Source organism: Peromyscus eremicus, chromosome X, assembly GCF_949786415.1.
Source record: "Peromyscus eremicus chromosome X, PerEre_H2_v1, whole genome shotgun sequence".
Lineage (NCBI taxonomy): Eukaryota > Metazoa > Chordata > Mammalia > Rodentia > Cricetidae > Peromyscus > Peromyscus eremicus.
Window position 1 is genome coordinate 109709476 of NC_081439.1, and position 72089 is coordinate 109781564.

General features: G+C 41.0%; 1 protein-coding gene across 1 annotated transcript; it reads left to right on the plus strand.

The window, feature by feature from the left end:
* The first annotated feature begins 3592 nt into the window (after positions 1-3592).
* Positions 3593-42614, plus strand: LOC131899309 (fibrous sheath-interacting protein 2-like). Its single transcript, XM_059250733.1, has 10 exons — positions 3593-3796; positions 4193-4318; positions 4965-5126; positions 5582-5671; positions 5995-6137; positions 7027-7168; positions 7800-7910; positions 8403-8520; positions 41694-41765; positions 42466-42614. Exons 1-10 carry the CDS (start codon positions 3698-3700, stop codon positions 42597-42599), a joined length of 1197 nt encoding a protein of 398 aa, XP_059106716.1. The 5' UTR covers positions 3593-3697; the 3' UTR covers positions 42600-42614.
* Positions 42615-72089: the final 29475 nt, after the last annotated feature.

Below are 72089 nucleotides of genomic sequence, written 5' to 3' on the forward strand. Positions count from 1 at the left end.
ATTCTATGGAGCTATGCAGACTGTTCATTACCTCAGCCGTGTGACAATAATTGTCCACCTCCAATACATATTGGGGATCAGGTTCTTCTCTTTCCTCCAGGCCAGCGCCCTTCACCCCTTTCCCCCAAATGGCAGGGACCCTTCAAGGTAATTCTTGTGACTCCTACAGCTGCTAAACTCGAGGGCTTTCCTCACTGGGTCCACCTGTCTCATCTAAAACCTTTTATCTCACCTCCATCCCAGAAAAATCTCTCTTCATATACAGTGAAACAAACAGGGCCTCTCACTCTCAAGCTCCAGAGGACACCAGGATCCACTGCCTTGTCACCAATTCCAGAGGAATAAGGTATCACCCCTTCATTTCCCAACCAGGGCCACACAGAGCCGGAGGCAAAAAGGACCATCAATATCCAGGCGGTAAGGAATAATGTAATACAATAATCTATCATTGTTCAATACTCAGCAACTGATCACCTGCGTTTCCTAAATGCTAACCTAATAAGGGAAACAGGTGCCTTAAATAAACTACCTCTAATAAGGCTTGTCTCAGATAAAAATTAAGCAGAGTACTAAGGCCAGATCTACCTCAGGTAAATATCACATGTCTCTATCTGGACAAGCCAGATCTACCTCAGACAAATACAAACTCCAAAATAAAATAATAATGATTCTTTCTCTCTAAGTCTTTTCTATGTCAACAGTATCCTGTCAAACAGAAGGTTCCTAGCCACAGCACGGAAGGTTCTCAGCCACAGCACGGATGGACAGCTGCAGAACGAGGGGACGGCAGAACTTCATTCCAGGACCTGCCCACCATCATTCCAGGACTTCACAAGATACTCTCTCATCCCCCTGCCCCCAAGAGCCAACCAACGCCCACTATTCAGCTGGAAGCAGTCTTTGAGAGAAACGTCGCCCCCATACCCAGTCAACCACAATTTTTTTTTCTTTTTTAAAAAAGAGTCAGGAATGAAAGATTTACAACACGCCCCCACGATCAGGCGTGTTCGCATATGCCTGGCGGACACTTCCGCCTAGCCAGGCCCAGGTCAGGATAGCCATTTCCGGGTCAGGGCATCTCGCGGGACCGAGATGCGTGACGTTTCACTGGCCACGTAAGCGCGCAACGTGGCCATGTGATCTGCGCGCTTGCGTGTAGTAGTGATGCTGATCTGTCCACGCCCAGCCTTTAAAATCAGGCGCCATGCTCCTGGTTCCCCCTTCTCCACACACGTGTTTCCTGCAGGCCTGTTCACTCTCTGTCCCTTTACCTTTAATAAAACTCTTTGTTAGCGGATTCTGTCGTGTTTCGTGGCATTTCCATGCTGGGTAAGAACACAACGCAGCTAAAAAAACTAACACATATTCCATACCAGTACTGTCCAATGCCCTTTCTTCCCCCTCCAGATTGTTCCCCTTTTCCATGTAAATAGTACTGATTCCGCTTTCATGTCCACATTTGATTTTAAAGAATAAAATGAAGGAACTAGAGGGTTGGCTCAGCAGTTAAGAACACTTGCTGATCTTGCAGAGGAACCAAGTTCAGTTCCCAGCACCCATATTTGGTGGCTCACAACTGTCTGCAGCTTCAGCTCCAGGGGACCCAACACCCTCTTCTGGCCTACTTGGGCACCCACACACATGTGATACGTGTACACACACACACACACACACACACACACACACACACACAGAGAGAGAGAGAGAGAGAGAGAGAGAGAGGCATACCCCCATTTTCTTTAAAAAAGGAATAAGATAAATCAAAGTTCCCATATCCTCTTAATGATCACATTCATTTCTCTTTCTTCCTAAGGGGAACTACTGATTTATATTCTTACTATTTGTGTGAGTAACAAAATATCTGAAATATATCAACTTAAAAAAGACAAATGTTATTTGGATTGGAGTTTCAAAGACTTCATTTCATATGCAGTTGGCATTGTTTTTTTTGGGGGGGGGGCTCCAGATAGATAGTATGTTATGTCAGGGCATGTAGAAGAGGAATATTACTCACCCTGGCATTGTGGCCAGGAAGCACATTGTTTGAGGTGGGGGCGAGGGTATCACTATAGCCTTCAAAGGTAGGCCCTCGGTGACCTACTTCCTCCTACTAGACCCAATCTCCTGACGTTCCCACCACCTCCCAACAGCACCACAGGCTGGAAGCCAAGACCTTGGCACATATCCTTTGGAGGACATTCAGATCTAATTATTTCATAAATGAGTATCATAAGCATACTTTAAAGGTCAGATATATCATCTTGTAGCTTGTTGGGTTTCACTCAATGCTATTTTTTTCCTGAGGAATACATTATAAAGTTACAAATATTTAAACTATTGAATAGGCATCAGGATAACCTAACTTAATGTTTATATAATCCTCTATTGGCAGGTGTTGAATGTATCTCTATAACTGTAAATCAGTCTATTTCTCCTTTTATCTCTACTGTTTTCTGCTTCATGTATTCTGAAGCTCTACAATCTAGCATATGGACACTTAGAATTACAATATATTCCTGGTGGGATGATCTTGTTGTTATTGCATAATGTTTCTTTTTGTGTTTAACAATATGGAGTTTAATATACGACCACACCCACTTTATTGGAATCTGTTTTGAATATGCTTTCACATCCTTTAATTGTTCAACTTGCTTATGTCACTGCATCTTCTGAACATCTTTTATTGAGAGCATATAGTACTATCATGTTTGTTCATTTCTTCTGCCTATCTCTGCCCCTTCATCGTCAGGTTTAGACTAGCAAATGTAAAGTAATTGCTGATATGTGAAGGATTTAGTCGTCTATTTTAGTATCCATTTCTCTCTACTTGCTTAATTGCTCCTTGGTTTCTCTTGTATTCCTGTAAGTTTCTTCAACACTCTTAGAAAACCAACTTAATTTTTGATGATGTTTTAAATTACCACCTTATATAGTTTCTAATGATTGTTGTAGAACTTACAAAAACCCACAAAGTCTGTTGGGATTAATATCTGACATCTTTGGGGTTTTGTTTCATTTTCTTTTGTTATTTATGGACAGGGTTTCACTCTGTAGCCAGGCTACCCTGTAACTCTCTATGTTCTTCAGCTAAACCATGTGGTAGCATCAGCACTAGGGTACCCTTTAAGGGCCTTTCAGGATACTTTCCCAACTCAAATCATTCAAGCAGCTAGGTTTCAGTGATGCGCATGCGCTCCTAGAGAGGCACCTGGATCTTTGGCCTCGCCCAAGGATGACGTCGATTAATGCGACATCCACTGGGATGACACTCATTGGAGCAACATCAGCTGGAACAATGTCTATGGGGGCAGCCCATGGAGGGATTGTCTGTTGGGCGGTGTCTGTTGAGGCAATGTCTTTGTTGGCGACGTCTTTAGAAACCGACAATGGTAGAAGTGGCATCTGTTAGAGCTACTTCTGTTGGAGCCACATCTACTTTGGAAACTTCTACTGGGTGACCTCCGCTGGTATGACGTGTCTTAAGGGCGACGCCCATTGGGTGTGGCCTGGAGGGCGCCCACTAAAAAACGTCAGCAAAGCAGCATTGTGATGTGTGCGTTCTTGAGGTCCTGTTACCAGGCTGCCTAGGGCCTTGGCTCAGTCTTGATCCGGACACCGGAGAAGACAGTCGCAGGAAGGGAGACCAGAAGACAGTCCACTCCCTCAGCCTCCAGCCCTTGGGGGTTGACGGGCAGCCATGGACTTGTACCTGAACAACTGTTTGAAGGCTGCCGAGGCTGCTGCCTCCAAAGCGGCTTCTGGCAACCTCAAAACTGACAAAGACACTTGTAGTACCGTGAGTGGTGGCCCCTCCATAGTGTCCATTTATTCATTGCCCTTCTTTCTGGGTCAGGGCAGGTTTCAGGCCAGCAGGTAGAATCATGGGGAAAGAGTCTGGCTGAGGGGCAGGAACAGGACAGACTTTTTCACGGTGGAACCTCCCACCTTCTGACCAGGGCAACGGTTGACTCAAGGTGCCACTGACTTATACTAGCCTGGGCAGGACCCAGAAGTAGGGTGCTGGCTTAGGAAGTGGGGAGGTAAGGCCTTCTTGGTTTGTAGCCAGGCAGTTCCTTCCACCCAGGTGCCTAGCAACCTGGGTTGTGCTCTCTGGTTCAAGTGTGACAACTGATGTAAACTAAATGAACACTTCCTAGTAGAAAAGACAAACATTCACATTTCTTTCCCACAGAAGAGACAGAAACCTATTGTTCCAAAGATTGGACCATCTAGCCTGTTGGACTTGCCCCTGGGGGCCAAACTGCCCATTATCCCAGGAAGTACTAACATATTCTATACCACAAATATAAGTGAAAAGGTAAACTACGTTTTAATGGTGTTTAAGTGGTTTTCTTTGTCCTTTTTAGCTGTTAAATTTGAAACATTTTGTTATGATTGCACTTTGTATATCACCTTCAGTTTCACACAAATGGAATGAAATGAGCTGCAATGTTTTAAAGTCTTTAAACTCACTTTAATGATAGAAAGCCCCAGAAAGAGCTGCAATCACTCCATCTAGACTTTTCTTCAACCACGGTCTTAACTTGACAGGTTGTGATCTTTCTGGCCGACACATATACAACATGCTGATTTCTGCTCCTGTGCCTTGGTTCATCTGGTTCTCCTGAAACTTTCCATGTACTCTCCTCTCTTTGCTGACAGTCTATCCTGACCTATGTATACAGGAATTGGACTAAGGTTGAGGCTATAGGTATATTAAGCACAAAGTTCATAAATAGTATTCCACGTGCCACCTCTAAAGTGAAAAATAGACTGGGAGAAGAGAGGGAAGTTGAAAGGCATTATATTTACCCAGATCAACCCATTACATTCTTTCACTTCAGTTTCTGCTTGTATATTTTATTTTCAGTGAACATTCTAATTCTTTCAATAAACTGATGTTTAAAAGTATATTTTCATGAATTTTGCATTTGCAATAATTTCAAATATGTTTCTTTTTGCAGCTTTATCGGCCTTCTTTTGGTTTTAATCTTAGTGATCCTTACTGTAGACTCATGGAAACCACCTACCAAAGTCTTCATGATCCACACCTTAAAGCATACTTCAGACGAAAAGACATGCTCAAGAAACTAAGACAGGGAGGCTACATCACCAGCAATAACAAAGTGCGTGGAGGCCTACTTCTAACCAGCAAAATCTAGGCGCTTGCTAGATGCTTTAGTACCTGTGCCAACTTCTAGTAGACCACTAGCAGATATCACAGAAAAAAGTCAGTAAAATGCTTAGTGTTGGGTGGCTGTTTTTTCCTGTAAAAGCTGCTTTATAGTTGACAATTTTTCAGTGATGGGAAAAGAGAATTACAATTTTTGGTATGTGAATGCACTGACACATTTATTTTCATGTCTCTAAAGGAACTTTGACTTGGAGCTATGTTAGTGAACTATTTAGAAAATCTCTGGTGCGTCATCAACTGTCTCAAGATCCTGACTACCCAAATGTTACAAAAACTCCATTCTTACACTCGATCCTAAAGTTGTTACTAAAATAAATGTTCTTCTTTTCTTCTATAAACATGTTGTAATTTTCAAAATGTATAATGTTTTTCATTTTGAATTTGTAGGTCATATGTTCCTTAAAAGAGCTGAACAAATACAGACAATATCTTACCACTCTAAAAATTGACTTTGAGAGAAATTATGTCAGGGAACAAGTAAGTTAAATATTTGAGTTTGTTTTAATTGGGACCCATAAAAAGATTTGTGAAAAGCTAGGCCCTTTGCACAATATTTCCTTAAAATATTCCAGGAATAAAGTCCCTACAAAGAATCTGTAAAAGATAGAGATCCCATTTGATTTTTTAATATAAAAACTTTATTTGTGGAATGAGGCCATGCAAGGCCTAAAAGCTGGTTAGCAGAATTAACAGTTTGTAAAACTCAGAACATTTACTTAAGATTAAATTTAAAGAAAATATATCAAAGGAAAGGTTTATTTCTGTCAAGCACCTGACATCCAATAATTGTTTTCTTACAGAAAATTATAGAAAGCCAGGTGAATAAGCTGAACGAAGAGAGACGAGCTTGTCACGAAGCTGCCGCTGCTGCCTCATTTCAGCAGTGGTTGTTAAGAGAAGGGAAGAAGACTTCCCCGCATCAAGACCGATTAATAAAACGAAGGTAGAGTCAGGGTTCGAGTATATTTTAAAAGTGGGCACAATAGAGACCCCGAAAACTGCAAAAACACTAGAAAGAATAGAACATGGAGCCAGAAAGTTACTAGACACATTTAAGGCCTCCAGCATTTTCAACATGGGGAACTAAAGAGGTATATCAAGGGGGCCTGCTCTTCCAGTGGACTAGGGTCTGAATCCCAGTACCCACATGGTGGCTCACAACTCTCTGTAACTTCAGTTTTAAGGGATCTGATGCCCTTCACAGGCCCTGCAAGCACGTAGTACACACAGACTTACATATGGACAAAACACCAATACACAATTTTTAAAAAAATTAAATTATAAAAATGACATCAAGAGGCAGAAGGATTGGGAACCTTGTTACTAAGGCTAGGAAGGTCAGTTTCTACCTGAGAAACTGGAGCTGCCAGGAGACCAAGAGGTAAGTCAAACTGTTATTGAAGAAATGCAAAATAGAAATCACTGATCTAGTGAAAGCCAGGTCTGTGGTACCAGAGGGAGAGAGAGTATCTTTAACACATGTCAAACATGAGTTTAAGTAAATTATTTTAAAGTCACAATGACCATATTGCTGCAACTTTATCTGATGCTAATGTAAACATGCCATTCCTCTACCAAATGGGTATTTTCCTTCAGCTACTAATCACACATTACCATGTAGAAATCAAGCCGCAGCCTTAGAAGCTAAAGGGAAGAATTGTATGGTTTTTTTCCAAAAAGTTCATCATAATTGAAAGCCAGTTACTCATTATGTGGCTCCTATAATCCATACATTCATCTCAGAGTATACCAGAATACATGTTGATATTCCAGAGTTCCAGAGTGGCAGGTATCCTGAAAGACTTACATTCCTTTGTTTCATTTCTACTTAGACATTTGTGTATGATTAATAAAGAACTAGACAAAATTGAAGACACCTTGGGGAGAAGAAACACACTGCAGTTAGAAGAAGAAGACAGACTACATTGGTATAGTGTTCAAACAAAACTGAATCAACACAAACAGATTGAGGAGGTGAGGATCAAATTTTAAATGGGTAACTTGCATGGTTGTTTTATTTGTAAACAACTTGAACAGATTCACTCTATCCTTTGAAGTTATTTCAGTTTAGACAGGAAACACAGGCCAGCTAGAAGGATTCACTGGGAAAGGCACTTCTGGTGCAAGCCTGGTGACCTAAGTTCAAGGTCCAGAATATATGTGAAGTTGGAAGCAGAGAGCTCAGTCCATAGAGTTGTTCTATGACCCCCACATGAGTTCTGGCGTGGCTCTTTGTTTAGTTTCTCTGTCAGAATACCTTTAAGAGCAGCCAAGTATGTGTGATAACTTCCCTGAGGTAGAAGTCAACACCCTTTTGCCAGTATCTTTTGAGATTCATCTTCAAAGTCACATTTTGTGCTGGCTTCATGCTTGTAATAACAAAATGATTTCTTTCCTCTTCCACTTCATCATATCCAGCAGGACAGTCCCAGTGAATGGCAGATAGATAAGCACATTCACAAGTCAATGCAAGACTTGCTTTATTATTGACCCAAAATGTGTTAGGCCATTGATTTGCCCTAATTTGTGTATTGGTTGTAGAAAAAGAAAATAGTTTCAAAATGAAATAGACATATGGTGAGAACTGTAATGGCATGTCCCATAGGAATGGCAATCCAAGGAGATGACACTTCTATCAAAGATCGGAGAAGAAGTTAAGAGAGAAGCAAAAGTTGACGAACGTCGGCGAAAAATCAGAGAGGAAATTAACCAAAAGGTAGTTAGCTTTTGCTGGACTTGGGCTGTCTTAAGAAAGGCTTTTGCCACAATTTTATATTTTAAAGTATGAATTTTCAGGAGATAGTTATTGATGGAGCCCCAATCGATATTGATTCTAGCCCCAATCTATAATTCAAGAGTCTCCAGAAAGTTAAATTAGCTTGAGTTGTTACTAAAATATGCTTTTTCTCAACAGTAAAGGAATTGCTTAGCATGTACAAGACCTTAGCTTAAATTTCCAGACTGTAAGACAGCATGAACACATACACATATGCACACATGCCTATTTACAATTTCATGCTGAGTCATAAAAGGAAACTTGCCTCTTAGTACCTCTCTTCAAATTCGTTGTAAATTTAGATATCTCCAGACAGGAACAAAGGTCTACCTCAGGAACATCATCACATTTGAAATAATCTATGTTGTATTTTTACTGTCAGGTTTGTATTTGGATTTGAAACATATTTAATGTATTTTTCGTATTTTGCAGAAACAAGTAATGCTTCAAAAAAGAATGGCCTACCATTTACAAAAACTGCAAGGAAAAGATAAAAAAGAAGAAAAGCGGGAAGCAAGTGTCCCTGAAAGCAAAAGACAACCTGAAACAGGTGAGAGAGATAGGAGAGAGAAAATAAAAGACATAGTGGATGAGTGGAAGCTGAGCAACAATGTACTGACTATGAGTGGCCGCATAAAGCCACCTTATGCTCACACAATTTTTTAAAAAGGCCCCTGCAAAAGTAAGTACTAGGATCCCTCAATTCCTGTGTCAGGTACTCTGTGATGCACTTTCCAGTTACAGATCCAGTTAACAAAAGTATATGCACAATACATATAGGGAACAAGTAAATACGTAGTTTAACAAACAGCCAGGAAGAGGAGATAGCATGTACACTTAGGTAAGAAATCCAGAAGCAAATGAGAGAAGTAAGTTGAGGCAGGCAGTAAGAAAACATTAAAAAGTGAAGAAAAGTTTAGCAAGCCAGTAAGAGCAGAAGTAAATAAGAGAAGGTAAATCAAGAAAGGGATAGTAGACAAAGATCGAGAGAATATTAAAATGCACAAAGCAAGTAATAGGGAAAGAAGAACAAAAATCTTGGATAAGAGAAAGTACCTAGTAGGCAAAGATGATATAACAAGAACTAATGAAGGCAAGGAGAGAGCGAAGAAATACCAGGAGCACCCAGTAGACTCCAGCATGAATGCATTTGTGGGAGTAGAGAGAGATGAAGACAATTAGAGAAGAGATAGGAGTGAGTAGAGGAGGAAAGGTAGACAAGGAGGGAAAAGCCAGTAGGAAAAGAGTAAAAAGACTGTGATGGTGAGAGAGGGATTTGAAAAGGATTACTAAGGAAGGAATTCCAATGAACTTGTAAAGGTGTGCAGAGATATCTAAGAGACTTCAGCCCTACAAAGTTAAATAAGTGGAGTGCTTTTCTAAAAGGGGACTGTAAGTTACAAAGGGGAAAGGGGCTTGGATGAAGAAAGACAATACTCTTTTAAAGGAAATAAGGAGAGGAGACAGCATACTAGTTATCCTTCCTGTAGAGAGACTTGAACTAAATAAATTATGAAGATGCTGTCTGAGAGAGGAAGAAAGAGAAAATGAAGGCAGAAAGGAGGAAGAACAGAGATAGCAGGGAGGGTGGAGGGAAGGAAACAAAAAAGGAAAGAGAGGAGAAAAAGGAGGAGGATGGGAAGGGAAAAATAGGAAAGAAGATAAAACAAGAGAGAGTAGGAGCAAAAGAAGCTACATAACAGGGGGAAAAAAGAAGGAAGGAGAGAAGGAAGAAAAGAAGGGGGGAATTAAAAGGAAGGAAGAGGAGGAAGGGGAGTGGAAAGGATGAGAACAAGATTAAGAGAAGAAAGAGGAAGAAGGGGGAAAGATGAGAACAAGAGGAAGAGGAAAAGAGGAAGGAGAGGAAGATGAGAACAAATAGAAGAGGAAAAGAGGAAGGAGAGGAAAGATGAGAACAAGAGGGAGAGGAAAAAAGGAAGGAGAGGAAAGATGAGGACAAGAGGAAGAGGAGAAAGAGGAAGGAGGTAGGGGGAAGGATGAGAACAACAGGAAGAGAAGAAAGAAGGAGGGGGGGAAAGAGGAGAACATGAGGAAGAGAAGAAAGACAAAGGAGGGGAAAGATAAGAGAGGAAGAGAAGGAAGAGAAAGGAGAGGGAAGGATGAGAACAAGAGGAAGAGAAGAAAGAGGAAGAAGGGGAAGATGAGAACAAGTAGAGGAGAAGAAAGAGGAAGGAGGGGAAGGATGAGAACAAGTGGAGGAGAAAGAAAGAGGAAGGAAGGGAAGGATGAGAACACAGGAAGAGAAGAATGAGGAAGGATGGGGAAGGATGAGAACAAGAGGAAGAGGAGAAAGAGGAAGGAGGAAGAGGATAAGAAAAAAGGAAGAGAATAAGAAGGAGGGGGAAGGATGAGAACACAGGAAGAGAAGAATGAGAAAGGGGAGGGAAAGATGAGAACAAGAGGAAGAGAAGAAGGAGGATGGAGGGGAAAGATAAGAACAATAGGAGGAAGAGAAAGAAGAAGGAGGGAGCAGGATGAGAACAAGAGGAAGAGAAAAAAGAGGAAAGAGGGATGGGGAAGGATAAGAACAAGAGGAAGAGGAGAAAGAAGAATGAGAAAGATGAGAACATGAGGAAGAGAAGAAGGAGAAAGAAGGGAAAGATGAGAACAAGAGGAAGAGAAAAAAGAGGAAGGAGGGAGAAGTTTGAGAACATGGGGAAGAAAAAAAAGCAGAAGGAGGGAGGGCGAAAGATGAGAACAAGAGGAAGAGAAAAGAGGAGGGAGATGGGGGAACAATCAGAAAATAGGAAGAGGAGAAAGAGAAAGGAAGGGAACCATGCGAAGAAGAGGAAGAAAAGAAAGAGGAAGTAGAAGGAAGGATGAGAACAAGAGGAAGAGAAGAAAAAGGGAGGAGGGGGAAAGATGAGAACAAGAGGAAGAGAAGAAAGAGGAAGGAGAAGAAAGAATGAGAACAAGAGGAAAAGTAGAGGAAAGAAGGAGAGGGGAGGATGAGAACAAGAGGAAGGTAAGAAAGTGGAAGGAGGCAGAAAGATGAGGACAAGAGGTAGAGAACAAAGAGGAAGGAGGGGAAAATGAGAACAAGTGGAGGAGAAGAAAGAGGAATGAGGGGGAAGGATAACAAGAGGAAGAGAAGAAAGAGGAAGATAGGGAAGGATGAGAACAAGTGGAAAAGAAGAAAGTAGAAGGAAGGAAGGAAGGCGAAGGATGAGAACAAGAGGAAGAAAAGAGGGAGGAAGCAGAAAGATGAGGAAAATAGTAAAAGAAGAAAGAGGAAGGAAGGAGGGGTAAAGTTGAGAACAAGAGTAAGAGAAGAATGAAGAAGGAAGGGGAAAGAAGAACAAGTGGAAGAGAACAAAGAGGATGGAGGGGAAGAATGAGAAAAAGAAGAAGAAAGAGGAAGTTGGAGAAAGATGAGAACAAGAAGAGAAGAAAGAGGAAGGAGGGGAATGGGTTAGAACAAGAGGAAAGGAAGAAAGAGGAAGGAAGGGGGAGGTTGAGAACAAAAGGAAGAGAAGAAAGAGGAAGGAGGGGAAAGATAAGAAAAAGAGGAAGAGCAGAAAGAAGGAGGGGGGAATGATGAGATGCAGAGGAAGAGAAGAAAGAGGAAGGAGGGGGAAGGATGAGAACAAGAGGAAGAGAAGAAAGGGGAAGGAGGGGGAAAGATGAGAACAAGTGGAGGAGCCAAAGAGGATGGAGGGGAAGAATGAGAATAAGAAGAAAAGAAGAAAGGAAGGAGGGAATGGATGAGAGCAGGAGGAAAGAAAGAAAGAGGAAGGAAGGGGATGGTGGAGAACAAGAGGAGAAGAAAGAGGAGAGGGGGGAAAGATGAGAACAAGAGGAACAAAAAAGGAAGGAGGGAGGAGAAAGGATGAGAACAAAAGCAAGAGTAGAAAGAGGAAGGAAGTTGGGGGAAGAATGAGAACAAGAGCAAGAGAAGAAAGAGGAAGGAAGTAGGGGGAAGAATGAGAACAACAGAAAAAGAAGAAAGAGGAGTAGGAGAATGATGAGAAAAAGAGCAAGAGAAGAAAGAGGAAGGAGGGGGAAGGATGAGAACAAGAGGAAGAAAAGAGGAAGGAGGAGAAAGATGGGAACAAGAGGAAGAGAAGAATGAGGAAGGAAGGAGGGTGAGGGATGAGAACAAGAGGAAGAGAAGAAAGACGAAAGAAGGGGAAGAATGAGAACAAGAGGAAGAGTAGAAAGAAGAAGGAAGGAGGGGGAAGAATGAGAAAAAGAGGAAGAGAAGAAAGGAAGGAAGGGGAAGGATAAGAACAGGAAGAAGAGCAGAAAGAGGAAAGAGGGAGCGGGAAGGATGAGAACAAGAGGAAGAGAAGAAAGGAAGAAGTTGGAAAGATGAGAATAAGAGGAAGAGAATTAAGAGGAAGGAGGGAGTGGGAAAGATGAGAAGATGAAGAGAAGAAAGAGGAAGGAGAGGGAAGGATGAAAACAAGAGGAAGAAAATAGGAAGGAGATGGGATGGATGAGTACAAGAGGAAGAGGAGAAAGAGGAAGGAGGGGGATATATGAGAAGAAGAGGAAGGAGAAGGAAGGATGAATCAAGAGGAAGAGAAGAAAGCGGGTGGAGCGGGAGGGATGAGAACGAGAGGAAGAGAAGAAAGAAGAAGGAGGGTGAAAGATGAGAACAAGTGGAGGAGAAGAAAGAGTATGGAGGGGAAGAATGAGAATAAGAAGAGAAGAAAGTGGAAGGAGAAGAAGGATGAGAACAAGAGGAAGAGAAGAAAGAGGAAGGAGTATGGATGAGAACAAGAAGAAAAGAAGAAAGAGTAAGTAAGGGGAATGTTGAGAACAAGAGGAAGTGAAGAAAGGAAGGAAGGAGAGAGAAAGATAAGAACAAGAAGAACAGAAAAAAAGGAAGGAGAGAGGAGAAAGGATAAGAACAAGAGGAAGAAGAGAAAGAGGAAAAAGAAGGAAGTATGAGAACAAGAGGAAGAGAAGAAAGAGGAAGGAGCTGAGGGATGAGAACAAGAAGAAGAGAAGAAAGGAGGAGGAGAAAGATGGGAACAAGAGGAAGACAAGAAAAAAGGAGAGGAAGGATAAGAACAAGAGGAAAAGAAGAAAGAGGAAGTAAACAGGAGGAAGGAGGAGAACAAGAGGAAGAGAAGAGGGAGGAAGGAGGCAGAAAGATGAGAACAAGAGGAAGAGACGAAAAAGGAAGGAGTGAGGGAGAAATATGAGACCTAGAGGAAAAGAAGAAAGAGGAAGGAGGGTGAAGGATGAGAACAAGAGGAAGAGAAGAAAGAGGAAGGAGAGGGAAGGATGATAATAAGAGGAAAAGAAGAAAGGAAGGAAGGAGGGTGAAAGATGAAAAGAAGAGGAAGAGAAGAAAGAGGAAGGAAGGAAAGAAGGAAGGGGAAGGATGAGAACAAGAGGAAGAGAAGAAAGAGGAAGAAAGGGGATAAATGAGAACAAGAGGAAGAAAAAAAGAGGAAGGAGGGAGGGGGAATGATGAGAACAAGAGGAAGAGAAGGAAGAGGAAGGAGGGGGGAAGATGAGACCAAGATGAAGAGAAGAAAGAGGGAGGAGGATGAATGATGAGAACAAGAGGAAGAGAAGAAAGGAAGGAGCGGGAAGGATGAGAAAAAGGGGAAGAGAAGAAAGAGCAAGGAAGTAGGGCGAAGAATGAGAAGAAGAGGAAGAGAAGAAAGAAGAAGCAGGCAAAAGATGAGAAAAAGAGGAAGAGGAGAAAGGAAGGAGAGGGAAGGATGAGAACAACAAGAAAAGAAGGAAGAGGAAGGAAGGAGAGGGAAGTATGAGAACAAGAGGAAGAGGAGAAAGAGGAAGGAGGAAGAGGATAAGAAAAAAGGAAGAGAATAAGAAGGAGGGGGAAGGATGAGAACACAGGAAGAGAAGAATGAGAAAGGGGAGGGAAAGATGAGAACAAGAGGAAGAGAAGAAGGAGGATGGAGGGGAAAGATAAGAACAATAGGAGGAAGAGAAAGAAGAAGGAGGGAGCAGGATGAGAACAAGAGGAAGAGAAAAAAGAGGAAAGAGGGATGGGGAAGGATAAGAACAAGAGGAAGAGGAGAAAGAAGAATGAGAAAGATGAGAACATGAGGAAGAGAAGAAGGAGAAAGAAGGGAAAGATGAGAACAAGAGGAAGAGAAAAAAGAGGAAGGAGGGAGAAGTTTGAGAACATGGGGAAGAAAAAAAAGCAGAAGGAGGGAGGGCGAAAGATGAGAACAAGAGGAAGAGAAAAGAGGAGGGAGATGGGGGAACAATCAGAAAATAGGAAGAGGAGAAAGAGAAAGGAAGGGAACCATGCGAAGAAGAGGAAGAAAAGAAAGAGGAAGTAGAAGGAAGGATGAGAACAAGAGGAAGAGAAGAAAAAGGGAGGAGGGGGAAAGATGAGAACAAGAGGAAGAGAAGAAAGAGGAAGGAGAAGAAAGAATGAGAACAAGAGGAAAAGTAGAGGAAAGAAGGAGAGGGGAGGATGAGAACAAGAGGAAGGTAAGAAAGTGGAAGGAGGCAGAAAGATGAGGACAAGAGGTAGAGAACAAAGAGGAAGGAGGGGAAAATGAGAACAAGTGGAGGAGAAGAAAGAGGAATGAGGGGGAAGGATAACAAGAGGAAGAGAAGAAAGAGGAAGATAGGGAAGGATGAGAACAAGTGGAAAAGAAGAAAGTAGAAGGAAGGAAGGAAGGCGAAGGATGAGAACAAGAGGAAGAAAAGAGGGAGGAAGCAGAAAGATGAGGAAAATAGTAAAAGAAGAAAGAGGAAGGAAGGAGGGGTAAAGTTGAGAACAAGAGTAAGAGAAGAATGAAGAAGGAAGGGGAAAGAAGAACAAGTGGAAGAGAACAAAGAGGATGGAGGGGAAGAATGAGAAAAAGAAGAAGAAAGAGGAAGTTGGAGAAAGATGAGAACAAGAAGAGAAGAAAGAGGAAGGAGGGAAATGGGTTAGAACAAGAGGAAAGGAAGAAAGAGGAAGGAAGGGGGAGGTTGAGAACAAAAGGAAGAGAAGAAAGAGGAAGGAGGGGAAAGATAAGAAAAAGAGGAAGAGCAGAAAGAAGGAGGGGGGAATGATGAGATGCAGAGGAAGAGAAGAAAGAGGAAGGAGGGGGAAGGATGAGAACAAGAGGAAGAGAAGAAAGGGGAAGGAGGGGGAAAGATGAGAACAAGTGGAGGAGCCAAAGAGGATGGAGGGGAAGAATGAGAATAAGAAGAAAAGAAGAAAGGAAGGAGGGAATGGATGAGAGCAGGAGGAAAGAAAGAAAGAGGAAGGAAGGGGATGGTGGAGAACAAGAGGAGAAGAAAGAGGAGAGGGGGGAAAGATGAGAACAAGAGGAACAAAAAAGGAAGGAGGGAGGAGAAAGGATGAGAACAAAAGCAAGAGTAGAAAGAGGAAGGAAGTTGGGGGAAGAATGAGAACAAGAGCAAGAGAAGAAAGAGGAAGGAAGTAGGGGGAAGAATGAGAACAACAGAAAAAGAAGAAAGAGGAGTAGGAGAATGATGAGAAAAAGAGCAAGAGAAGAAAGAGGAAGGAGGGGGAAGGATGAGAACAAGAGGAAGAAAAGAGGAAGGAGGAGAAAGATGGGAACAAGAGGAAGAGAAGAATGAGGAAGGAAGGAGGGTGAGGGATGAGAACAAGAGGAAGAGAAGAAAGACGAAAGAAGGGGAAGAATGAGAACAAGAGGAAGAGTAGAAAGAAGAAGGAAGGAGGGGGAAGAATGAGAAAAAGAGGAAGAGAAGAAAGGAAGGAAGGGGAAGGATAAGAACAGGAAGAAGAGCAGAAAGAGGAAAGAGGGAGCGGGAAGGATGAGAACAAGAGGAAGAGAAGAAAGGAAGAAGTTGGAAAGATGAGAATAAGAGGAAGAGAATTAAGAGGAAGGAGGGAGTGGGAAAGATGAGAAGATGAAGAGAAGAAAGAGGAAGGAGAGGGAAGGATGAAAACAAGAGGAAGAAAATAGGAAGGAGATGGGATGGATGAGTACAAGAGGAAGAGGAGAAAGAGGAAGGAGGGGGATATATGAGAAGAAGAGGAAGGAGAAGGAAGGATGAATCAAGAGGAAGAGAAGAAAGCGGGTGGAGCGGGAGGGATGAGAACGAGAGGAAGAGAAGAAAGAAGAAGGAGGGTGAAAGATGAGAACAAGTGGAGGAGAAGAAAGAGTATGGAGGGGAAGAATGAGAATAAGAAGAGAAGAAAGTGGAAGGAGAAGAAGGATGAGAACAAGAGGAAGAGAAGAAAGAGGAAGGAGTATGGATGAGAACAAGAAGAAAAGAAGAAAGAGTAAGTAAGGGGAATGTTGAGAACAAGAGGAAGTGAAGAAAGGAAGGAAGGAGAGAGAAAGATAAGAACAAGAAGAACAGAAAAAAAGGAAGGAGAGAGGAGAAAGGATAAGAACAAGAGGAAGAAGAGAAAGAGGAAAAAGAAGGAAGTATGAGAACAAGAGGAAGAGAAGAAAGAGGAAGGAGCTGAGGGATGAGAACAAGAAGAAGAGAAGAAAGGAGGAGGAGAAAGATGGGAACAAGAGGAAGACAAGAAAAAAGGAGAGGAAGGATAAGAACAAGAGGAAAAGAAGAAAGAGGAAGTAAACAGGAGGAAGGAGGAGAACAAGAGGAAGAGAAGAGGGAGGAAGGAGGCAGAAAGATGAGAACAAGAGGAAGAGACGAAAAAGGAAGGAGTGAGGGAGAAATATGAGACCTAGAGGAAAAGAAGAAAGAGGAAGGAGGGTGAAGGATGAGAACAAGAGGAAGAGAAGAAAGAGGAAGGAGAGGGAAGGATGATAATAAGAGGAAAAGAAGAAAGGAAGGAAGGAGGGTGAAAGATGAAAAGAAGAGGAAGAGAAGAAAGAGGAAGGAAGGAAAGAAGGAAGGGGAAGGATGAGAACAAGAGGAAGAGAAGAAAGAGGAAGAAAGGGGATAAATGAGAACAAGAGGAAGAAAAAAAGAGGAAGGAGGGAGGGGGAATGATGAGAACAAGAGGAAGAGAAGGAAGAGGAAGGAGGGGGGAAGATGAGACCAAGATGAAGAGAAGAAAGAGGGAGGAGGATGAATGATGAGAACAAGAGGAAGAGAAGAAAGGAAGGAGCGGGAAGGATGAGAAAAAGGGGAAGAGAAGAAAGAGCAAGGAAGTAGGGCGAAGAATGAGAAGAAGAGGAAGAGAAGAAAGAAGAAGCAGGCAAAAGATGAGAAAAAGAGGAAGAGGAGAAAGGAAGGAGAGGGAAGGATGAGAACAACAAGAAAAGAAGGAAGAGGAAGGAAGGAGAGGGAAGTATGAGAACAAGAGGAAGAGAAGAAAGAGGAAGGAGAGAGTGGGAAAGATGAGAAGAATAGGAAGAGAAGAAAGGAAAAAGTGAGAAGGATGCGAACAACAGGAAGAGCAGAAAGAGGAAGGAGAGTGGGAACGTTAAGAAGAGGAAGAAGAAAGAGGAATGAGAGTGAAGGATGAGTACAGGAGGAAAAGAAGAAAGAGGAAGGAGGAGAATGATGAGAACAAGAGGAAGGGACGAAAGAGGAAGGAGGGGAAGAAAGAACAAGAGGAAGAGAAGAAAGAGGAAGGAAGGGGAAGGTTGAGAACTAGAGGAGAAGAAAGGAAGAAGGGGAAGAATGAGAAGAAGAGGAAGAGAAGAAAGAGGAATGAGAGGGAAGGATGAGAACAAGAGGAAGTGAAGGAAGAGGAAGGAAGAAGGGGAAGAATGAGAACAAGAGGAATATAAGAAAGAGGAAGGAGGGGTAAGGATGAGAAAAAGGGGAAGAGAAGAAAGGAAGAAAGTAGGGGGAAGAATGACAACAAGAAGAGAAGAAAGAGAAAGGAGGAGAAAGATGAGAACAAGAGGAGGAGAAGAAACAGGAAGGAGGGGAAGGATGAGAATAAGAGAAAGAGAAGAAAGAAGAAGGAAGGAGGGTGAAGGATGAGAACAAGAGGAAGAGAAGAAAGAGGTAAGAGTGGGAGGGATGAGAACAAGAGGTAGAGAAGAAAGAGGAAGGAGGAGAAAGATGACAACAAGAGGAAGAGGAGAAAGAGGAAGGAGGGTGAAGAATGAGAACAAGAGGAAGGAAGAAAGAGGAAGGAGGGGAATGATGAGAACAAGAGGAAGATAAGAAAGAGGAAGGAGTGGGAAGGATGAGTATGGGAAGAAGAGAAAAAAGAGGAAGGAGGGAGGGGGAAAGATGAGAACAAGAGGAAAAGGAGAAAGGAAGGAGGAGAAAGATGACAAGAGGAAGAGAAGAAAGAGGAAGTAGAGTGAAGAATGAGAACAAGAGGAAGAGAAGAAAGAGGAAGGAGGGGGAAGGATGAGAAAAAGAGGAAGATAAGAAAGAGGAAGGAGGTAGAGGGAAGCATGAGAACTAGGGGAAGTGATAAAGGGAAGGAGGGGGAATGATGAGAACAAGAGGAAGAGAACAAAGAGGAAGGACGGAGGGGGAAAGCTGAGATCAAGCGGAAGTGAAGAAAGAGGAAGAAGGAGAAAGATGAGAACAAGAGGAAGAGGAGAAATAGGAAGGAGAGGGAAGGATGAGAACAAGAGGAAAAGAAGAAAGAGGAAGGAGGGAAAAGATAAGAGAAAGAGGAAGAAGGGAGGGAGAAAGATGAGACCAAGTAGAAGAAAAGAATGAGGAAGGAGGTTGAAGGATGAGAATAAGAGGGAAAGAAGATATAGGAAGGAGGAGAATGATGAGAACAGGAGGAAGAGAAGAAAGAAAGGAGAGGGAAGGATGAGTACAAGAGGAAAATAAGTAAGAGGGAGGATGGAGGTTGAAGGATGAGAACAAGAGGAAGAGGAGAAACAGGTGAAGGGAGAAGGATGAGAACAAGAGGATCAGAAAATAGAGGAAGGAGTGGGAGGGATGAGAACAAGAGGAAGAAAAGAAAGAGGAAGGAGGGGGAAAGATGAGAACAAGAGGAAGAAGAGAAAGAGGAAGGAGGGAGGGGGAAAGATGAGACCAAGAGGGAGGGAAGAAAGAGGAAGGAGGGTAAAGGATGAGAACATGAGGAAGAAAAGAAAGAGGAAGGAAGTAGGTTGAAGGATGAGGACAAGAGGAAGGAAAGAAAGAGGGAGGAGAAAGATGAGAACACGAGGAAGAGGAGAAAGAGGAGGGAGGACGAAGAATGAGAACAGGAGGAAGAGAAGAAAGAGGAAGGAGGGGAATGATGAGAACAAGAGGAAGAAAAGAAAGAGGAAGGAGGGGTAAGGATGAGAACGACAGGTAGAGAAAAAAGAATAAGGAGGGTGGCAGAAGGATGAGAAGAGGAAGAGGAGGAAGAGAAGAAAGAGGAAGGAGGGGAATGGTGAGACCAAGAGGATGAAAAGAAAGAGGAAGGCGGGGTTAGGATGAGAACAACAGGTAGACCAAAAGAAAGTGAGGGTGAGGGAAGGATGAGAACAAGAGGAAGAGGAGAAAGAGGAAGGAGGGGAAAGATGAAAACAAGAGGAAGAGAAAAGAGGAAGTAAGGGGAAGAATGAGAACAAGAGGAAGAGAAGAAAGGAAGGAGGGGAAGGATGAGAAAAAGAGGAGATAAGAAAGAGGAAGGAGGGAGAGGGAAGCATGAGAACTAGAGGAGAAGAAGGGAAGGAGGGAGAATGATGAGAACAAGAGGAAGAGAAGAAAGAGGAAGCAGGCAAAAGATGAGAACAAGAGGAAGAAGAGAAACAGGAAGGAGAGGGAATGATGAGAAGAAGGGGAAGAGAAGAAAGAGGAAGGAGGAGGAAGAATGAGAATAACAGGAAGAGAAGAAAGAGGAAAAAGTGAGAAAGATGTGAACAACAGGAAGAGCAGAAAGAGGAAGGAGTGGGAATGTTGATAAGAAGAGGAAGAGAAGAAAGGAACGAGAGTGAAGGATGAGTACAGGAGGAAAAGAAGAAAGAGGAAAGAGGAGAACGATGAGAATAAGAGGAAGAGAAGAAAAGGAAGGAGGGGAAGAATGAGAACAAGAGGAAGATAAGAAAGAGGAAGGAGGGGGAAGGATGAGTACAAGAGGAAGAGAAGAAAGAGGAAGAAAGAGAAAGATGAGAATAAGAGGAAGAGGAGAACAAGGAAGGAGAGGGAAGAATGAGAACAAGAGGAAGAGAAGAAAGGAATGAGGGGAAGAATGAGAAGAGGAAGAGGAGAAAGAGGAAGGAGAGGGAAGGATGAGAACAAGAGGAAATGAAGAAAGAGGAAGTAGGGGGATGAATGAGAACAAGAGGAAGCTAAGAAAGAGGAAGGAGGGGGAAGGATGAGATAAAGGGGAAGAGAAGAAAGAGGAAGTAGGTGGAAGAATGAGAACAAGAGGAAGAGAAGAAAGAGGAAGGAGAAGAAAGATGAGAACAAGAACAAGAGAAGAAAGAGGAAGGAGGGGAAGGATGAGAATAAGAGAAAGAGAAGAAAGAGGAAAAAAGGAAGGTGAAGGATGAGAACAAGAGGAAGGAAGAAAGAGGTAGGAGGGGGAAGGGTGAGAACAAGATGTTGAGAAGAAAGAGGAAGGAGGGGCAAGATGAGCATAAGAGGAAGAGGAGGAAGAGGATGGAAAGGGAAGGATGAGAACAAGAGGAAGAGAAGAAAGAGGAAGGAGGAGAAAGATGACAACAAGAGGAAGAGGAGAAAGAGGAAGGAGGGTGAAGGATAAGAACAAGAGGAAGAGGAGAAAGAAGAAGTAGGGAGAAGAATGAGAACAAGAGAAAGAGAAGAAAGAGGAAGGAGGGGGAAGGATGAGAAAAAGAGGAAGATAAGAAAGGAAAGAGGTAGAGGGAAGCATGAGAACTAGAGGAAGACAAGAAGGAAAGGAGGGAATGATGAGAACAAGAGGAAGAGAACAAAGAGGAAGGAGGGAGGGGGAAAGAGGTAGAGAAGAAAGAGGAAGGAGGAGAAAGATGAGAACAAGAGGAAGAGGAGAAAAAGGAAGGAGAGGGAAGAATGAGAACAAGAGGAAGAGAAGAAAGAGGAAGGAAGGAGTGGGAAAGATGAGTACAAGAGGAAGAGAAGAGGAAAACGTTAGAAGGATGTGAACAACAGGAAGAGCAGAAAGAGGAAGGAGGGTGTGCAAAAGTTGAGAAGAGGAAGAGAAGGAAGAGGAATGAGAGGGAAGGATGAGTACAGGAGGAAAAGCAGAAAGTAGAAGGAGGATAAAGATGAGAACAAGAGGAAGGGAAGAAAGAGGTAGGAGGGGGAAGGACGAGTACAAGTGGAAGAGAAGAAAGAGGAAGGAGGAGAAAGATCAGAACATGAGGAAAAGAATGAGGAAGGAGAGGGAAGAATGAGAGCAAGAGGAAGAGAAGAAAGAGGAAGGAGAGGGAAGGATGAGACCAAGATGAAGAGAAAGAAGAGGAAGGAGGGAGGAGGAAGGATGAGAACAAGAAGAGGAGAAGAAAGAGGAAGGAAGGGGAAGGTTGAGAATAAGAGGAAGAGAAGAAAGGAACGAGGGAGGGAGGAAGATGAGAAGTGGAAGAGAAGAAATAAGAAGGAGGGTAAAGAATGAGTACAAGAGGAAGAGAAGAAAGAGGAAGGGGGGAAAGATGAGAACCAGAGGAAGAGAGGAAAGAGGAAGAAGAGGGAAGGATGAGAACAAGAGGAAATGAAGAAAGAAGAAGGAGGGGGAAGGATGAGAACAAGAGAAGCGAAAAAAGGAAGGAGGAGAAAGATGAGAACAAGAGGTAGAGAAGAAAGAGGAAGGAGGTGGAAGAATGAGAACCAGAGGAAGTGGAGAAAGAGAAAGCATGGGGAAGGAAGAGAACAGGAGGAAGAGAAGAAAGAGGAAGGAGGGAGGGGGCAGGATGAGAACAAGAGGAAGAGAATGAGGAGGGAAGGAAGGGGAAGGATGAGAACAAGAAGAGGAGAAGAAAGAGGAAGGAGAAAGATGAGAACTAGAGGAATAGAAGAAAGAGGAAGGAGGGACAAGATGAGCATAAGAGGAAGAAGAAGAGGATAGAAAGGGAAGGATGAGTACAAGAGGAAGAGAAGAAAGAGGAAGGAGGAAAAAGATGACAAGAGGAAGAGGAGAAAGAGAAAGGAGGGTGAAGGATGAGAACAAGAGGAAGAGAAGAAAGAGGAAGGAGGGATGGGTAAGGATGAGAACAAGAGGAATGGAAGAAAGTGGAAGAAGGTAGGGGAAAGGATGGGAGCATGAAATAAATAAAGGTGGGAAGAGGGAGTATAGGTGGGAAGAGGGAAGGAAGAATTGGGAGTAGGGAGAGGAAGTAGTGGGAGGAGGGAGGGAAGAGGATAGAGGTGGGGTGGGAGGAGAGAGGAAAATGTGGGAGGGATGGTGGGAATAGGGAGGGAAGAGGTGGGAGGAGGGAGGGAAGAGGTAGGAAGAGGGAGGGAAGAGGTGAGAGAGGGGTGGGAGGAGGGAGGGAAAATGTGGGAGGAGGGAGTTAAGAGGTGTGACAAGGGGTGGGAAGAAGAAGGGGAAGAGGTGGCAGGAGGGAGAAAAGAGGTGGGAGGAAGGGTGGGAGGAAGAAGGGAAGAGGTGGGAGGAAGGGTGGGAGGAGGGAAAAGAGAGAATAAGGTGAAGAAAAAGGATAGGAGAAACAGGGAGGAAGAAAGGAAGGGAATGGAGAAGGAGAGGAAGCATTTTTCTGGCCTCAGGGCACCACGTACGTGTGGTGCACAGACACACATTTGGCAAAACACCCATACACATCATAATGAAAATGTTTTTAAAATCAATACTTAAAGAAAGTTAAAAGAAAGAGTTAGGGAGAAAAAATTAGTATGTGGAGCCAGTAAGAAGACAGTGTGAGAAAAATGAAAGGCAGGAAAAAGAGAGGTAAAGGTTGATAGAATAAGGAGTAAGAAAGAGAAGGAATTGAAGATCAAGGGAAAAGAAAGAGGAAGGACAGAAGGTGAAGAAAAGTGAAAAATAGGAAACAAGAAAGACAGGAAAAAGGAGGGACGGGGGAAGCCAAAGAATAAGAAAAAGACCTTCAAAAAGGAAGTGAGTGGAACAAGACATGGCACAGACCTGTAATCCCAGGACTTGGGAGGTAGAGGCAAGATGATTATGAACTCATGGCTAGCCTGGACTACACAGTGAGTGTCAGGCCAAGCTTGGCTACAAAGTAAGACTTTGTCTCAAAAATCAAAAGAGGAAACCGAAAGTGATGTGGAAATGAGAGAAGAGGGATGAAAAAGAGGAGCCAGTCCAGAAAGGCAAGATGGATTGTTGGAGAAAGCCAAAGGTTTAAGAGCAGACAGTAAAATCAGAACAAGAAAAGATGGGTTCCAATAGATACGACTGTGCAAGGAGAAAATAGTATATTTAAAAGGAACTTTGCACAGAAGTAGTAAAAGAAAAGAAAACCGGAAGCCAGGAAAGACAGTGAAGAAGGAAAGGGGGTTTCAAAGAAAGGAAGAGTCAGCCAGCAGTTACAAGAGTGTTCTCAGGACAATTGCAGAAAAGAGAGCCAGACCCCCGAGAGAGCACAGGCCAGTGGAAACCTAGTCAAGGAGGAAAGTGGAGCTTGGGAGATGCAAAATTCAGAGGAATTTCAGAGGAGAGAGGCAAAGGGCGGGGAGGATCGGGTTAAAGGGACCTAGGAACTTTTGCTGAGGACAGACCGGGGTGGTAGGATATCCCCCGGGGAATGGTAGAGAACAAGGGAGCAGGCTGGGCACTGGGAAAGTGGTGTGTGAACTGATGCAGCAAGGGTTTTCTTCAAGCTGGGTTTTCTATGGAAGTGCACTGATGGCCTAGCAGAAAAGTTATGAGCCTAACTTGAGTCTGGTCAGCAAGAATCTTGGCCAGTAGGGAGAGAATGAGGAAAGCAGAAACATCAGTAGAACAATGTAAGACAGAGGGTGATTGCATCAGCCTTGTGGGGGGAGAGGTAGATACAAGGACAGACTGTAAAGGCAAAATTCAGGGCCCAAGGATGTAGGCTCAGGCCCTCCTTTCCATTCCCAGAACTATAAAAGGGATGAGAGGGACTGTAGAGATGTAGGAAATTAGAAAACCAATACAAACCAAGTCAGAAAAATAAGAAAAGCAAATGGAAGGTAGGAACAGAAAAAAGAGAGGAAAGGAGTACGTGAGGCATGGAAAATCAGGGAAGGAGGCAGCAAGGAAAGGCAGCCTGCAAAGCAGGCAAAAAAACCAAATAAAAGGAAATGAGAGTTAAGGAGACAGAGGAAAGGAGAATAGAGGAAGGGAGGGCTTAGGAAGATTAGGTTAGAAGAAGTTTTAAAGGCCCTCATACAGTGTTGATAATGAGGAGAAAGCTACTTTTTTTTTTTTTTTTGGTTTTTCGAGACAGGGTTTCTCTGTGTAGCTTTGCACCTCTCCTGGAACTCACTTGGTAGCCCAGGCTGGCCTCGAACTCACAGAGATCTGCCTGGCTCTGCCTCCCGAGTGCTGGGATTAAAGGCGTGCGCCACCACCGCCCGGCTGCTACTTTTTAAAAGCCTATAAAACACCATAAAGAAAGATGTTTGACAGTTGTGAAGGTGAGTAATTGCTTTGATAGACACACAGTTGCTAGAACTTTAAGTGGAAAAGCCGGGAAAAGAAAATACTGGCATGAGACAGGGAGAAAAGGAAGGGGTGGGGCAGCGAATGGTTCAGGAAAGTAAGTGATATTTATAGAAAGGAAGTATGGTTTCAAGATATGCTTTCAGTCTCTAGTCAACTGAGTTGAAACTCTCAACTCATCAAGCGATTTAAGCCAAATCCAGATGGATGAGGGCAAGGGGCTCCTTCCCTCACCCTTACTTCTTCACCTTTCCTTGTCTTTTTTGTCCTGCATGATCCATAGTACTGGTTTTTCAAAAGTCAGTAGTAAAGACAAGATAAAAATGCAGGAAAAGGAAAAGAAAGAAAAGTATGTATTCAAACATAAGCAATATGAAGAGAATTGAAAAGGAATCAATGAACAAAGAGAAAAGGAAAGCTTACAAAGGATGAGTCAGTGAAGAGTTGAAGGAGAGGGAATGTAAGACTGAGACGTAGAGACCAGTAACAGAGTGCAATTTTATGGTGGGGACACATTTTAGAAGTAAGAGTCAAGAAAAAAAGACAAAAACACCCCCCAAAAAACCAGAAAACTGATCATTGATGATAGAAGATAGCTGGATGGATGGATAGAAAGAGAGAAAGAAAGTGAGAAAGAAAGATGGATAGATAGATAGATAGATAGATAGATAGATAGATAGATATAGATAGATGGATAGATGGATGGATAGATTAGCAGGAAGGTAAGTGAATAGGTAAATCGTGGTAAGAAAGAAAAGGAAAAATGTAAAAGAGTCTAGTAAAATAGTATATGAAAGAGAATGAGCCAAAGGGAAGATGATTTTAGAGGCAAAACCAGATAAAAGAGGGAAGGAAAGATGTAAGCGCAATGGCAGCAAGCAGCAATCTGTGGTGCTTCTAGTTACAAGTTGCTGGGGCCCTAGGTTCCTGTCCTCTGGACAGTGAATAATGAAGCCCTCGGACTTAAATTGAGTGCTTCGACCAATGTCATTTATTAGAAAGATAAACTCCTAAAGCACGAGGAGTTCCAAGAGAGGACACCATTAAGTGGCAAGGGCTATGTGCTTTTAAATGGTCATGGAGCAAAGAGGAAAATTGGAAAATTGTGGGTAAGGAGTTAAAAGGTGACTTGTCGTCTGATACACTAGATGATAAATTCCTTTCCTGGCACCAGAACTCCATGATGAGCTAAAATAATTATCTAAATGTCATCATTCAGAGGAATTTTGATTCATGAAGCACCTGTAAGATTTCTCATGGGACTTGCCGGGCGGTGGTGGTGCACGCCTTTAATCCCAGCACTCGGGAGGCAGAGCCAGGCGGATCTCTGTGAGTTCGAGGCCAGCCTGGGCTACCAAGTGAGTCCCAGGAAAGGCACAAAGTTACACAGAGAAACCCTGTCTCGAAAAACCAAAAAAAAAAAAAGAAAGAAAGAAAGATTTCTCATGGGACACCTGGGATTGGTGTCAGGAAATTCACTTGAGGTAGTTGGAGTCAGGGTCTTCCTGGGGCTAAGTGCATAACAGTCTAACTGTCTGTCTCCTGCTTCAATCCTCCCTCAGAACAGGTGGCCCTAGCTGCCATTGGTGTGGGGAGAGGAGAATTAGGGCAAAGACAGTTAGTGCTACTTCAGGCTGAGAAAGGATATGGAAGATTGACGGCAGCCAGGGTTCCTATTTAAAGGTCTTTCTAATGACCTAGGATACAAGGCAGAAGACCCATTTCAGGTTATGTGGACATAACCATCTGAAGTCTGGTGGATCTCACAACACAGAGTACACTCAGAAGTGAGAAAGTCTAAGGCCCTCTAAGTTTAAAGGACCACATAAGCCACTGAGTTAATGCTTTACTCGATCTTTAATGCCTGAATGGTGGAGGCCAAGTAGATTGTAGACCTTGGAGGAGATAGCAAATATTTAACTGGAGTTCAAGTCTAGGAAAACGAGTAGACATGAAGAAACTCTAAGGGTACATCAAGACTTTGTGGATGGTTCCAAGGAAGGGCAGTGTTTGTCAACCTATTGGTCATGACCCCTTTGGGGTGGCATATCAGATATTCAGCATATCAAATATTTTCATTATGATTCAAAATAGTAGCAAAATTACAGTTATGAAGTAGCAAGGAAAATAATTGTGTGGATGGGGGTCAGCACAGCATAAGGAATTGTATTAGAGGGTCCCAGCATTAGAAAGGTTGAGAACCACTGCTTTATAGGAACTGACACCAGACCATAAGGATAGTTTGTGATCTGGACCAGAGGCAAGGGGAGGAGAGAGGTCCAGGAGAGGCTAACTTCCTGAGTCAGTTTCATTAAGTTTTGTTAAAAAGCTAATTTTTTGTCTTACTTTTTTTGGAGGATTGGGGCCTCTAAACACAATAGAGATTAAATTGTATTTCCCAGGACCGTTGACACTCCTTGAATCCTTGAGCCCTTGAAGGCAGGTCCATTGTTACTTAGAATACTTTGTAGCAGTCCAAATCTTTGGGTAATTTTATGAATTAAACTTCTGAGCACCTGAGCATCCTTTCAGTCTTGTTTGCAGAGGTCTTCACCCATACTAAGAGGGATTTTATGCCCCAGCATTTGGGCAAATGAGCACAATCTGTCAGTCTTTCCCAGGATAGGGTCTTGTCTATTGATGTTCTGGGAAAGTCAGTCCAAGTGTCTGGGGATTATTTCTCTGGCATAGTTCACAAGTGCTTATCATTTGGTCAGTAGCCTCGGTACATTTTTATATTTTTTTTGGTCAGTTGTAGGGATCCACATCTGTCCAAATTACAGGCTTAATGTGGGAGGTCTTCACCCATACTAAGAGGGATGTGGGAGGTTTTTTTTTTTAAATCTTTCATCTCTTTCATATAATTGTGCTGATGGCAGAAAGAGTCAGAAAAAAGGAAAAGCGTATGTGACAAAGATAAACAGGCAAGTGGGGAAACAAAGGGAGAAATCGGAACTGAAGACCCAAGTCTATTCAAAGTCTTAGGCGGCACATATAGAGAAGGGATTCAACAAAGATACAGGTAAATGAAAGAAAACATTTGAAAAGAACTTCAAAAATTGATGAATGAATAAATCAGAGAAATGTGAAGGATGGGGTGCAACAAGAAAGGAGGGAGGCAGGCAAAATAAAAGAATGAAATGAAGGAGAAATGACAAGAGAGAAACAATAAAGGAAAGGAGGGAGGCGGGAGGGAGGATGAGTCGTTTAAAGTGATAAGTATAAGAAGTGCAAAATTAAAAATGAGAATGAGAAATGAATTTGGAAAGGCCGAGTAATAAGGAAGTGAAACTGTAGATAGCAAGAAAATACAGAAACAAGTATGAAAGAGGCTTATGCAGATATCACAAAAATGCAAGATGAATCAGTGACAACAGGACAAGAAGGAAGTGAGACTAAGTGGGGAGAAGGAAACAGGAAAATCATCAATTTTTCATAAGAGCACAGTAAAAAGTAGTAAACGGAAAGACAAGGGAAATGAGAAACTTCTTCAGAGGTAAATAGAAAGCAAGTTTGATGTCACCTGGGTTACAGAGTGAGAACCTGTCTGAAAGGTTTAAAGATGAATGCCTATAAGAAGGCTTTTCATAAAAAAAGAAAACTAGTTTAAAAGGAAGTACTGATAAGAAAATAAGTTTTAAAATGGGCATGTAGTCTCATATCTGTGACCCCAGGCTCTGGTGGCTAAAGAGAGATTGGTATGGGATGAACTCCAGTTTTGTATAGAGAGTGGGAGTTCTGCTAAAACAGAAAATAGCCAGAGTGTGGTGTTGCATTCTTTTAATCCCAGGACTGAGGAAGTAGAGGCAAGCAAATCTCTATGAATTCTGGCTCAGTCCGTTCTACGTAGCAAGTTCTGGGCAGCCAGGGCTATAGAGTGAGATCCTGTCTCAAAAATAAAATAGTTAAATGAGAAAGAGAGGGAGAGAGAGGAGAGAGAGAGAGAGGAGAGGAGAGAAGGGGAATGGGGGAGAGAGAAAATATATTTAATAGAAACACAGAAAGAAGATCAGAAAAAAACAGTGATAGGGAAAAGCTAAAAATAATAGCTAATTAGAGAGAGAAGAGAGAAAAGGGAGTGAGAAATGTTTCTCTTAAGGTGAATCAATAAAAATATTACTTCCAAAACTAAAGTCAGAAAAAACAATTACATAAGTTCTAAGTGGGGAGGACATTTTTTGTTTGTTTGTTTTTCATGACAGGGTTTCTCTGCATAGTTTTAGTGCTTGTCCTGGTTCTTGCTCTGTAGACCAGGCTGGCCTCGCACTCACAGAGGTCCTCCTAGCTCTGCCTACTGAGTGCTGGGATTAAAGGTGTGTGCCACCACCGCCTGGCCGGGAGGACGTTTTAGATGTCAGAAAAATAGATACAGATATCTGATAGGTTATTAGTGGACCCACGGATAGGTGGATAGGTAGACAGAGAAATAGATAGATGATAGACAGACAGACAGGTAGGTAGATGGATGTATAGATAGATAGAACATAAATTATAGGTAGATAGACAGATAGATGCAGAAAAAAGATTATATATACAAAGAAGAAGCGAGTAGAAAAGAATGTGACAAAAATAAGTAATAGAGGAAACAGTTTAAAATGACCAATCTATACAAAAAACAAGAGTGAAAGCAAAAATGATAGAGGAAAGAAGGGAAATGGGAGAAATAAAGAGGAAAGGAGAAATGGACAGTTCCTGGTAAGTGTAGCTGGATAAATAACAAAGTAAGATGGAAGATAAGTGGGGAAGAAGAAACAAAGGATGAAGGATCAAGAAAAGAGCCAAGAAGTAGGTTGCTGGCTGGCCAGCTGGTTGCATGGCAAGAAAGGAAGGAAGGAAGAGAGGGAAAGAAAGAGGAAGGAAGATGGTGGCTAGATGGATGGACAGATAGTTGGATGCTAGATAAAAGCCGGGAGACCTGAATGTGTGCAGATAAATACAGAAATGATGTCTATGAGGCAGAAGCCAGTATAAAATGGGAAGTCAGAGTTAAGTTTCAGAAGAAAGGAGAGAGAAAAGATAAAGGAAAGGTAAGAGAAAGAAGAGTGGGAAATAAAGAGAAAGGGGCAGAGGTAGTAGGGACTGTGGGTAGAGCAGAAAATAAAACAGTAGACAACAGACAGATGAAAGGGAAGGAATAAGGGATGCAGTGAAGTGAGCAGGGAAAACAGAAACTGCAAGGTGATGAGGTAGAGAAGAAAGTGAGTGGGAAGAGAGAGAGGGAGGTAGAAAAGCCAAAGAATATGGGGATAGGATAAAGGAGGCAGCAGGAGAGATACTAAAAGAAGGCTAGTGGAAGTAGAGGAAAATAAACAGAGATAAATGGTGATGGCTAGGTAGACAGGAAGGAGTGGTAGGATAAGGCAGGAAGACAGACAAAACAGAGCCAGGGTTGGTGGCACAGAACTCAGGAGATAGAGGTAGCAGGACCACCAGTTCAAGGCCAGCCTGGAATACATAGCTAGAACATTTCTGAAAAATGAAGAGCATAACATAACTATAGTGACAACTAGGTAGTGTGGAGAAATGTAAGTAGCTATATTCAATGATGATAGACTGGCAGGTAGACGGACAGGGAACTAGATAAAAGTATAGGTGGACTGGGCGGTGGTGGCGCACGCCTTTAATCCCAGCTCTCAGGAGGCAGAGCCAGGCAGATCTCTGTGTGTTCAAGGCCAGCGTGGTCTACAGAGCGAGATCCAGGACGGGCACCAAAACTACACAGAGAAACACTGTCTCGAAAAACAAACAAACAAAAATCTAGGTGGGATTTAAAATGCATGAAACAGATACAAAGACAGAGACACCAAGAGCGAAAGGGTTTTTGTTAAGTTGATGAGAAAAGGAATCTAAGAATGACAGGAAAGAAATTGGAAGGAGGGAGGGAAGAGATGGACGAAATGGACCAAGGAAGAAGAGAAGAAAGACAAGCATGATGAGAGAAAACTGAAGTGGAGTGCAAAGGGATAGAAAAAGAACTGAAGGAAGGAATCAATAGTGGCAAGTCTGTAGGTAAGATTAAATTTAGAAAGAACTGTGAGCGTAGGAGGCAGGTGTTTGGAAGGACGGTGTTTGTTTTAAGCCAAAGCAAGGAGGCTGGGGAGAGGGCCAGTGGACAAAAGTGCTTGCCTCCCCAACATGCGGACCTGAGTTCCAGTCCCCAGTACCACATGAGTTCAGTGAGAGACCTCATCACAAGGGAGTAGGGTAGAGTGTTAGAAGAGGACATCCAATGTCCTTCTCTGGCCTCTGTCTGCATGTGTATGAGTGCACACGGCCACACATGCATGCACAAACACATGTATACAGCATGTAGTGCATACCAAGAAATAAATCTGAGGACAGCATGGAAAGGCAGAGGTCTGTATGGAAAACTTCAACTAAAATACAGATGTCTAACTAGATGGCAGCTACAGCAGAGAAGAAGTGAGCATAGTGACAAAAACTAGAGAAAAAGAAAGCATTTTTCTAAAGAAAATAGTAAAAATTCAATAGTAAGTACAAGTTGGAAAAGGGAGAGGAAGAGAAATGAAATCCATCTTCAAGGGAGGCAAGTAGAGAAAGAATGAAGGAATCTAAGGCAACCACACCACAAGAGCACTTGTTCAGCTATGTTCATATCAGCATTGTTTGTAATAGCCAGAACATGGAAACAACCTAGATGCCCTTCAACTGAAGACTGGATAAACAAAATGTGGTACATATACACAATGGAATACTACTCAGCAGAGAAAAACAATGACATCATGAGGTTTGCAGACAAATGGATGGATCTAGAAAAAATCATCCTGAGTGAGGTATCCCAGACTCAGAAAGACAAACATGGTATGTACTCACTCATAGCAGGATACTAGATGTGGAACAAGGATGACTGGACTGCTACTCACATCACCAGGGAGGCTACCTGGAAAAGAGGACCCCAAGAAAGACACAGGGATCGCCCAATGACAGAGAAATGGAATGAGAGCTACATGAACAGCCTGGACATGAGTGGGGGTAGTGAAGGGCGAGGGTCGAGGGAAAGAGAGCTTGGGTGAGTGGGAGATCCCAGCTGGATCAACAACAGAGAGGGAGAACAAGGAATAGGAGACCATGGTAAATGAAGACCACATGAGAATAGGAAGAAACAAAGTGCTAGAGAGGCCCACAGAAATCCACAAAGATACCCCCACAACAGACTGCTGGCAATGGTCGAGAGACAGTCCGAACTGACCTACTCTGGTGATGGGATGGCCAAACACCCTAATTGTCGTGCTAGAAACCTCATCCAACTACTGAGGGATCTGGATGCAGAGGTCCATGACTAGGCCCCAGGTGGATCTCTGGGAGTCCAATTAGCAAGAATGAGGAGGGTTTATATGAGCGAGAATTGTTGAGACCAAGGTCAGATAAAGCACAGAGATAAACAGCCAAACGAACAGAAAATCATGAAATATGAACCAATGGCTGAGGGGTCACCAACTGGATCAGGCCCTCTGAGTGGGTGAGACAGTTGATTGGCCTGATCTGTTTGGGAGGCATCCAGGCAGTGGCACCGGGTCCTGTGCTCATTGCATGAGTCGGCTGTTTGAAACCTGGGGCCTATGCAGGGTCGCTTGGCTCGGCCTGGGAGGAGGGGACTGGACCTACCTGGACTGAGTCCACCAGGTTGATCTCAGTCTGTGGGGAAGGCTTTGCCCTGGAGAAGAATGGAATGGGGGGCGGGCTGGGGGGAAGGTGAGGGGGGCGGGAGGGGGGAGAACAAGGGAATCTGTGGCTGATATGTAGAACTGAATTGTATTGCAAAATAAAAATTTAAAAAAAAAGGAAGAAAAAAAGAAAAAAAAAGAAAGGCAGGACGGAAGACAGAAGAAGGAATAAATGAAAAAGAATCAAGGCTATGGAGCAAGCAAGGGACCTTGTAGGCAGGTACAAAAAAATTAGAAAAGAGATTTAGAAAGGAAAGAATAAACAGAGTGAGAAATAAAATGAAAGAAGTGTAGAAGCTTTCAAGTTTTCATTAAAAATGAAACAAAGTAAAAATACAAAAGTAATAAAAGGAGACGATGGAAAGTAAAGAAGAGCATACATAAGCAGGAAGGGTCAGGAAGAACAAAGTATCTACAAACAAAATGAGATAAAAGAGAGTCAAAGGGAAGAGAGAAAAGAAGGGAAAGTGTGATATCAATGAGAGAAAGGAGGTCTAGCGGCTGTGGCTCTGTGACTTAGGTTGCTTTGCAGCCAGGAGGACCTGAGTGTCATCCCCCCAAATCATGTGAAAATAATTTGAGGGTGTGAAAATGGTGCTGGGGAACAGGATTGTAGTCCAGACACTAGAGATGCAGAGACAGGATACCTGGGGCTCCCTGATCAGCTGGTCTGGCTTAGTTTGTGAGTACTGGAACAAATAGAAACCCTGTGTCAATGGAAGTGAATAGGTGTCACCTTCCTGAGGCTGACACCAAAGCTGTCTTCTGGGACTCACACACACACACACACACACACACACACACACACACACACACACACACTAAAGGAAAGAAGAAGCATACCAAAGTGTGAAGGCGTTGGTAAGAATAAAGTATACAAACACGATGATGAGAAAGAGCAAAGGCAGGAGAGAAAAAGATCAAAGGCAGAGGAAAGTTTTGAAATGAGATACCTGTACCGAGACTTTTGGGGACAAAAGGAAAATGTTGTGAAGGAAGGGCCAGTAAATTCTATTTAAGAGAAGTAGCTGAAGAAAGAGGGAGGGAAGTGAGTGATCATAAAAGACTAAGAGATGATAGCATTTGGGAAGAAAGCACAATGCCAGGAGCTATGCCCAGCAGTGAATGGGTCCTGCAGAGCATGTAGGAGTTGGCGGGAGAAGGAAGTGAGCCAGGCCATGGTGATCGGGAGAATCTTGCAGCCTGACTGACTAGCAGCCAGAGTGTTTCTTTATATGGAATTTAGTTAGCAGGGATACATTCATGATGTTCCAAAACATAGATCATAACATTTTTGGTTTTGGACATGTGTTTCACTTCCTTTTGCTCATCTTTTAGTCATCACTAATAAACTATGACAGAACAGAGTTATCAATTCCAATCATTTTCCCTCAAGTTTTGACATCATTAATAAACAGAGTTATCATTCTTACTCATTAACCCCATAACCCAATTTTTGAGAATCTAGAGGCATATGACAAGCCTGTGCTCAGGCTGGTTGTTTTGGTTGCTTCAAGGACACTAGACCAAAACAAAAATCTTCAATCACTCTGGGCATTTTGTCATGTCTCAAGCAGTGTATTATTAACTCTTAGTGGTCAGAGTGCCCAGGAAAAATCCTCAGGCTAAAGCTGCTGCAGTTATTATTCAAATTTTGGCATAATACAATTAGTGTTCACATTTATATCTTTATAGAATTGGTCTATATGTCTAATCATGGCATTCTGTTGTTCCTTGGTCATGTGACATTATAGTGACTCTACATGAGCTAACTTTTAAGAGAGGGAGGTCCTAACATCTCATACTTTCATCATCTTTCCACTCCACACTTTGCTCATCAATATGTCTCTATGTAGAGCAGAGTTGTATGGCACGAAATTGTCTGAGTGTACAGTGGGAAGAGCCTTGTAATCTGAACTGTGGATAATTCCTCTAGCCCACTGGATTTTGTTGACCTTTTTAATTTTACTTGGTTTTGAACATCTTGTTCCTATGTAAGTAGAGGGACAGATGTTTCAAGAATGTCTCATAGCCTCATAAAGAGACCTCTGGCTTCTTCTTTATGTGTCACAACCTCCAAGCATAAGGAAGACATTCAAATAGATAAGGATATCTCCCTCAAAGAGGGGGAGGGGATAGTATGTTCAGAACTTTCCTGGGGAAGCTTAGAAGCAGCATTCCTGGGAGAAGGCATAACTGATTTATAAGTAATTTTCCATCAATCCAATATCCTCAAATTGTACAAATATTAAAAGTGCCCCAAGTATGTAACAGGTGGAGATGAAAACCAAAGGTGGCACAGTGGCCATCATGTGGCTCAGCTTTGCTGGATCTCTGTCAAGCAGCTGTGCTGGCTCTTTGACTTCTGCCATTCCATTCCTTACATCCTCTGCAGGACCCATCCAATGCTGGGGATGGCTCGCAGCAGCACAACACTCAAGAGGCAGAGGCAGGAGAATCACATTCAGTGCCAGGCCAGCCTACTTTACATATGGAGGTCAAATCCTGTAGCTAGAGTTTTCCTGCCTGGCCCACAATCAGGACAAATCTCTCTCACCCGCCAGTCCCACAGCCACTCAGATCCGACCAAGTAAACACAGAAACTTGTATTGGTTACAAACTGTATGGCTGTGGCAGGCTTCTTGCTACCTGTTCTTACAGCTTAAATTGATCCATTTCTATAAATCTATACCTTGCCACATGGCTCGTGGCTTACCGGCATCTTCACATGCTGTTTGTCATGGTGGCGGCTGGCAGTGTCTCTCTCACCCAGCTTCCTGTTCTCTCAATTCTCCTCTCTGTTAGTCCCGCCTATACTTCCTGCCCGGCCCCTGGCCAATCAGTAATTTATTTATTGACCAATCAGCAACACATTTGACATACAGACCATCCCACAGCAAAATCCAACCTGGAGCCACAGAAAGCAGGGAGGAACAGAGGAAGAGAGGGAGGAAATACTAGAGAACAAGGAAAAATGTGTTTATTGTAAGTCAAGAGCAAAATGCTACTCCAGAAACAAAAGCAGGACACGAAGAGTATGGAGACTTTCCACAAGGAGTTTTATGTGTGCAAAATGTGACAGAATGTAACTGAAGTTAACAGAGGGTGGGAGGGAGAATAAAGAAGGATTCAGAAGATGATTGTAAAGGGTATAGAAAATCAGATGAGTAGACGGATAGGCAGACACATAGACTGCACCTTAAAAGACATAAAACTTGGAAGGCATACATACAATATAAAACACACAATATAAAGTCATATGAGTCAGATACAGAGAATTTAAAAAAAGAGGTACATGTAAAATGATAAAGTATTTTTTAAAGTATGCCAAATAGAAGGCAGGCACAGTGGCACACTTCTTTAATCCCAACACTCTGGAGGTACAGACAGGCAGATCTCTGTGAGTTTGAGGCTAGCCTGGTGTATATATAGAGAGTCCAAGGAGAGTCACAGCTACATAGAAGGACCCTGTCTCAGTTTTTTAAAAAGAGGAAGAGCTGGGCAGTGGTGGTGCATGCCTTTAAGACTAGCACTGAGGAGACAGGCGTGAGTTCGAGGCTAGCCTAGTCTTAAGGTTGAGTTCCAGGACAGCCAGGACTACACAGAGAAACCTTGTCTCAGAAACAAAGAAAAAAAATCATGCTACTAGAAAGGAACTGGAATGATGAAAGAAGAGGAAGAAAAGAAGGGAGGAGAAGGAAGTGAGAGATGGCGGGAGAAAAGGAGACATGCAGGCATAGTGCAAAAGAGGATGCAATGAAGTGAGGAGATTAGGAAAACACTCTGAAGACAATTTGTAAGTCCCTGCAAAGACCAGTGTTTTAAAAAGAGAATTTTACGGGAGGGGGGAGAACAAGGGAATCTGTGCCTGTATGTAGAACTTAATTGTATTGCAAAATAAAAATTAAAAAAAAAATGTATGAGCACCACAAAAAAAAAAAAGAGAATTTTAGTATAAGACAAGGTTAGAAAGGTAGGATTAGTAAGAACAGTCAAACTGTAGAGCACAAGATAATACAGTGATGCATATGTAAGATGCCAGCAAAGTATTACAGAAACATAGGTGGATGAACTGGGGATGCTGAGAGTAAAATGGCAAACGTTCTGAAAGAAGGTGCCGATTTTAGATGTGAAGGAAAGACAGTAAAATAAAGGAGGCAGTGACAGAGACTGAAGAAGAAGGGGGCTTTAAAATGAGTCAGTAAGGAACAAAGAGAGACAGAGGATGTAAGAGGGAAAGCCAATAAGAAATCAAGAGCAACTGTGCAGTGTAGAAGGAAATTTTGAAGTACTTGTGAGGAAGGGGAAGGCACGTGGGGAATAACTAGAAGGACAGCCTGCAGCTTGGAGAAAAAGTCAACTAAGTATAGATATGGGACAGACCAGTAGAAAAGTAAGTGTGCAAAACACGAGAGAAAGAAAGTGGAGGAAGAGACAGAGAAACTAGGGCTATGGATGTAGCTCAGTTGGTAGAGTGCTTGCCTAGCATGCAGAAAGCCTTGGGTTCAATTCCCAACATCACAGCTAGGCATGGTGGCACACGCCTGTAATGCCAGCACTCATGAGGTGGAGAAAGGAAAATCAGGAATTCCAGGTCATTCTTAGCTACACAGTGAGTTTGAGGCTAGCTTTGGCTACATGAGGCCCTGTCTCAAATGAGGAGAGAAAGGAGAGAGGAAAGAGAGAAAAATCAGTATAAAAAGTTAAGTTGGGGAGGAAGAAGACAAGATAGATGAATTGTGTATGACAAGATGAGAAAAAACAGTAGGAAGGAAGGAATCAGAGATTAAGGCGACTGGAAAAGAAACAGAAGTGAAAGGAGAGTAGAGCTTGGAGACAAGGATAAAAAGAGATATTGAGGGAGAGACACAAGAAACAAAGAGCCAAAAACTACCAAGGTTATAAAGTTGGAAATGAAGGAAGTGGGAAAGGTAGACGTAAGAGGGTTATTAAAAGAGGAATCCAGTTGTAAATGGAGTAAAGATTAGTGGGACAATTAGGTAACTGAGAAGACGGTGGACATAACACAGGAAAAGAGGCTATGATTGCCCACCATGGTGCATGATGATGCACACCTGTGATACCAGACCATGGGAAGCTGAAGCAGAAGGATCACCTGCTCAAAGCCAGCCTGGACCACCTAGAGCAGTAGGTCTCAGCCTTCCCAATGCTGCTGTCCTTTAATACAGTTCGTCATGGTGTGTGACCCCCAACCATAAAAAAGGTGTCCCGCACTTGCCACTGAGATTTTCACTTAATAATCTGTGTATCTGAGTGCGGCACCATACAGGGTACCTCTGTTTGAAGTCCTTTGTTCAAGAGGTATCGATTTTTCATTAGCTTACAAAGCAGTGGGTCTCCATGAGACTTTCCATACACCCTGACTTTTGGTTAACCCACTCCCATCCCTCTTCTATCCTCCTACCTTATCCCTGCTTAAAACTTTAACCCCAGTATTCCTCTCACTTTCATACCACATGTGAGAAAGTTTTACAAAGAGAGACTATGACACTGAGAAAGAATAAGCAATAAGTAAAACAAGAATAGTTATGTTCATGGGGGATAATTTTAAAGCAGTCACCATTTTAAAAAGAGGAAAATAGAGGCCCAGAATGTAGCTCTGTTTATCCCCACACACCTGTCATTTATCAACTGTCATCTCTCATTTATGACCATTTGAGACCTGGTCTAACTATGTAGCCTTGGTTGGCCTAAAGCTCACTATGCAGAACAAGCTAACCTCCATCTCTGCATCCAGAGTCTGGGGATTAGAGCCCTGCACCACCACACCTGTTTATTTAGCACTTCCCTTCCGACAGTCTTTCACTACTAACCTTAGTCATTTCTGTGTTTGAAAACTGAAATTGTTTTTCTTTTCTCTGTGTTCCCACTTTCCTGTCTAACCACCATGTATTCATCATTCCTAACATTTTCCTGAGTTCTCTAGAATCTACATTTTCCCACTATCTATGCTCTTACTTCCCGACTACCCCTGCCCTTCTAACAGCCCTCTCTCTTACTCTCTCCTTCTTTTTAAGTTCACTCTTTTTCCACACTTATCATTTCAGAGTTTTCTTTCTTCCTTCTTTTCTTCTTTTACTACTATCTCTCCCTTTTTATCCATTCTGCTGTGTTCTCCTTCCCTTTGTGACTTCTTTACAGTCTTCTGTGCCCTTATTCCTCTCATTCCCTTTCTTTTCTTCCCCTTGTCTTTCTCTTTAATTTTTCCATTCCCTTTTTATTGGAACCTGATTTTTCCTGTTGTTTTTTCATCAGCTATTTATTTTGGTGTTTTGGAAGTAGTAGGAAAGCATGTTGAATAGCCTGATGAAAGAGTGGCTAAAGGAACAGAACCACCAGAAGAGACAGACAGATAGATTGATAGATGATAGATAGATAATTAGATAGAGAGATAGAGACATAAATAGAGGGATGATAGAAGATAGAAAGATAATATGTGGATAGAATGAAAGATGGTAGATAGACAGATGATAGATAATAGAGAGATGATTGATAGATGGTAGATAGATTGATGATAGATGATGGATAGATGATAGGTACTTAGATGATAGAGAGATGATAGATAGATAGATGATATATAGAAATAGATAGATATATGGATGATAGATACATAGATAGATGATAGAAAGATAGACAATAGATAGATGATAGATCGATGATAGATCAGTAGAAAGATGATAGATGATAAATGATAGATAGATGAATAGATGAAAGATAGGTACATAGGTAGATGATAGAGATAGATTGATAGATATATGATAGATTGGTATTAGACAGATAAATAGATAATAGATGATAGATAGATTGATGATAGATAGATATAGAGATCATAGATCATAGATAGATAGATAGATAGATAGATAGAAAGAAATAGAAGGTAGATAGGTTGAATGATTGATAAATAAATAAATGATAGATAGATGATAGACAAGTACATAGATGATGGATAGATAGATAGATATACATATATGATAGATAGATGATATATATAGATGATAGAGACTGATAGATTGATGATAGATAGATGATACATTGATTGTTAGATTGGTAGATAAATGATAGATAGATAGATAGATAGATAGATAGATAGATAGATGATAGATGATAGATTGAGAGATAGATGATAGATAGGTATATGATAGATAAATACATGATAGATAGATAGGTACAGAGATGATGGATAGATAGAGATAGATATATGATAGTTAGATGATAGATATATAGATAGATGATATATATATATATATAGAGAGAGATGTATGATACATAGTTGATAGATGTTAGATAGATAGATAGATGATAGATAGATAGATAGATAGATAGATCATAGATATAAATAGATAAATGATAGCTAGGTAATAGATGATAGGTAGATTTAATATTTGATAGATAAACAGATGATAGATAGATATATAGAAGATGATAGATAGATGTTAGATATATGATAGATAGACAGGTACATAGATAGATGATAGATAGAGATAGATACATATATGATAGATAATAGATAGAGATACATATATAATAGATGATAGATAGATAGATAGATAGATAGATAGATAGATAGATAGATGATAGATGATAGCTAGAGATTGATAGATGGATGATAGGTAGATGATAGATAGATAGGTACATAGATAGATGATAGATAAATTAGATAGATAGATACATAAATGGTACATAGGTGATATAGATAGATAGATGTTAGATCATAGATAGATAGATCATAGATAGATAGATAGATAGATAGATAGATAGATAGATAGAAGATAGTTTCAATGATTGATAAATAGATGATAGATATATAGATGATAGATAAATAGTTAGATAGATAGATGATAGATAGTTGATAGATAGACAGGTACTTACATAGATGATAGATAGAGATACATATATGATAAATTGATGATAGATGATAGATAGATAGATAGATAGATAGATAGATAGATAGATAGATAGATAGGTGATAGATAGATAGAATAAGATAGATAGATAGCTATACATACATACATAGATGGATACATAGATGATAGGTAGATAGGGTGAAAAGAAGGTATGTTGAAAGACAAGGTATGAAATGAGGCAGAGGAAGAAGGGAGAGAGCAAAAAGAGTAATAAGGGGAAATAGATAAAATGATATGTATACCAAGGAAGAGTCAAGAATTGCTACTGCAAATTATATAAAAATCTAGAAAGACCAAAGTAAGTTCTATAAAGAAGGAAACAATGAAATAAATATAGGACAGAAAATGAAGGATAAAAGGAGGTGAGAAAAGTACAGGGGAGGATTAAAGCAAGTTTTACAAGGGAAGCAGAAAAGAAGAGCTCTTTTAAATGGTAATATTGCACACATACACATACACACCACACCATACACAGATGCACACTCATACACATACACCACACCACACACTCACACACACATACACACACATACACACACACACACACACACACACACACACACACACACACGAGTTTGAAGAGGCACAATGAGCAAGAGGAGATGAGACAGAGAATGCCATTTTTACAGATGAGCCATTAAGAGGCTCCTAATACAGTTCAGCGACAAAGTGTGGCCTTCTGCCTCAGATGCTAGGCTACGTTAGTGACATTTATCCCTCTGTTCAGAACTACCAATGGCTGCTTCTGGCAGAAAGATTTTGAGTACACAGTCCTCTCAAAAAGACACAATAGTGGGCCTGTAATCACTTCTCTGGGGCCTAAGGCAGGAGGATCATTAGTTCAAGGCTTGCCTGAGCAACACAGGACAAGATCAGAATCGGCAGCTCCTCTGCTTCTTAAGCTTCTGTTACAAACCCAGAGAGAGCCCATGACATTGCTACTGAGCTGGAGGCGTTCCCAGAAAGCCTGGAGCCAAAATTTTATTTTAAGTATGATAACTAGAAAATAGAAATTTGTAGGCATACTAGATTTTGTCATGATACCTGCTGCTTATGATGCAAATAAATCTTCTGTGTTTAGCCATCACATGGTGTCTTACATATAATCCTTATACAAACCATGCCACATAATCTACTGATCATTGGATTTAACTCCCTCATTACTCAGTGGTATTATTCTCCCCACATTGATGAGTGAGCTAGCCCACTTTGTGTAGCTGACATCTCTCAGGTGTGGTTCACTACACTGACTCTTCCCCCACAGGCTCTGCTAGTGAACTCATCTCTGTACTTTGCCTTACCAGTGAGATCCTGAGCAGACCTTAGCCTGTTTGTCTGCTTCTACTAGCCTTTGCTCAACCTCTCTGCCTCCTCCTTTTTCTGCTTAGTGAGCTACCCATCCAGATGACTGACTAGGGGTTCTATGGAAAGATCTGCATCCTGTAGCCCTATTAACATCCCGAGGGTCAAGGCCAGTGCCAATGTGCTTTCTTAATCTCCTCCTCCCTTTGGTCTTGGGCCATGTAGACCTACCGTAATATATCATGCAACTGGGAACAGATATATTTTATTGGCCAGATGAATTTGTCCAACACCAGAGTTTTCTACACTGTTGTTATCTTGGGCCTTTTGGAAAAGCACTACTGAGTAGGAGTTGTCATTTTAATATTTGACATTTTATCATTTTGTCATCTCCACTGTTAAAAATAAATGTCTTTTTTTTTTTTTAAAGCCTCGTCAATAACGCAAAAAAGATCAACTTTCACTGAGGAGAACACGTCTCCAGAACATCCAGAACAAAAATGTAACTGATATGTTATGGTTGGAAATTAGTAATTTAGTGGGAATACTAGATTGGGTAACGATGTGCAGAAAAATCCTCTATCCTCTTCCATCAACTGGTGTCTTGTGAACACTCATGCACAACTGTCACCATGCTCACTCTCCGGGACAGACTCCCTAATTACTCAGTTATGCTCTCTCCACACTCCTAGAGCAGGGTGCATCACTTTTTGCACCTGACAGCTCTCTAAACCCAGTTCCGAACCCTAGCTTTCTCATGACTCCCACTACTGAACGTGTCTCTGTACTGTTCTATTACCAGTGAGAACCTGAGGCAGCTCTTCAGTGTATGCCTGTGTCGATGGCATCCCTCCACCTCGGATCCCTTTGTTTCACCTGGAGAACTGTCTTTCCAGATTACTCCATAGAGGTTCTCCTCATGCATCTGAAGCCTGTGTCCCTGTGAACTTAAGGACCGAGACCACTGCCAGTGTGCTTTCTCAGTCCTAACCTTCCCTTGCCATTGAGCCTTTGAGACACACAGTAACATGTCACCGGCAGCAGAAATATTTCATTCACCACATACCTTTAGCACAGTGTTTCTCACTACTGTTCCCTTGCTTCTTTTGGGAAGGCACAATTGAATAGTAGTTATTTTAACATTTGTTATTCTATCATTTTGTCTCTACCACTGTTAAAAATTAATGTTCTTTTTTTTATAGCATCTATATCAAGTTTAAGGACAAGTATCTCTGACGAAAAACTATTACAAGAATCATGGATCTCTGAACAAAGACTGTTGGCAGAATCAAGAGAGTCAAAATGTAACTATTGTGTAGTGATTGAAATTGAATAATTTTTGAGACCTGGCAATGATCACTCCTGCTTAACATGCAGATGAGCCCGCTGTTTCCATCTATCAAATGATGCCCGGGGATAGTGTTTGCCAGTGGCACTACCATCGATATTGCCATCTAGAATAGACTCCGGAACTACTCAGTTCATGTGGCTTTCTCTTCATTCCCATGAGCAGCGAGGCCCATTCTATGCAGCTGCCTCCTCTTCCAGCCCAGTTCAGAATCCTCGAAGACCCTGTTAACTGAGCTTGCTTCTATAATTTTCCTTATTGAGAAGATCCTGAGGCAGATTTTCAGACATGCCTCTGCTGCTGCCACCCTGTCCTCTAGCAGCTCTGCCTCCCAAGGAGGTTTTGACCTTCAAGTCTCTTGCTCTGTCTCAACAAACAACAGTGCAGGTTGTTGAATGGAAACTCTGATACTACTTAGCTTAGTACGACTAAAGTGTGTGGTCTCGTGAGACTAGCCAACACCAAGAGTCCTGCCAATGTGCTTTCTCAATCCTACCCTCCCTGCGGCTTTGGGCTCTTGAGACCTCTAGTACCATATCTTGTCACTTGCTGTAGGTACACTTTATTCACCACATTCATTTCTGCGTGAATAGAACGTTGCCCACTCTTGTTTTCCTGGTCCTTTTAGAAAAAACACAACTGAGTAGTAGTCAGTGATCCTTTTAATATTTGTGATTTTTCTAATTTGTCATCTCCATTGCTAAAACTAACTATCTTTTTTTAAAGCTACCTCACAAGCAACAAAACCCAGTTTTGACGAAGAGAAATCTTCATTTTACGAACTTCTGGAGACAAAATGTAATTGAAATTTTATGATTAGAAATTAATAATTTGTGGGAATACCACACATAATGCAGAAATCTTTCATCCCTTCCCATCAAATGGCGCCTTGGGGGTAATGCTTAGGAACTGTGTTCCCTTCTCCACTGCCCCCTGAATAAATGCCTTAATTGCTCAGTTAGTGATGCTCTCTCCACATTCCCAGAACAGGGGACACCACCTTTTGCAACTGGGAAATCTCCAAACCCCAATGAGAACCCTGGCTTTCTCATGACTTCCACTACTGAACGTGTCTCTGTACTGTTCTGCTGCCAGTGAGAACCTGAGGCAGCTCTTCAGTGCATGGCTGTGTCGTTGGCATCCCTCTGCCTCTGATTCCTTTGTTTCACCTGGAGAACTGTCTTTCCAGATTACTCCATAGAGGTTCTCCTCATGCATCTGAAGCCTGTGTCCCTGTGAACTTAAGGACCGAGACCACTGCCAGTGTGCTTTCTCAGTCCTAACCTTCCCTTGTCATTGAGCCTTTGAGACACACAGTAACATGTCACCGGCAGCAGAAATATTTCATTTGTCATTTATATGTCTGCATCATAGAATGGTCCCCTTGTTCTTTTAGGTAGGCCCAATTGAGTTGTTACTGTCATTTTAATGTGCCATGTTATCATTTATTCTTGTTCACTGTTAATAACGAATGCTTCCCCTTTTAAGTTTCTCCAACAGGTACAAGGAGATCGAGTTTGCCTGATGAGCAAATACTTCACGAATTTGTGGAACCTAAACGTAATTGAAATTTTATCATTAGAAATTAATAATTTGTGGGAGTTCTGGATTTGCTAATGTAAAGATCTTCTCTGACTATAATGTAGAAAAATCCTCTATCCTCATGCAAAATGGGGTATTTGGGGGTACTGCTTACTAAGAGTGGCACTACTCTGTCACCCTCTGAGATAGACTCCCTAATTACTCACTTGGTGCTGATGCCACCATGCTCCAGAGTAAAATCGGTCTTGTCTTGTGGGTGACAATTCTCCAAGCCCCATTTAATAACCCTGACATTCCCAATAGGCCTTGCTGTAGAACTGTCTCTGCACTTCTCTATCACCAGTGTGATTCTGAGGCAGACCTTCAGCCTGTGCCTCTGCTGCAGCCACACTTTGCTCAGCAGCTCTGCTTCCCAAGCAGATTTTACCCCAAACTCCAGTCTTCTCCTCAGGTGCATCCTACCTGTGGCCAGGGATAGTTGTGAATGCTGCCCATTACAAAATTGGAAACTTACTTTAATTCATTAAAAGTTTTTTTCAATATCGTTTATTACACAATTCTGCATTTCTCAAGTATGAATACTGCAGATAACAGCAATGTGACATGATATCGGAGGGTTGGGCACAGCTGCCTGCACAACTATCCTTTCATGTTGCTGAACAGATACTCTTCTGATACTTGTGCAGCTTGCAGCCTTCCAACTTGTCACGTGACATCACATGCAGCAGAAACGGTTTAATTGCAACATGTGTTTGTGCAACATTAGGGTGTTTCCCCACTCTTATTTTCCATTTCAGAAAATCTTGGTTAGTAGCTATGGCTTTAATATTGGTCACTTTATTCCATCACCTCCTTTTGCTTGGATTCTAACATCTCCTTTGTGGAAGTGGTTGAGAAGGCACAGTGTCAATGACACAGACACTGGGAGTCAGTTGAGAGCAAAAAACGAACTCCTTTATTTAATAACAGGGAAGTCTTTATATACCCTATTCCCAGCACCCAATCTGTGTGGTTGTCCCTCATTGGCTGGGCATAATCAGGAACTCTGGCATCACATCGACTCTTGCTAGGTCCTCAGACACACTGCACCTGATCAGGAACTCTGACATCGACTAGGAACACTGACAGCTCCTGTTGCTAGGCCCTCAGGCAGACTAGGTTGGCTCTTAAGGAGTACATTATGTGCATGTCTTGGCTGCTGTCCTGAGCCAATTTCCTCGACCCTATGGGCTTGTCCTACTACAACCTCCACTGTTAAAAAAGTTCTGTTCTTTTTTTACAGATCATCGTCATCCCAGTGTGAAGAAAACAAGTTTTGCCGAGCAGATTTTGTTTTACGAACCTACTGAGCAAAAATGTAATTGAAATGTTATGATTGAAAGTCAGTAATTGGTGGGACTATAAGAGTTTGGGAACCTCTTCTGTTAAGTGAAGAGAAAAAAATCTTTTGCCCTTCTCTGTCAGGTGATGTCGTTTCAGTAGTATTTATGAACAATGTCACCATCTCCACTGCCTTCTGGATTAGACTCCCTAATTCCTCAGTCAGTGTTATTCTTTCCACACTTCCTAATAAGGAAGCCCTCTCTTTGTAGTTCTAAGCCCAGTTCAGAGCCTCAAGTTTCCCAAATCCCCTGCTCCTTAACCCATCTTTGTACTTTTCTATCACCAATGAGATTCCTGAGATTCACCTTCAGTCCATCTTTGTTACTGCCACGCCTTGAACACCACCTCTGCCTCCTGTGCAGGTTTTGCCTCAAAATGCTTTATTGTACCTTGAGAACTCCCCTTCAAGACTGTTGATTTGGGGCTCTTGTTGAGTGGAGGATCTACTAATGTTTCTGAAACCTACGGCCCTAGGAACCATAGAGGATCAAGGCCCCCGCTAATGTGCTTACTTAATTCTGTCTGCCCTAGGCTTTGAGGGTTTGAGATCTACTGTCAGTCATTTCCAAGGTTGCAGAAATGTTATTTGTTACATATCTTTCCTGTAGCAGGAGCGTGTTCCTCCACTCCTGTCCTCCTAGTCTTTTTGGAAAACCCCAGCTGACAAGTAGTCAATTGCCAGGTTAATATAATGTCATTGTACGGATTTGTCAGTTCTATTGTTAAAAATAGATGTCTTTTTTTTTTTCAGATGGTCCAGCAACTACAAAAAGAGCAAGTTTTATTAACCAGAAATTCATTGGAGACCTCCTAGAAGCAAGATGTAATTGCAATTTCCTGCCTAGAAATAAGTCATTTATGGGAGTACTGGATTTGGTATTGATCTCTACTGCATACAATGCAGATAATGCTCTATCATATATCAAGTGGTATATTGGGCAAACACTAACTTTGCTACCCTCTCTGTTGCGTTCTGGGTTACACTCCCTAATTACTCAATTGTTGTTGCTCTTTCCACATTCTCAGAGTGGGGGAAACTACATTTCCTGAACACAACTCTCCAACTCAGTTCAGAACAATGATCTCCCACCTTCCCCATAGTCCCTGCTACTGAACAAGTGTTCTACATTTTCACTCCCAAAGAGAACCGAAGCAGTTCTTGAGCCTCTGCTGCTGTACCCCATGTTCAGAAGTTCTGCCTGGCAGGGAGAATTTACCTCTCTCTTGTTTTTTTCTACCTGGTGAAGTTGGCTGCTATTGCTCTCAGAAGGTCTAACTATACTTTTGAAGCCTGGGGCTCTGGAAACCTCACATGGCCTTAGACCTCCCCCCTCCAACCAGTGTCCTTTCTCAGTCCTGCCCTTCCTTTGACTTGGTGCTTTGGAGATCTATATTAACATGTCACAACACCCCTCACAGCAGAAATATTTTGTCCCGTGCTTTTTCCCACTTGTGTTCCCCGAGTACTATTGGCAAAACCCAGTGGAGGTCAGTCAGTTGTCATTTTAATATCGGTTGTTTTGTCATTTCCGGTTTTGAAATGGATGTCTTTTTCTCTTTTTCCTTTAAGATCTCTATCCAAATACCATGAGAACAAGTTTCACCGACCACAGACTGAAGGAAGATAATTTGGAAACAAAATGTAATTGAAATATTATGAATTAATTAATTCATGATTGACAGTGGGCTCTTCTGCTTAAATATCCTGTTCTCATCCATGAAATGACATTTCCCATATAGTGCTTATGGAAAGAGTGACCACTGTTGTGGTCCCTTGAGTTAGCTCCCCAGTCAGTCAGTCAGTCGGTGCTGCTCTATCCACACTACTTGAGATGATAGCCCCTCCCCCCTTTTTTGAAGGTGACCACTCTCCAAGCCCAGTTCAAAGCAGAGCTCCCACTACTGTGGACTTGTCTTTGCTCTTTTCCGATATTCAGTGTCTGCCTCTGCTGCTGACACTGCTTTCTTAGCACCTGGACCTTTCAGGGAGGGGATCCCCTGAGTTCTTGATCCATCTGGAAACCTATCTTACCATATTACTGAACAGAGGGTCTAGTGATGTCTCTGAAGCCTGGGCCCTACAAGTCAAGAAGGCTCAAGGCCCCTGCCAGTGTGCTCTCTTCCCGCTGCCCCTCTTTTAGATAGAGTGGCATTTTCATAGCATGGGAACAGAGGTGCTTCATTTACCACATATACTCCTTCAACAACAGAGTATTCCTCGGTCTTGCTCACTAGTCATTTTAGAAAAGCCCAACCTAGTAGCGGTCAGTTGTCTTTTTAGTATCTCCTATTTTCTCAAGGTGGCAATTCCACTATCAACTCAATTGTCATTGTCTTTGTATTTGATGAAGTTTCAGACAAGAAATTGTATTATGAACCTGCCAAACTAAAGTATAATTGAAATTTTATTATTTTAAGTTATTAATTAACCTGGGGGGGGGTGGCCCATGCCTTTAATCCCAGCACTTGTGAGGCAGAGTCAGGTGGATCTCTGTGAGTTTGAGGCCAGACTGGTCTACAGAATGAGGTCCAGGACAGGCACCAAAATTACATGGAGAAACCCTGTCTCAAAAAACCAAAAAAAAAAAAAAATTAAGTAATTAGTGAGCATACTGGATTTGGTAATGAGCTCTTCCACTAATAATGCAGAAAAAGCCTCTAGCCTCTCTCATGAAAGATGCATTTGGTGCAATGCTTACCAGTGTTCACACCCTGTCTGACATCCTCTGATTATTTGATTGGTGCCCCTCTTCCCATATTCTCTTGAGCGAGGCATGCAACTTTTCCCGGTAGACAATTCTCCAAGCCCAGTTCAGAACAGTGACTTTCTGAAAAGCCTGTGTCTGCTGGTGCCCCCACCAGCTCTTGCCTTTCCACTCTGTTTCCCGGGGAGGTTTTAACCCCATCTCTTTTTGGTCCCCCTGGAAAACTCTCCTTCCAGGTTGCTGACAGAGTGTCTCCTGATGCTTCTGGAAGCCTGTGGCAATATGACTGAAGCAATAACCAAGACCTCTGCTTACGTGCTTTCTCAATCCCATCCTACCTTAGCTTTGTGCTTTTTTGTTACTGAGATAAAAATATTTGACAAGCCACATATATTTCAACAGCAACAGAGTTTTCTCCGCTCCTTCTCCCTGATACCTTTTGAAAAATCCAACAGTAGCAGTCTGTCACCCTTTGAATATCTGTTATTTTATCATTTTGTCATTTTCACTGTAAAAATTAAATGTCCTTTTGATTTTGTTTAAGCAGCTCTACCAAATGTAAAGAAAACAAGTTTTGATGAAGATAGATCATTTCAACAACTCATGGATGCAATAAGTAATTGAAATTTTATTAATCTAAATTAACAATGTGTGGGAATACTGGATTTGGTAAAGATCTCTTCTGCTTATGATACAAAACAATCCTCTCTCTAATTCAGTTGCATGATCTAATTTGTGTGACATTTTGAAAAGCGTCACTGTCCTTATTGCCCCCTGGATTAGACACCCTGATCCTCAGTTGGTGTTGCTCTCTTCACTCTCCCCCAGCAGACCAGACCACTCTGTGCAGCTCACAACTCTCCAGACCAGTGGCTTTCCCAAACCACTGTCTCTGAACATATCTCTGGACCTTCCTACTCCTAAAGGATCCAGAGGCAGTTCTTCAGTCTAGGCCACTGGGGATGCCATCTGTGATGCTGCCACCCACCAAGTTGCTCCATCACTGTGTCTGCAGGGAAGCGGGATGGCCTCTGTGTCCTTTGTTCCACTTGCATAAGTATCCTTCTTTTAGTTCTGAATGAAGGATGTACTGAAGTCTTTGAAGCCTCTGGCCCTATGATCCTAAGAAGGACCAAGAGTCCTGCCAGTGTGTTCTCTGGATCTTGTGCTTCTTTCTTTGGCTTTGAGTTTTGAGACGTACAGTAGTAAGTCACATCACTGGCAGCAAAATGCTTTATGCACATATATTTCTAAAGCTGTGGATTATTCTCTACTCTTATTCCCTGGTCTTATTCTAAAAGCCTGAGTAGCAATCAGTCACCATTTTTAGTATTTGTTATTGTATATTTGCCATGACCATTGTTAAAAATATCTCTCTCTCTTTTTTTTTTAAAGCACCTCCACAGTACATAAAGAAAACAAGTTTCGCTGACCAAAAATCATCTCAAGAATCTCTGGGATCCAAACGTAATTGAAATTTTATATTTCGAAATTAATTTGTGGGAATTCTGGATATAGCGATGATGTCTTATTGCACAGGATGGTGGTGTCATTTTGACATTTCTGCCTATTTCTTATGTTGACTGTGGAACACGCATAGGACCAGTACCATGTATTACATGTAGTCTTTCTTTTTATTGCTGCATTAGTCACCAAGTTTCCTAACAATAGTCCATGAGATTCTATCATTGTGGAGCCTCCCTAAATGCCTCAGACCTTCATGGAGTCTCCCTGTTGTCCTGCTTCTTCCCCAAAGCTGTTCTCTGGATACCAGGAGCATGGCTTTTGTTCTTACTCATCTATGTATCAGCCCCACTGACTCAGGAAGCGACTGTAACCACAGATTCCCAGCCCCCATCACACCCTACTAAATTTCAACAGGCTATCCACATGCTTCACATGCACATTAAAATTAAGGCAACACTGGATTCCACGTTCCCAGGGAAGCAGAATAGGTTATTTGGATGAAACATCCTCTGCCTTTGCAGAGGCTGTCCTTCCTTATCGCCACTCTGAATGTCTTCAGCCTGTTGAAATTGACAGTTGAAGGCTGAACCAGCTCATAATTTATACTCTTGTCTCCCTAGTTTGAGTGGAACCTTCTAATGTTCCCTTTTCTATACCCTGACAATTATGGTTAGGTGCTGCATAATACTAGAGGTAGACCACCTCCATAGTGGCTCCTAGGAAGCTCCCTAGTTAGAGTCTTAGATCTTTCTAGACATGGCTATACCATGTCTAGAAATGTCTAGAACTAAGAATGGTATAGGAAATAACACTCTAGAAAGATTGCCTTGTGCTCAGCCACACTGTACAGCTAGATTGTTGAGCCATGCCTTGGGTAACAAGGAGTCAAGGGTAGGGATGACCTAAGAGATCTCATTCTAGAGTCTTAAACAGATAGTGGAGCAGTAGTAGTCCCTCTTGTCTGCTCTCCACATTAACCAAGGCTCAGAATAAGCCACAGGAGAAGCCAAATTGATACCTTTACTCTCCCCTTTCTCACCACCCTTCAGTCTTCTCACCACTTCTGTGCTGCTAATGGAGTGACATTTCACTAGTAATTTTCCCCGAGTTATATCTCCCTTCTTTTCTGTCCACGATAACTCTTAATGGTGAACAAACATATCTCCAGTACACTGCGTGTTAGTCATCTTTCTGAGTCTATGACAAAATACTTGAGATAAGTCACTGAAAAAGAGAATAGAATTATTTGAGAAAATCACCTGTAAAAAGAAAGATTTAGTCTGGTTCATAGCTTTAGAGGTTGCCGTTCATGAACATTTGGACCTGTTTCTTTGAGCTTGTGGCAAGGTAGTACAACATGGTGGGTAGGGAGGAGGAACCTGTTCTCCTCATACTAGACAGGAAGCAAAGATAGGGAATGGGGGCCAGCATCTCAATACACCCTTCAAGGACATGCTTTCCTCCAGCTCATTCCCACCTCCTATAGTCTTCACCACTCCAGATTGTACCATCAACTGATGATCAAGTCTTATGCATTTGAGTCTTGAGGTCTATTTAAGATGCAAACCACAGGGCTGGGTAGGATGACTTGGCCATTAAGAGTACTCACTGCTCTCAGGAAACCTGTGTTATTTCCCTGCACCCACATGGCAGCTCACAACCATCTGTAACTCCAGTTCCAGAGGACCTGGCATCCTCTCTGGTCTTTGCAGACACTGAATATGGCGCACTTACATACATGCAGGCAAAACACTCATACACATAAATAAAATATTTTTTAAAAAATCATCAAAACAATAATACTATATGAGAAATTTCTGAGCCAAGTAGTCCTTACTGCTACATAAGGAAAACAAAATTTAGGGTAATTCTAAAGACACTTGCATAACTTGCAAGGCATCACTACTGTCTTCCTATTTTGGGGTGACATGTGCTACCTTGGTATCTATAATGGCATTTCTCATGGCACAAATTCTAATCTTCCTAACCCATACTCTACCTCCATATAGTGTGTTTGTGTGTGTGTGTGTGTTTGTGTGTGTGTGCGTGTGTGTGTTTGTGTGTGTGTGTGTGTGTGTGTGTGTGTATACATATATATATATATATATATATGACTAGGACAGTGTCCTTACAGCGTCAAAACTGAGAGAACCTTATTTTGAAACATTTCCGTTGTACAATGGCTGCTTCATGTCAATGAAGCATCAGACGCAAGCCCAGGAAAACAGGAGAAGCCAGATCTCCATATTGAAAGCACATTCATTGTAAGAAAATGTAAATTATAGAAAATACACAGTAAATTTTTCAATAACCCAATAAGATAGGAAAAGGCATAATCAGATTTTATGAAGAAAACATACAGAAGGCAAATAAGCACATAAATGTTGTTCAACATATTTAGTCATTAAAGAAACTCAAATTACACAATGAGATCATTACATGCTCAGTAACATGGTAAAATTTAACTAACACCAGGTAGGCCTAGCAAGATGACCTGAGTTCTTACCACATGGAGATGGGAGGAGAGCAACTACACAGAGCTGTCCTCTGACTTCTGTGCACATTCTGGAACACATGATCACAGAAACATCATACACACAATTACAATAAATGAGTTAAAACTTAAGCAATATGAAGTTATTTGCAATTACTGAAACAATTCAAATTTCCTTATCTGCTAGTGGGAATATAAAATGGCATAGTCATCATGGAAAACAGTTTGGCAAGTAAACTTAAATCTACCAGGAACCAGGTATTACAGGAACCACAGGAACCAGCCATTACAATCTAGGTATATACCCCGAAGTTTCAAAACTATGTGTTCATATTAATACTTATATGCCAGTGTTTATAACAGCATTATTTATAGTAGTCTTTAATGGGAAACAATCAAAATGCCCTTTAACAGGTAGGTGGATAAACTGTGTGACATATATAAAATAGTCTACTACTCAGTACTAAAATAGAATAAACTATCAACCCAGAAATAAATATTGATGAATATCAAGGGACAGTGCTAAATTGAACCAAAAAAATGTATCCTGTCTTATTCTCTTGTATGAAATTTTATAAATGGAAAGTCATTTATAATGACAGAAGGATCAGGTTGCCAGAGGACATGGGAAGAGAGAGGTATGAGTTACAGCGGCATAAGAAACCTTTTTTTTGTGATAGAAACATTTGTTGGTTCTGATGATTGTTTCATGAGTTTAATATATCAAAACTGAAGAAATGCACATTTTTATTATATGCAGTTTATTCTACTTCAATTATAATTCAATGAACTTTCAAAAGTATATAATTTTCTTCTGGTCTGCTTTAGGATCAAGCCTACATTCTCAAAGTAATAAGTTTTTTATTAAGACATCCACAAGTTTACCACCTCAACAGAGGAGTGGACCCAATACAACAGAGCAAAAGGTAGAAAGTTGTGTCACATATGTTTTGCATTGATGGTTAATATATCTAGTTTTTGTTTGTATGGGCTAGCCCCTTCCTTAACTGGATACTGTCTAATCAGAGAATATGGAGTCCTAGGCAGGTCTTACCCTCTCCATGACAAGGTATACTGAGTCAGCTTCATGCTTACTAGAGCAGAACTGAGCTTAAACCGGGCTACTGTGGGCCAGGTCCTGGGCTAAACAAGAAGAAAGGAAAAGGGCAATGAGGATAGCAAGATGGAAGACAGTTACCATCTAGGGGTAAAGCATGCATAAACAAAAACCTTACAATATACCAAAAGATTTTATTTGTATAAAATTCAGTGGGAGTACAGAAGACATAGAGACCAGTCCTGCCTTGAGAGGTTTAAAGGGAATTTACTAAAGGAAGGTTAGTTGATTTAAACCTTGTCATGTAAGTAGAGATTTTTCATGTTGATCCATGTAAGGATACACTGAGGCAATATTGCAGACTGGAAGTATGGGAGCATGAGCCAAGAAGTTGGAGGTGAGCCTGTAAAAGTAGATTGAAGCCAGAACCTTGCTGAAGCACAAATTTATCCGCTCAGTAATGGAGACATTGAAGCTTTTTTAGTTTGAATGTGGGAGGAAAAAGGAATTATTTGGATTCCAAAATGATAATCTAACTGCAGTTTGTGGAAAGGATAGTGGAGAAAAGTGAAATTTAGTTCCAAGTCTTCTGGAACAGTCGAGATAAAAATGTAGAATACAGGGACTGGGAAAGTAGTTCAGTGGCAGAGTACTTGCCCAGCAGGTAAAAGGACCTGTGTTCAGTCACTAAGACTGAGAAATGAAAACAGTGCAAGGGCCCAAACTAAGGAAGTGGCAATGAGGTTGAACTAGAGGCCGCAGATTCGAGGGATCTCAGAGTTGGTTTCAGGACTTGGCCACTGAATAAATTCCTGAGGTAGATGAGGGAAATGATGATGATGATGATGATGATGACAGTTTTGTGTGTAGGTTTTCACAAATGCTTTCTCTCATAGTGCTCAGGCTTACCTCCTCATCAGAACTCATTGTATTGGGTTGTGTTTGTCTATTCTAGTAGCTGAACAACTTCAGGTCAGAAACAGTCAACTTTAGTTCCAAGAAATGTGACCAATAAACACTAGATTGAGTTAGATTAGCCTCCTCTGAAACAAAGAAAACAACTCTGAAGTTTTCGGCCTTGTGTATTGGCCATATGTTTAGCCAAAATATAAAATGTAGAAGAGAAGTAAGTTTGGAAAGATGAGGTACTCACATACATGGGGCTTTGTTTTGAACTAGTTAGATGTAGGTACCTATGTGAGGCACCCAAAGAACTCTGGTATTATGTATTAGCATTGAGAACAGTGGAGATTAAGGGGAGGGTACTGTCTTGGATTACTGTAGAGTAGGTTAACAGTCCCTTTTAGGAGCTTAGTCAATAATGTGTTTTCCCTTTTAATGTTATACCACACAGTATGATAGAGAAACATCAAGGAGATCACATCATTCTCTTGACAGAGGTAAGAAAATGAACAATATTCATAGTTTTTTCAGTTAAATAACTAGTTTTGTAGTTTTCTTCATGATTATAAAGTTTGTGCTTTCTTTGCTACAAGAATCTTAAAATTCAATGGCATTAGTGTCACTCTTACATTTCTGGACAGTGGCTAGGTGAATAGGCCTTTTTGGGATTTATAAAGTATAATGAAGCTAGGGTCTTTGCTATAGGGTCTATGTAGATAGGCCGAGTTCCACACATATTATACTGTGCTTTGGGAGCTTTCATGCAGGCAATTCTCCCAAGAAGGTACCTTCCCTCTACTGCTGTACTTTTCTCACAAACATAACATAAATGCAGCCTATCCTACAAAAGGCTCTCAAGCATATTACACACACACACACACACACACACACACACACACACACACACACACACACACACACACACATCCACATCCACACACCTGTGAAGAACACTAGGACATCACATTCCTTCCTGTTTCTCCATTCCTTCTCTTCTCGCCCAGGCAGAAAACCTAATTCTTTTTTTTTTTTTTGACTCTATTGCTTATATTTCACATCCTAAATTGTCTACATTCTTATCTTCTTCTTGAACTCTCACAACCCCACTTCCTTTCTGTTTGTGTCGCTCTGTTCTTCACTCTTGCAGTACTAGCCCCCTAAGATTAGGGTGTCTTAGGGCAATGGTGGGCCAGTGGAATTTAATAGGAAGAAGAATTTCGAAAGCCATGGAGTCATCCTCTCTTTGGAGGGTCTACCTTATCTTGTATAAATAATACCTTCTTATATCTGGCAATGTATCTTTAGTAGTCTAGTATACCAGTAATGTAGATTCCCAGTAAGGAGGGCTGTTTGCTATTTTCATATTCAATGGTACCTCTTCTTCACCCCAGGAACCAAAAGAATCTCAATTCCTGCTCCATCTCATACTTCGCAAGCAACAGAAGTTTCCAGACAATCTCTTCATGATATTCCAAAACAAGAGGCAAATATTCCTTTTCAAAACACACATAAACAGAGAAAGTGATTTATGAAATTATGATCAAGATTAGTGTAAAAAATTCATTCATTAAATGATAATTTTTAAAAGCTCTGTTCCTTGGCATTAATGATTCTATTACAAAATTAAATTGTGAATTCCAGTAACAGTGTCAGTCTACTTCTACGGGCTGACACTCATTTCTACTAGTTGTGTCTGCGTAGCCAATCTGAACATGTGTGGAATACCACTAACAGTCAGCAAGCTCACAAAAGCAATTTTTGAAGAGTATTGGTATTAACTCTTCTTTGAAAATCTAGTAGAATTCTGAGCTGAAACCATCTGGTCCTGGGCTTTCTTTGGTTGGGAGACTTTTAATGACTGTTTCTATTTCCGTAGGGCTTATTGGTCTATTTAAATTGTTTATCTGGTCTTGATTTAACTTTGGTATGTGGTACCTATCCAGAAAATCGTCCATTTCTTTCAGATTTTCCAATTTTGTGGAGTACAGATTTTTGAAGTATGACCTGATGAATCTCTGGATTTCCTCATTGTCTGGTGTTATGTCTCCCTTTTCATTTCTGATTTTGTTAATTTGGATGCCCCCTCTCTGCTTTCTGGTTAATTTGGATAAGAGCTTGTCTATCTTGTTGATTTTCTCAAAGAACCAACTCTTTGTTTCATTGATTCTTTGTATTGTTCCCTTTGTTTCTATTTTATTGATTTCAGCCCTCAATTTGATTTTTTCCTGGCGTCTGTTTCTCCTGGGGGAGTTTGCTTCTTCTTGTTCTAGAGCTTTCATTTGTGCTGTTAAGTCACTAGTGTGAGATTTCTCCAACTTCTTTATGTGGGCATTTAGAGCTATGAATTTTCCTCTTAGCACTGCTTTCATAGTGTTCCATAAGTTTTGGTATGTTGTACATTCGTTTTCATTGAATTCTAGGAAATCTTTAATTTCTTTCTTTCCTTCTTCCTTGACCCATTGGTGATTCAACTGGGCATTGTTCAGTTTTCATGAGACTGTAGGCTTTCTTTAATTTTTGTTGTTGTTGAAATCTAACGTTAAACCATGGTGGTCCAATAAGATACAGGAGGTTATTTCAGATTTTTGTATCTACTGAGATTTGCTTTGTGACCAAGCATGTGGTCAATTTTCGAGAAGGTTCCATGGGATGCTGAAAAGAAGGTATTTTCTTTTCTGTTTGGGTGGAATATTCTGTAGATATCTGTTAAGTCCATTTGAGTCATAATGTCTGTTAGTTACCTTATTTCTCTGTTAAGTTTCTGTCTGGCAGACCTGTCCATTGGTGAGAGTGGGGTGTTGAAGTTTCCCACTACTAGTGTATGAGGTTTGATGGGTTATTTAAGCTTTAGTAATGTTTCTTTTATATATGTAGGTGCCCTTGTATTTGGTGCATAAATATTCAGAATTGAAACTTCATCTTGTCAGATTTTCCCTGTGATAAATATGTAATGTCCTTCCTGATCTCTTTCAATTGATTTTAGTTTGAAGTCTATTTTATTAGATATTAGGATAGCTACACCAGCTTGCTTCTTAAATCCATTTGATTGGAAAGTCTTTTCCCAGCCTTTTATTCTGAGGTAATGTCTGTCTTTTTAAGTTGAGGTGTGTTTCTTATATGCAGCAAATGGATCGATCTTGTTTTCATATCCATTCTGTTAGCCTGTGTCTTTTTATAGGTGAGTTGGGACCATTGATATTAATAGAGATTAATGACCAGTTAGTGTTAATTCCTGCTATTTATTGGTGGTAGTGTTGTATATTTCCCTTCTTTGGTATTTGTTGGTATGGGACTATCTATTGCCTGTGTTTTCATGGGTGTATCTAACTTCCTTAGGTTGGATTTTTCCTTCAAGTGATTTCTGTAGGGCTGGGTTTGTGGAGAGGTATTATTTAAATATGGTTTTATCATGGAATATTTTGTTTACTCCGTCTATGTTGATCGAGAGTTTTGCTGGGTATAATAATCTGGATTGGCATCCATGGTCTCTTAGTGCCTGCATAACACCTGTCCAGGACCTTCTGGCTTTTAGAGTCTCCATTGAGAAGTCAGGTGTTATTCTTATGGGTCTTCCTTTATATGTAACTTGGCCTTTTTCCTTTGCAGCTCTTAATATTTTTTCTTTATTCTGTATGTTTAGTGGTTTGATTATTATGTGGCGCAGGGAGTTTATTTTATTTTATTTTTTATCCAGTCTATTTTGTGTTCTGTAACCTCCTTGTATATTTATAGGCATTTCCTTCTTTAGGTTTGGAAAGTTTTTTTCTATGATTTTGTTGAATATATTTTCTGTGCCTTTGAGTTGGTATTCTTCTCCTTCTTCTATCCCTATTATTCTTAGGTTTGGTCTTTTCATGGTGTCCCAAATTTCCTGGACATTTGGGTCATGACTTTGTTGGCTTTAGTGTTTTCTTTGACTGATGAATCTATTTCCTCTATCGTATCTTCAACACCAGAGATCCGCTCTTCCATCTCTTGCATTCTGTTGGTTATGCTTGCATCTGTAGTTCCTGTTCATTTATTCAGATTTTCCACTTTGAGCATTACCTCAATTTGTGTCTTCTTTATTGTCTCAATTTCAGTTTTCAAATCTTGAACTGTTTCCCTCACTTGTTTAATTGATTTCTCTTGGTTTTCCTTAAGGGATTTACTGATTTCTTCCAATTTTTTGTTTGACTTTTCCTCTAATTCTTTAAAGGAATTTTTCAATTCCTTTTTAAAGATCTCTATCATCTTCTTAAGGTCATTTTTAAGGTTGATTTCTTCTGTTTCTTCTGTGTTGCAGTGTTCAGGTCTTGCTGATGTAGGTTCTGATGGAGCCATATTGGTTTTTATATTGTTGACTGTATTTTTGCACTGACATCTACCCATCTCTTTCTCCACTTGGTGCAAGTAGTGTCTGTGTGTGAGGGAGCTTCTCTTGGTCTGATCAACACTCTTGGTCCAGTGGGAGCTCTTGGTCTAGTCGATGCTGATGGACTTTTTGTCTCAGGGATCAGCTCTTAGTCCAACTGGCGCTAGTGGGATCTGTCTCAGGGAGTAGCTGCAAAAGTTAGCCACTGGGCAACAGAATGCCCTCACATCAGCTGCTGACTTACAGGACAAAATAGACAGACAGGACACAAAACAAAAGACTACCTATCCTTGCCAAGAAAAGTGTGGTTGTGGCTTTAGCAACAGGCATCTTCTGAGGTCAGGACAATTTTGGCACCATTGCTGAAGTGAACTTTGCAGTCCAGAAAAGGTACAGTGCCCCTTTCTTCAAAGGCAGCTGAACAGGCAGTGGACCAATGGCTTCTGATGTGCAGTGGAACAGAAGCTGAAACTATTATTCTTGAAGGAGTAACTAGGCTGACTGAGTCTAACCTCTCAATGGTAGATTGGCATTTAGTGAAGGAGATGAAGCCACCCACAAGCTGAGAAGAATGGAATGTGGAGATGAAGCCACCCACAACCTGAGAAGAATGGACAGCTGAATTGCAAAAACACCAGCAATTTCCAGAATTTAAAATCCTGAATCATGACAAGACATTGGTGGAATTCAGTTTTATCTGGTACATGGAATACTGGCACTGAATGTGAGGTCGAGCTGTAGGACTTGTGTACATCCTACTTTACAAACAAGTCTGTTAGATACACTAAGCCTATACGCTGAAGATGATGCCCCAATGTTGCAGAGAAACCTCAGGTGACTGTCCAGGCAGCTGTTTCTGTCAACTCACATTTTTTTGGAAGCTGCTTGTTTGCACTTTTTGTTTGACTAGGTAATATTATGTACTTCTTGAGTCTCTGTGGGAGTTGAAGATTAGACAGTTATAGTTAAAGTTAGTTGAAGATTAGATAGTTATAGTTAGTTTTCATTATTAAGAATTTCAGAAAAGAAACTCACTAAAGAAGTGTAAAGTGTATAAATCTGAAAGACATTATAAGATAGTTACCTGTTGGTAATATAAGTTAGGATAAAAAAAGTGAATCAGGCACATTTTGGACTTACCAAAATAGGATAGACAGTGGAATATTTTCTCTGAGTTTGTTAAATGCAAATGGGCTAGACATTGTTGAGGCATTTATTGCTTGTATATATTGTATATAGTTATTGTACTTATTGTATATGGTATTTCTTATATTAGTTATAACTTTTTTCTTTTTTCTTTTTATTAGAATAAAAAGGGGAAATGTAGTAATATTTTATTTGTGCTGAAATGTGATATTTTATTTGTATGTTAATAAATAAAGTTTGCCTGGAGATCAGAGGTCATAGCAAGCCATAAACAGAAGTCAGGCAGTAGTAACACATGTCCTTAATCCGATCACATGTCAGGCAGAGTCTCTGTGTGGTCAAGGACACAGCCAAGCGTGGTGACACATGCCTTTAGTCCCAGTACCAACCATGGAGACCTGGAGGTCTGTATAGACAGGCAGTGATGAGGAAGTGATGTGGTTGGGCTTAGAGCCAATGAGAAGGCAGAACAGGAAGGCAATAAAAGCTCAGGTTAGACAGGAAGAAGTTCTCTCTTGGGCAGTTATGGTGAGGTAGTAAGCTAAGGTTAGTCGATGGCTCTTCGCTATTTCTCTGATCTCTTTGGCTGTTACCCCTGTATTTGGCTCTGTTTCTTATTTAATAAGACTGTTTAGAAATTCATCTATAAACCTGTAGCACATTTTCTTAATTAGTGATTGATCAGGGAGGGCTCAGCCCATTGTGGGTGGTGCCATCCCTGGGCTGGTGGTTCTGGGTTCCATAACAAAGCAGACTAAGGAAGCCATGAGCAGCAAACCAGTAAGCAGTATCCCTCCATGTCCTCTGCATCAGCTCCTGCCTCCAGGTCCTGTCCTGTTTGAGTCCCTGTACTGACCTCCTTCAGTGATGAACAGTGACATGGAAGTATAAACCAAATGAACCCTTTCATCTCCAACTTGCTTTGGCATGGTGTCTTGTCACAGCAATAGAAACCCTAAGATACCTATATTCTTTCTATTTAACATGACTAGTTCAGCTTTGTTTAAAATATCAAAATAAGGATTCACTTTAAGATATCAAGAGAAGTAATAACCCCTTCCACAGAATAAATTTATTATCGATTTATCTTGCACCACTACTCACTTCTTTTCCAGTAACTTCTGAAGAACTAAGATGTATAATTTGTAATAGAACTACAAGGGATATGACTTCTGTGACCAGCATATTATACTCCATCATTACAAAGCACAGAAAGGTGTGAAATTATTCATACTCAATGGCTTCTGGCTTTAGCATATCCTGAGACAGTCCAAGACACTGTATTTCATACAAAGAAGCACTAACACATAAACTGACATTGAAAGTTCAGGCAGAATCCCATGCAAAAGCAATTGACAGAGCATGGGAGCCATCTGCTGCATCACTAAGACTGTCTACATGAGTGGTTCCCAACCTGTGGGTCGAGACCCTTTTGGGATCAAACAACCCTTTCACAAGGGTCACATATCAGATATCCTGCATATCAGATATTTACATTACAATTCATAACAGTAGCAAAATCACAGTTATGAAGTAGAAACAAAAATAATTTTATGCTTGGGTATCACTACAACATAAGGAACTGTATTAAAAAGTCACAGCATTAGGAAGGTTGAGAACCACTGATCTACATATACAGGAGAAAGAGCTATGGGGGAAAGTCTGAGGGGAAAACAACCTACAACCTTTGAACACAAACAATATAGGTACCCTAAGCAGAAGAACTTGAAATCATACTGATGTCATCTATTACCAAAAATAAAATAAGATAATAAAATTGTAAAAGTTTTGGATCACTTCTTGACAAACAAACTTGCTGATCTTAAATAACAAAAGAAATATCAACTTACTTATAAACTCTTGTTATCCAGGAAAAGTGGTATTTCAAGAAAAGAGAATAAAGGCTATTGAGATGGCTCAGCACTTGCTACCAAGCCTGACAATCTGAGAAAAACAGAACCAATTCCCATACATTGTCTTCTGACATGCACGGTAGCATGCACACATACACAAAACAAAGAAAGAAACAAACAAACAAATAAACAAATATAAAAATAATATTTTAAAATGAAGGTTAAATTACATACTAACTGTAGTTAACTTTTTTTTTTCATTCTTTGTTCTTTGGGGGGGGGACCACCACCCAGCTCACAAATAATCACAAGGAAACTTATTTTTTCTTATGAATACCCAGCCTTGGCTTGGCTTACTTCTAGCCAGCTTTTCTTAGCTTAAATTATCCCATCTACCTTTTGCCTCTGGGTTTACCTTTTTCTATTTCTGTATATCTTTTCTTTCCTTCTTATTCCTCATCTGGCTGTGCAGCTGTGTGGTTGGCCCCTGGCATCCTCCTCTCTGCCTTTTCTCATTCCTCTAATTTCTCTTCCAAGATTTCTCCTCCTATTTATTCTTTCTGCCTGGCTGCCCCACCTAGCCTTTATCCTACTAGGCTATTGGCCCTTCATCTCTTTATTAGACCAATTTGGTGTTTGGGGCAAGCAAAATAACACAACTTTACAGAGTTAAACAAATGCAACATAAAAGAATGTAACACATCTTTGCATCATTAAACAAATATTCCACAACATAAATAAATGTAACATATCTTCAACTAATATTCCACAACATTTCCCCCTTTTTGTCTAAATAAAAATAAAAGGTTTTAACTTTAACATAGTGAAACTACATATAACAAAAACAATTATCAAGTAAGAATTACATTTAGAATATTTAGTACATTTGTATTTAGCGAATTCAGAGATAATATTCCATTATCTATCTGAGTGATTCCAAAGTTTTTTTGTAGAATATTATTTTAAGGTGTGTTACTTTTGTTTATGTTGCATTTGTTTAACTCTGTGAAGCTGTTACTGTGCCTATCTAAAACACCTGGTGGTCTAATAAAGAACAGAATAGCTAATAGTGAAGCAGGAGAAAGGATAGGCAGGGCTAGCAGACATACAGAATACATAGAAGGAGAAATCTGGGAGGAAAAATAAAGAAGCAGCAGCCAGAGAAAGAGGAGGACTTCAGGGGCCAGCCACCCAGCCACCCAACGACGCACAAACTATGGAGTAAGAGTAAGATTTATAGAAGTAAGATAATGGGAAAAGCCCAGAGGCAAAAGGTAGACAGGATAATTTAAGATAAGGAAAGCTTGCAAAAAACAAGCCAAGCTAAGGCCGGGCACTCATAATTAAGAATAAGCCACCATGTGTGATTTATTTAGGAGCTGTGTGGTGGGCCCTTCAAAAGAAAAAAAACATTTTATAGCTAATTTGCTTTCTATCATAACTAAAGAAAACTATAACTCTTCACTATTTAGTCTTTAACTCCACGAAAGACCACATGAGGATATAATATTATCTAACAACAGAGACATCTGGCTGCCTGGACAGTCACCCAAAGTTCCTCTGCAGCGTTGGGGCATCCATCTTTAGCCTACAGGCCTAGAATATCTGGCAGATATTTCAGTGAAGCAGGAAATTTGAAGGACTGTCCCACCTTGCACTGGCAAAGTTCATCAGTCGTGTTCCTCTGTGTCCTGCAGAGTATCTGGCAGACTCTTGTGAAGCAGGAATTTTGAAAGACTGTCCTGCCTTGTTTTGGCAAAGTTCAGGAGTCACTTTCCTGTGGGTCCTGCATTTAACCCCCATCTCTGGAATACCAGTGCCCTGCACTGCGGCAGATGTTTTTTATACTTAGATTTTTGTTCTTACTTAATGTGCCACAGCTTTACAGAGTTTAACAAATGCAACATAAAACAATGCAACACATTTTTGCAGCATTAAACAAATATTCCACAGCATAAATGAACATAATACATCTTCAACTAATATTCCACAACAACTGACAATTTAGCTTTTAAGAATAAATACCATTTGAGGACCAGCCTTGTCTACATAAACACATCTGGAATTTCAGTCAAAAAATATAAAATAGAAAACAGCATCAGAAATCATGCTAGTAAATATTGAGGTAGAACTATTAAAAGACATACATTGTATGCCCCTTGCTCACTGCCCATTAAAATGGTTATGAAGCTTTACATCTTACCTAGCAAAGCCCATAAGGTTTGTCACATCAACAATGTAGAGGCCACATATTTTCTCCTTCTGAAATCCACTCCGTAATTCACAATAGAGATCATGCTGTATTAAAAACACTTCCTTGTGACTTCCAGTTGCATCACAGTGACCCTAAGAATAGGCTTTTTTTTATCAGTACACCTACATTTTCTGTGAGGTGCTGATGTACTAAATAAAGAGCCCTTAGATCTTGGATGGCTTGAAGGTAAGATGAACATGAAATGTTTTGGCTTCACTTGGTAGAAATGAACCAAGACAGCCAAGACAGCTCTGATTAATATGTGGAGAATGGAAGACTGCATCTGAATCTATAGTTCATGATACTGTGTAACAGTTTTTAACTACCCAGAGTCACTTATTTGATCAAAATTGGGGGGAAAATACGGTTTTCAATCTTATGCTTGCATCTGGCAAAATGTTTATTGTTGTTGTTATTTACAGTTTTGGCCTTTAAAAAAAAATCTCTACTTATATAGACTAACAACGTGCTAAAAACTGGGAAAAATTAAAATCCATGGATAATGGGTCTTCCTTAGTCTATCAAAATCAGGAGGTTTTATTAACACTAACAAGGAACTTGGCTGTCTTGTCATGTTGCTAAACAATGATATTATGACACAATATTAAGTAGAAAAACAGATAAAAATAATGTGTCTCTCTTCAAAGGGGATAGCCAAAAATCTTAAAATCTTCTGTTTGTTTATTTGAAAGAGGATCTCACTACTAACTGGCCTGGAACTCACTTTGTAGACCAGGTTGGCCTCAAACACATAGAAATCCACCTGCCTCTACCTCCCAAGTGCTGAATTTAAAGGTGTGTACTACTGTGCCTGGCCAAGTCTTAACTCTTAGATGAAACTAACATGAACAGTTATTTCTCATTAGATTTCTAGTCATAGGAAAGTTCACAACTGTGCCAGGTTACACGTATTAAACAAAATTGGCCAGTCTTGAATGACAGTTATTCAAAGTCATGAAATCATATAGTCTTTCTGAACAAATAGTACAAATAAAGAGTGGATTAACAAGAACTTGTGAATTAACAACTGCATCATGAAATACAACTTATGTCACATTTAATGCAACTAAATTATATAGTGATAAGATGAATATCGGGTTTGTTTTTATTATTTATGTTTGTGATGATAATATAATTATATCATTTCTCCCATCTCTTTCCTCCCTCCAAAATCTCTCATATACTCTTCCTCAATGAATAGCAGTTTGTAAATTCAGAATATAAAGCATTCTCAGTATAGGTTGGCACTGACAGCCTACCATTGGCTTCATTTGCTTAAGAAATAAATGGATGCTGTAACATTGTCTCCAGCATGATCTGTATTATGACCTGGAAATCAAGAGGAATCTACCAACATTGTACTTTATCACAATCTCATTAAGGCAACATCTACAATGCTAACGGTGAACCACTTTCTCAATATCTGCTAGTACTTTGAACAAAGCAACAAATCTTCTAGTGTCTACAACAGATGTAACTATTGCTATACCTGGTATGATTAGAACCATGTTTCAAAAAATTTATTCATCTGTCATAACAGAAGAAAATATATTAATTTTCTAGTTAACACTAAGAGTAGCACCACTCCAGAAGGTATGTCTCTTCCTGAACACACTACCAGAGGAAAATCCTCTGCTTATTCTATCACTCAAAAATATATGTACACCCCAGCCTAGATTGAATACCAAAGAAATACCAAGTAAAATATAGGTGAATTAGTATATGGTCCGTATTAACAAATTTAGAAATGCTTGTTACTTCCAAAATATGTTTGTTACTTCCAAAATAAAATGCTTCCATTATGATTATGGTTAATATTGGTTGTCAACTGGACAAGATCTAGACTTACCCTGGAAACAAGATTCTGGGCATGTTTCTGAGAGATAATCCCCACTACTTTACCTAGGTGGGAAGACCCACTCCAACTTTGGGAACCACCATTCCATAGGCTGGGTCTCTGACGGCTTGAAAAAAGAAAAACATTTGACCAAGCATGAGCATTCAATACTCTGTGCTTCTGGACTATGAATACAATGTGATCAACCACTTCCTATTGTCCTGGCATGCCTTTCATGCCATGATGGACTGTATCCATTAGAACTATAAGCCAAAAAGAACGCTTCTTAACGTAAGTTTTGTGAGGTATTTTGCTATAGGCATGAGAAAAGTAACTAGTGTAGTTACCAATTTCAAAGTTTCAATGACTACATCAGGTTACTACTGCCTTGATCCAATCCTGGTTATCAACCAAGATTTGTGTTTTAATGATCAATTGTTTTGCCTGGTGGCTAATAAGTCAGGAAAGTCCTTAATATCTCAGATGACTGGCTCTAAGTTAAATGTGTATTGAGTGGGGCATGGTAGCCCATGCCTTTAATCCTAGTACTTGGGTGGCAGGCACAGTTGGATCTCTGAGTTCAAGGCCAGCATGATCCATAGTGCAAGTTCCAGAATAGCCAGAACTATACAGACAAACGCTGTCTCAAAAAAACAAGAAGAAAGAAAAAGTAAAAATTGTGTATTCAACACAAATAAAACTAAGCATAATTTACAAGGAATAAACATTTATGTTTAAGAAGTAAAACTCGATTTCTGGCCCAGTTGCCAGTCAACAGGGAAAACTCCTGAGGGCAGGCTCCCCCACCAACACCCCTCATCAGACCCTGCAATCTACAAAGCCCACATCCTACCCCAATACACATCCCCGTGCGACCCAGTGGCTTCCTGAGACATGGATTCCACCAGCTCTCATTAGACCAAGAATTGCCAGGCAGCAGGGAAGACTCTTGCAGGCAGGCTCCTGAACAAAACCCCACATCAGACCCAGCAATCTAGAAGACCCACACCCTATCCAATATCCATCCCCCTGCAATACCGGTGGCTTCCTGAGACACAGAACCTGCTAGCTCTCATGGACCAAGAGGCTTCCTGAGACATAGAATCCACCAGCTCTGACTGGACCAAGAGCCCTGATAAGACCAAGATCAGCTCCCTGAGACACAGAAAATGCCAGCTTGGATTAGACCAAGAGCAGCTCCCTGAGATACAGAATTTGCCAGCTCCAGTTAGACCAAGAGCTAAGATTGGACCCAGAGGGGCCCCTTGAGACACAGACAGAGAAAGCACAGACTGGACCAATAACAGCTTGCTCAGACAAAGCCACATATTGCACCTATTGGAGGAAGAGATGGTAGACACCAGTGCAAAAAATACATACAATATAAAGAGCAATATGGCATCACCAGAACCTAGCCCTTCTACAATAGCAAGACAAGAACATTACAATATAGAGGAAGCAGAACAAAGGAGCCTTAAAAAAAACTTCATAAAATTTGCAGGCAAATAGATGGAACCAGAAAATATCATCCTGAGTGAGGTAACCCAGACTCAGAAGGGCAAACATGGTATGTTCTCGCTCATAAGTGGATACTAGATGTAAAGCAAAGGATAATCACACAACATCCCACAACTCCAGAGAAGCTAGCTAACAAGGAAGACCCAAGGAGGGATGCATGGATCACCCTGGGAAGGGGAAATAGATGAGATCTCCATGAATAAACTGGGAGTGATTGGTGGCCAATGGAGGGTAGGGGATAGGGAATGAGATCATAAGGGAGTGGGATGGTCGAGCTGGAATATGGATGGAGTAGGAAAGCAAAGACAGATACCATGATGGAGGGAGATACCATGCGGATAAAGAGAACCCCGGTGCTAGGGAAGTTGACAGGAATCTCCAAGGATGATCCCAGCTTGGAATACTAGAAATAGTGGAGAAGGTGCCTGAACTGAACTGGCTTGCCCCAGTGATCAGATTGGTGAATATCCTAAGCTTTTCTCTAATGACTGATGGAAGTAGATGCAGAGATCTGCAGCCAAACACCAGGCAGAGCTCCAGTAGTCCAGTGGAAGAGAGACAGGAGGTATTCTGTGAGCAAGTGCATCAGGATCATGATGGGGAAACCTGCAGAGACGACCAAATCAAACTAGTGGGAATTCATGAAAAATGGATCAATGGCTGTTGAGCCTGCATGGGACTGGACTAAGTTTTCTATATAGTGAGACAGTTGTGTATCTTGATCTGCTTGGAGGGTCCCTTGGCTGTAGGATCAGATTCCATCCCTGGTGCATGAGGGGGCTTTTTAGAGCCCACTCCCTATTATGGGACACCTTGTGCAGCTGTGAGGCAGGGAGAAGGGCTTGGACTTTCCTCTACTGGATGTGCCTCCCCATGGGAGGCCTTGCCTTCTTGTGGGGTGTAGAGGGAGGCTGGGGGTGGGAGGAGGGAAGTGGGGGATTTTTGATTGGTGTGTAAAATAAATGAGAAAAATATTTAATAAATGAAAAATTAAAAAATTAACATAGAAACAAAACCACATTGACCCATCTATTTTGCTCAGAAACAGTGATATTAATGACAATTACTTCAAAAACCCTTTAGAGAAGGCACATTTTTCCACAATTTAGTTTGCCATGTTCTGAAACTGTAAATAGAATTTACTCTTGACCTTCATATAACCTCACTTTAGTCCAAAAATCACCCAAATAGTATCTACAATTGGTTGGTTAACCATTGCCCACTGAAGATTAATGTGGCAAGACTAAAGTTTAGTCAGTTTGCCTAATCCATCTTAACATCTTGTCTTTAATTCTAATTGGTGACCTTCTCCTTGTTTCTCAAATGCATAGCTTTGAGGTGTGATACCTCCTGATTTTCTTCATAATCCAGCCTACTGCTGAATACACTTACTGCAGCAGCTGGATGGGATCTGAAAGCAGCACATCTGGATCCCAGCATCCTTGTTCTAACCTGAGAGCCAATGATCACATGGCTCTATCCATGGCTGATTTATTTTTCTTTTTTCCTCTTCATTTCTTTTCTTTTTTCCCTAAACACCCTCCTACCTTTCCTTCTCAGACTGATACAATGTATGGCCTAGTCAGTTTCTTCCCATGACATTCTGAATGCTATGAACAATGACACAATTGATGAAAACTGCTGTTCATGAGTCCTTAGCTCCGACTCTTCTAGGAATCTCGGTCTGAATGCCAATACTGTTCATTGCCACATACACTACTTCACTTTGCCCACACATTTGCATCATAGTTTGGGACTTAGGAAGCTCATCCTGTACCTTATTTGATTTGTTGAGCATTTGAAATATGATGCTGCTATGTGTGTTGCATCGGGAGTTACTTCACACGTGTGGTATATTACTCAAGGATGTAGAGAACAGAACACTGTCAAAATAGATGGCTACTAGTGTTTGAGGGCTGAGAGGCCCATAGACTAAAAAATAAAAATCCTCTCTACAGCCTTTAATTTCCATCACTAGAGAAAATATCTGTAATGAGAAGTAACAGTGGTTAATACTATAGAGTAGAACCATTTATTCTCATTAGGAAATAACCCCACAAGATGTAAGCAGCAGCGCAACTTTGACTAGTTAGGTGGAGGAGCAGTTGGTCCAGAGTCACAGAAGCTACACAAAGAGGTGGTGGTAGGAGTCTACCTGAAAGGAAGGTAAAAGCCCTGGGTATGAAGGGAGCATAGAAATAGATGGAAGAATGGGAATGACTGACTTTGCCTACTTTATTTACTCCTTTAGCTTAGATCTGAGAGGCCCCAAGAGATGGTAGTACCACTGCATGGAAGTAAACTCTGAATGAAGATGGAGTAACATCTGCTCTCCGTAGCACTTCTGTGCAACTAACAAAAAGCCTATTATGTTGCTCATAGAGACTTCCCTGATGCCATTGCTCTATCCTGCTCCTCCAAAGACTCGCAGAGAAGCCTTTTCCCTCTTACCTCAGGGTTGGTCCCCACAACATCTCCCTATCTGGAACTCAAGTGTCCCCTTTGAACCTCTTAACTTTTCAGGATTTGTTCAGCTCATACGCTCTTCTCCAGAGAGCTTTCCTTGAAATATGCCAAGGTGTCTTCTGTCAGTGCTTCTGAAGAACCCTATACACCTTCCTGGTATAGGACCTACTGTTCTGCATCATAGTTACTACTTTACAGTATCTGATTCATAGAGGAAATTTAATAATGTAACATTTCTCGAGTGAATGCTTTATGTGTTTGTTCACCTGTTCGCATATCATTAATTTCTTCCCATTCAAACACAATTTAACATGTTTTAACATCATCTAGTTCCACAAGTAAATTTTATAAAATATTTCTGGGTATTTATATTTGAGTGAGTACTCATTGAGATAATGTTCATGGGAATCCTGGGATGGCATATGTCAATTATACACAGTCCTGAGTAAATCCAAGCCTTAAACAGGATTCTCTGAATAACAAAAGTAGTAGAGATTAGAGCCCAATTCATGCTCGAGGTATTTTGGTATTTTTCTCCCAATAAGTGCAAAGTATACTATGAAAAAGCAATACATTGTGATCAGGGCTGGAAGTGCAGCTTAGTGGAAGAGCATTTGTCTAGCCTGTGCAAGGCCCTGGACTCAAAAACCCCAGCAGCACAAAAAATTTCAATGATCTATTTTGAATGTCTTACTTAAATTACATGTACTTTGTGTTTCTCTGTGAATATGGGGTGTGTGTTTGTGTGTGTGTGTGTGTGTGTGTGTGTGTGTGTGTGTGTGTGTTTGTGTGAGTGTGTTTGTGCGTGCATGTGTATGCGCTCGTGCGCATGCGCGTCTTCACTGCGTCTTCCTTGTTCAGGATACATTTCTCACATTGGCTGTTTTTATAACCTCTTTTTCACGAGAAGCGGACAGTTTACCATACTGAGACTTACTTTATATGAAGACTGGTGGATAAAATACTAACAACTTCATTATATTACTGGGAGGGTTAAATAAGAATATCTACGGACTAGCGTAGTGTGGGTGTACAGTACACATTCCACAAATGCTGTTTTTAATTTTTATTGCTTATTTGAATCAAATCTTTTTCTACTAATTCCATTTCTCTCTTTCACAAAGGCAAGTTGTGACCAAATTGTGAATTTGCTGAAGATCTTCAATAGCTTCTCTGAGATAACAGGGTAATGTGTATGTAGATGCTTGGCATGTCTTATCAGAATCTGAGTGATTCAGTCCTTACCTGCCAGTTAAGCTTCAATTTCTGTGATTTACATGAGCTTTTAGCAAGGGCAATATTGAAATACTTAGCTTATACAAAATACACTGTACTCCAATGTCCCTTGGCAAACACATTCTTATTTGCTAGAAGGCTCTGTCTCCCATCATTCCTTCGTTTGCTTGGAAAAGCAAACCCTTTGTGCGTCAGCTCAGCTGTGGCTTCTTGTATAAAAGCCTCTGTGGCTTCCCTGTGTTTTCATTGTATTTTATGTATATCTACTTCTGTTATGCTCTGATCATATGGGGTGTGATTACTGACATGACTTCTCCACTAAACTATAAAATACAATGGTTGGGATCACTGTTTTGCTCCTTTGAATGTTCATTAGCTAGCCTGGTATTTAGCAGATCTCAATAAATATTATGTGAGTGAATGGATCATATGGTTTACTTAATAAGCATTGCTGATGTTTACATAACTCATGTGTAGTGCTTGATTTCTTGGTCTTTTCTTTATCAATCACACTACCATTTGTCAGATATATATGCCAGAAGGAAAGTAAAAACAACGAAACAAAATTCCTCCACTCAGCTTTCAAAGGACTTTGACATTGGCTGTTGTTCACACTGAAACCCCAGAAATGTAAGAACTAATTTGAAATGTATATGTATGTAAATGTGTATGTAAACACCATGTTTTATTTGACTTATGCTGTATGTATTACTCTTTGGAGAATTAAATAATGAAGGTAAATGAAATTCATTTATGTTCTAAAGTGAACTAATTGTGACTGAGGATGCTGGTGCCATGCTTGTCTAGCACGCTCAAGGCTACTTCTAGTCCAGCTATGCAGAATTCATTTGGGAAGACATCAGAAGTTTCCTTCTTGATAATATTGCCCTCAAACCATGTCGACATTTTAGAGCAGCAGAAGCAGTTAACACAATGCCGATGGAGCCTTAGATCTGATGCAGATTTGACTGCTGTCAGAGCAAGTTGTCATCCCCTACAGCAGTGGTTCTCAACCTGTGGTTCACTACTCCTTTGGGGGTTGCATATTAGATATCCCACATATCCGATGTTTACATTATGATTCATAACACTAGCAAAATTACACTTACGATGTAGCAACAGAGAAATTTTATGGTTGAGGGCCACCACAACATGAGGAACTATATTAAAGTGTAACAGTATTAGGAAGGTTGAGAACCACTGCACTAGAGGCAATCTATGTTGACACCAGAGGTTTCACTGTGAATATCTGCTACTAACTAA

Excerpts from the sequence above, each read along its gene's own strand:
- LOC131899309 (XM_059250733.1), top strand. The coding sequence starts at position 3,698 with ATGGACTTGTACCTGAACAACTGTTTGAAGGCTGCCGAGGCTGCTGCC. Across the intron at positions 5,672-5,994 it reads GAAATTATGTCAGGGAACAA|AAAATTATAGAAAGCCAGGT; the intron begins GTAAGTTAAATA and ends GTTTTCTTACAG. Across the intron at positions 8,521-41,693 it reads CAAAAGACAACCTGAAACAG|CCTCGTCAATAACGCAAAAA; the intron begins GTGAGAGAGATA and ends TTTTTTTTAAAG.